Raw genomic sequence first — 72,089 nt, 5'->3', positions numbered from 1 at the left:
GGTGTGTGGGCTACACAAGTACAAACATTTGTCAAAACTAATTGAACTGTACACTCAATATGAGTAAATTTCTATGGATACAAATTATACCTTAATTTCAAAATGTCCTTTAAAAATTTTTCCCACATCCATGTGAATCATTTAGTGTACTTCCTGGGAAGCCCACACTCCCCTCTGAGATCACTGGGCTATCATAGCATATGGTGTAGTGCTGGGAGGCAGTTGGAGTTTTAGATCCGAAGGGGTGGATGAGAATTTTCACATGACTTTGGGTTGGCTGGATGCTATTCAAATACTCTACCTTGTTTTAACAAAAAGACAAAATGAAGAAGACAAGTGTTTTTAACCATGGAAATAGAGATTTTTTTCATCCATTTTGAACAGCATTATATGAAGAATGCTGACAACATCTTCTCCTTTTCCTTATAGGGGAAAATAACATAAAAGAGCCTCAGATCAGTGCAGCAGAAGCTTCAGTTAGATTTTTGGAAACATTTAAGTAATCTGTAAGGATATAAATCTAGTTAAAGGCATATCTATGAAAAGGAGCGAGTATACTTCTCACAAAGTTTATAAAATTACAAATTTACGGTGAAAACCACTCTCTCATATGCCACCTTAAATCCCTTAAGATTTGCTTCCCATCATTTTAAGAGTTGGTGCTGCACAATCTTTTGTCTTATATTCACCGACTGTGAATCTGTTCTTGGAAAATGATCTCTATGGCAAACATTGGTTGGGATATTCTGTCCCTCTCCAATATGTTTTTATTGAACTTGACTTAAAAGGCTAGAAAACAGTTCAACTAAACAATAAAATGGATACAGTGTAATGTCATTGGCAGCATTTATAGAGATATTATGAAAAGAGTATCGTCTTCTGAGAAGGTTTAAAAATCAGTTAAATCTGGAATATGAAACAAGCCCAGAAATGTCCTTCCGACTGCTTCATACTGCTTGTAGAAGCAGCAACTATGTCAAGAAACCGTTTAAATAAAGCTCAACATAAAGTATACTAAGATTAATAATACATATGTGTGTATGTATATGTGTATGTGTGTGTACCTAAATTGCTATGTATATATATATATGCATGCACACACACACACATATAGCAATTTAAGTATGTGGCAAAACGTCTACAGGTTTTGTCATATCCTGGGAATTTTGAAAAGTGTCAGCTTTCTATTGCTTTCTATTACCTTTGTCTCAGAAATAAGAATTAGTGTTTTATGCTTCCCTTTTGTGTGTTTTACCATATCACTGTCAGCTGTAGGGCCTGACTCTGGTCTATTAAATAATATAAGCAAATAAATAAGCAAGCATATGTATTGAACAGACAGACATGTACAGAATCCAATGACAATTCTCCCCTGAGAAATCGAAAATGAAAACACAGATCCCTGTCTTCATAGAGATTAATATCTTGTAAAAGTTTAGTAAATATTGGTTGATAAAATGAGTAAATAAGTATCAGGTCTACACAGGGGGAAGAAGGAAAGAGAACTGCCATTTATTGCATGTCTATAATTCCCGTGCTCTGCGGTAAACCCTTTATATATCATCTCATTTAATCTCCAGCCCCACTCTCATCTCTCTTTAGAGATGAATAAAGGAATTTAGAAAATTTAAATCAACTTTTCCAAGGCACATAACTTAAGAATAAAGCCATAATCCTATTCAATCAGCCTGCCACAGCATATTACAATTATTTTAATTATTTAGTGGTGAATACAAAAGCCAAGTCCAGAATCACATTATTTTGAATTCCATTGTTTTAATTTTGCTTATTTTGTGTGTTAACAGCTCCTTTAGCATGAATATTTTCACTGGCCAAATATAAATGTCACTTCCACAGGGAAGCTTTCCTGGCATCGCACGCTAACACAAATCCTTTGGTTATATCCCTTCCTGATGCCAAGGATCTTTCCTTTATGCCACTTACTATTTGAATATTTTCTGCCTCTTTCTCTAGATTATAAAAATGAGAAATGGAGCAGAAAATTCACTGTCTAATCCACAAAAGTCACAAAATAGTGAGCTGCAATTATTGAGTGAATACCTATTTTAAGGGACCATCACAGGAAAAGTAAAGTGTCCTAGGCCTAAAAATGATGGCAAATTGTGGCTAAAATTCCTTAAGGAGAGAATTTAAGAAAGAAAGTTGGATTCAGGGGAACGGAACGGGCTCCTGAAGACACACTAAATAGTTCAATGCTTCTACATGGCCCTAAACAAAGTAATGCACCAGGGCAAACTCTATGTGGATGATAGGTTGAAGCTATCTATCCACTGCATCAGCTGGGATAGAAACCATTAACATCTCAGAGTTACCCAGACAGAATTGTGGGTCCAGTTTCTCAAATCCCCAAACACTGATTTGTAGCCCCAAGAATGGATATTCTATCTCCCCAAATGATTCTTGAGTCACCAAAAATTTTTGTTCACAATTAGAATTTTGAATTTAATATTTTTTATAGATATATAAAATAGTTGGCTAGAGGCTTCAGCAGAAAAGAACTAGGTCACCTTCATTCTTTCCTCTCAAACAAATTTATTGAGTGCTACTATGTTTAGCAATAAAAGGAATTTTTTTCGGAAGAAGTTCTAAGTCACCGTAGATACCAGGCCAGCACTGAAAAAGGATGTTACGTTTGAGGCAACATGCCCAGAAGAGGGCCATTTATTGAGTTTCACAATGTGCCATTCAGGTCATCTAAACTCCAACTGAGAAAAGAGAAATTGAGTAACTCTCCTAAGGTCATTCAGTTATTTGGTGCCAGAATTTAGAGTCAAAGTCTAGAAGAATTTTCACTCTATGCTCTATGTGATAAGCTAATGGGTTCTAAAATTATTTATTGAAAGAATGTTAAAATGAATGCCAGCAGAAAGCATGACAAATTGGAAATTTCATCCATTTCCCCATATCTGGGTTCCACATTGGCCTTCTAGAGCTTGACCTTTTATAGGGAGAATAAGCCACAATAGTATCAAAGAGAAAATGCCCTTGGAAACTGGTAGGATGAGTTGGTAGAGTCAAATTAATTTTATTTAAAGTAAATAACAAAAATTATTTATTTTTTTAAAAAAGACTTTAGTTTTTAGACTGAGATTCCAGTCATTTCTCAGTGCATTTTTGGCTGTATCTCACACATTATTAGCTTTGGGATTCCAAAATTATACCCATGATATTATTCTTCATCTACCTCCCGGATGTATGCGCATGATTTTGTCATTTTTTTTAGACATATCGTGTTAGAAAGTTTAAGCGTATGCATGAATAGAAAAGCACATTTCTGACAAAGTTGAACAGGAAAACAGATTGAAAAATCCCTTACCCCCAAACTACAACATCCTGTGCACTTTGGTGAGGAAGGCCTGAGTAGAGTCAGGTAAGTGGTGTGCAAGTGGTTTTCAATGTTTTTTATTTCTCTAAAATCTTCTTTGAAGTGGTGCTTTAGGAATCATAAATAACTTTCACTGTCCCTGCAAAAGGCAGGATTAAGGTCCCATTATGAGGAGGAAATGAAGGCTTAGGCAGTTGCAGCAAATTGTATGAGGTTTTGGCCAAGTGGCAGTGAAAATTACCTTGTCTGGTTTATAGTGGTTTTTGTTGGACATGAAAATAATTGGGGATGGCTATGGTACCTAATAGCATGACAAAGTTTCTTTCTAGGAAACTAATTCAACTCTCAAGTCACGTCATATTCTTAAAGAGCCTTTTATTCCCTAGTTACATTCAAATTCCTACCTCAAAAATAGATACAGTGCTCTAGCAATTCATTTCATTTATCACCATTTGTGCTCACAGTATAGTTATGATGGTAGATAAGTGGTATATCTTGGCCTTCTGGGTACTTTCTGTTGTCATTTACATGCTCTCACTGAGTTCCTTACATCAACATCAATTTTACTGTACAAAACATTTGTGATTTTTCCCTTTTATTTTTGTCTCCTTCCACTCCACTTGAGAAATAATTGGAGTAGCAGGGAGCATGTCCAGGCAAATGAGCTAATGTTGCAGTTAATTTCCAATCAGAAAGTCAATAATTTTCTTCTTCATTCCAGTTGAAGTAATTCATGATGAACATGAATTCTCTCATGAGTCTTTTTTAAATGCCACATTGCTGGTTGGCCCCTAGGGGAAGTGGGGATGGTAACAGTGGTGCCATTGGTATTGGAATGGTTGTGAAAAGTTGTCTTTATGTTTATTGGTGCCCCAACAAATTTATGTTATTTCCTATTGGACTTTTTCACTACTTTGTCTACTTCTGATTTTCCCTCAATTAAGCAAGCACATCCTGAGATTTACTCCCTACCTCACCATTTCTGTGCATTTGGCAATTAACATTGTGATACTTAATGAATTGAAGAATTAAATGGCTGATCAAGAAACCAACATCAAATTAATTATGTATATGAAGCCTTCCTAACAACCACCATTCCTTCCCAGGTAGAAGACAGCCCTCTTTTGTGAACCTGTCTGCCTTACACATACTCTTCTCTAATATTGCTTCTAGACGTTTACACAGCTTTAATTTACTATCGTCTTTGGTCAAAGGGAAAATAATATACAGTTACAATAATTGTTGGAAGGCACTTGTTAAAATTTATAAATCATCCCTAATTTTAAGAAGATTTGGCATACAGGAATAGAGAGAATTGACCTTAAAATTACTCTTTAAAAAGTTATCAAAAGCAAACAATATAGAGTATATTTACTGATAAAATGATTGTACTGACAACCAGGAACTAGAACTAAAGACCTGGACTTAATACCATCATTTATTTTTCTGATTGTTATAGACATTGGATTAAAAAAGATTAGGAAGAACAAAGACAAATTTGCCATAATTTTCAAAGGATGTCTTTATACTGAGAACATGCAAGGAAATCTCCTGAAAAAAACATTTAGAAAGTATAAATGTTTTATAAGGTGAGGAAATAGCTACAAGTTAAATAAGGCAAAATGAGTAACTTATCTATATTCATAAACTAATCAGGAGGAAAATAAATACAAAAATAACAAATCTACAATGGAAAAACTAATTTGGAGTTAAAAAAAAATTTCAGAATCCAGTAGAGCTAATTCTCCTTATTTGTTCCTATTTGTTCCTATTCAACTTTTCAAAGTTTGAAACCCATTTTGAGATTTTGTTGATTATACTTCAAGTTCACAATTATAGTCCACCCACAAAGTGTTTTGACATTTTATTTGGTTTCAAGAGCTCTTAGTGATTTTAGGCAAAGTCAGTGGGTTACAGCAGATAGATATATGCAACTAAAAAAGATAGATTTCTACAGAACTACAAGTTTTATACATATGTTCATGCATATATTCAAAGCCAGTTGATCCTTACAATTTCATGTATCTCCTTAGTGAATATATGATTTTCTGTGCTGTTCTTTGAATTTCTTTCTTGTAAATCAACTTCTGATGCACAATTCTTTGGAATATAAAGACATATTAGAACAAATTTCAAAAGGGGCCCTATGTGACATGCCAGAGCCATGGAGCCTGATTAGAACAGGAGTTGGAATCATTTATGGCACTGAATATAATTTAAGACACCATGTTGTTCCTTAGGAGGAAGCCTTATTTATAACAGCAGTACCATGCTGCATAACAGATGCCAGTAGAAAGTGAAAGGATGATGAAATTAATTTGACCTTTCTCAAGCCTGCAGAACATAAATCAGATATATTTAATAAAGATCAAGTTTGCAAGAAATAGCTTCGACTTGAGAAGTGTAAATGCTTCAATGAGAGAAATGAAGGCAACACTTTGTACAGTCCTGAATGTGGTTTAAATTAAGCTAAAATGATGAAAAATATAGTTTGTGGATGTGCAACTTTTCCTCGTTAAATATATGTGGCATACTAAGTAATTCAGTCATTTCACTGCAATTTTTTTAGGCCATTAGGCACTGTTGCAGGTATCAATCTGTTGTGTATCTAAGAAAAACTTAATTTCTGATGCTTAATTTCTGACTACGATAACTGCTTTAGGTAGTATTTTGGTGTTTATTTAGGGGTGATTTTGTTACCAAATCCCCTTTAAAGTCTCTAATCTAATTTTTAATAGGATCCCGGGAGCTTGAAAATCTTTGCATATGAAAAATGTTAGAGCAATTCTTCCTCAAAATAAAAGCAAAATGATTGAAGTTTTTCTGGCAAGGACAGAGGGCAAAAGTTTATTCTGAAGACAGAGATTTTTAAGATTAAAGTCAGGCTTGGCAGGAAGCCTGCTTTATTTTAATAAAAAAAATGGGCAGGGGCCAAAGTCATTACTATCAGAATACCTAGCAGCCCCCAAGCACATAAGCAAAAGCAAGAAGAGACCACACGCATTTTAGCTTGCCAAGACCAGGATAGAAAAGAACTGAGTTCACTCATTCATTCATTCATCCATTCAAATGCCAATCCCTACTATGTGACAGCTTTTGGGAAAGTGAAGTGAGTAAGGAGCAGATACTGTTTTCAAAGCAGCGGTCACCAACCTTTTTGGCACCAGGGACAGGTTTCATGGAAGACAATTTTTCCACCAATGGGGGAAGGGGGCTGGGGGGGTGGGGTGTGGGGAGGCAGAGCTCAGGTGGTGATGTGAGTGATGGGGAGTGGCTGTAAATATAGATGAAGCATCACTCACTTGCCCACTGCTCATCTGCTGTGCAACCTGGTTCCTAAATTTCATGGAAGACAATTTTTCCACGGATGGGGAAGGTGGGAGGGGGGTCACAGGGCAGGGTGGGTGAAGCGGAGTTCAAGTGGTGATGCGGGTCGGGTTCCTAACAGGCCACAGACCAGTACCGGGGGTTGGCCGCCATAGCTTTAGAGGACCTGAGCTGAGTCTTTTAATATAGACAGAAATTCAAAAGGCTGAGCAGGAAGAATCAATGTTCCAGGCAAAGGAAAAAGAATGAGCAAAAGACACAGAATGGAGAGTGAATAGGAAGGGCCTTGGATGCTATGCAATGGAGATTGAATATATCCAAAGTAATGAAGATTTTCAAAAATGAATTAAGCCAGAGGCATAATCCAGCTATTTTGCATTGTAAAAAGATCAGTCTTTTTGGAATGTGACTCCGAAGATGGTGTGGGGTGGGCAAAGGTGGGAGCCTTAGATGCAAGGAGGCCTTTTAGGAGGCTGCCTTAAAGAACTATAAGGGCAGAGGGGGTCTGGATTAGGACAGTAGCAATGGTGGCCAAGAGGGGAAGATGGACTCAAGTAACATTTAGGAGGGATGATTAACAGGGTTCATGTCTCTTTAGATGTATAGGAAATCAAGACAGCATTAAACACCATTTATATTAAAACACTTGGATATGGGATGCCTGAAGAACTCCAGTAAGATGTCTAAGAGGCTTCAGAAATAAAGGACTGATTCAGAAGTATGTGGTCAGGAGATATGGTGTCAGAACTCATCAGCATGACTTCTTGTTCAAATCATAGAGTGGATGAGGTGGCCAAGAAATATATACAGGGTGAGGGAAAAAAGGGAGCACAAAGAAGACATAGGAGAAACAAAAATATGTGGTTGGAGGGGCTGGGAAGTGTGGCAGGAGAGAACAAACTCGCAGGGCACTTCCCTGTGCCAGGCAGGGCACGAGGCTTTTTTCACACACAAGTTTCTCATTAGTATTCCCTGTATTTGATTTACTCTCCACAACATCATGCCCACTTTACAGAAGATGAATGTAAAACCCAAAGAGATTGAGTAACTGCCCCAGTTCACTAAGCTGTTAAGCAGCAGAAGCTGGATTTGAACCTGGATCTGGTTCTAAAAAACTCTAGTTATTTGGGAGTAAAATTACATGTGGTATGCATGCTTGTTCTGTGGGATGGCTGAAAAATGGTCTATCCTCCCTAACAGAGTATGATTTTGTGGTAGGGCATAATTGCCTGTGTTAAACATGTTGCATGATCCTAAAGTAGGATTATAGTAAATGGAGGTGCTCCTGAAATGCTCTAGCTGCTTCCCCCTTCCCCACTCAAATTTAGTCTTTAAAACTGGTCTAGAATTAAGAGCTTTTGTATGACCTACATTCGCTGTATTGTGACTGTCTTGTAATAGGGTCGACAGGGCTATGAGCACGACATTGCTGGGATTTAAAAAGGTGATTTGAAAGGGGAGAGAAGTTCCAACCATAAAGGACATTGCTGAGAGAGGAGTAAAGTAGCAAGTGATTTTGTTGACAGGGGAAGGCAAATGAGGGAGGGATGTCAGAATGTAGCCCACCTGAACATTGCCCAAAGGACTCCATGCTCAAGTTGAGCTGGCCTCCCACCTCCTCACTGGGTCAGAGTGATCTCCAGGGCATTCCAAGGAGCAGACGATGGCCTGTACCCACTTCTCTGCAGCCTCCTGCACAGCTCTTAGATTACTCTCTCAGCAAGGCAGCCATTCCCTCTAAGTTTGACTCCAACACTCGAACCTGGAAGAATACAGAGAAGTGTTGCTCCCCACTGGAGTATCCCCCAGAATGCTAGGGAAACTATAATAGCTCATGAATAAAGCAAATTAATCTGCAGTTTTCAACTCCTATCAGGAGGGTCAGCTTTTGGATTTACGGAACAACTCAAAAATCTTGGGGCACATTCAATTGTGAACAGAGAATTATTATGATTCAGATTTTATTACAATGTATGTACAGCCAAACTAGTACTTGGCTATGTTCTGGCTTGATAGCAGCTGAGGACTCATCTGAAGCTGGAAAGTTTTGCTTTTAATAAACTGTCACGTTAACATTGTTGTATATATCTTGGGTCTTACAGATTATAATGACGAGAAACTGGATAGTTCACAAACCTGGAAGGAATCATTAAGATGATGGATAAAGATACTTCTCCATGCAGTTTGTAACTAATGCATGTGATTTTTAAGTGTCTAAGTCCACATTCCATTTTATGAGATAGGAGTTTACTATAAATCTTCCTCCTGAAAAGTTTGGTATTTTATCTTAGGAAGAATCATCTGGAAATGCCTGTGTTACCTATTTCAGCTCCTTCAAAAACAAACAAGAGTTAATTTTTATTGTGATTTAACCTGATATTTTTCATAACCAAGTGTCTTTGAGAGTTTGTTCTGTAACGCAGGTGCCAACATAGCAGAGAAGCTAAAATATCTGTATCAACAGTAATGCGATCAATTTCTCAAACACTGTGTATCAAAACCCTATTATTCAGGCATTATTACCTGGAATTGTTGATGGCAATGTCAAATATTGCACTTTTAAAAAAATATAAACTATGAGGTAACTTTCCCATCCCTGTTCATTTTTCTTTCAATATCTTCATCATTTTGAAAGGATCATGCTTTGAACAAGCAGCAGATGTTAATATAGAAATATAGAACATCTCAATTTTCTCACTGCTAACTCAGCTTACTGAGCCAATTTCACAATTCTCACATTCCTGAGTCCTGGGAGAAAATGCTAATTTAGATTGTTAAAATTGACACGGGTTAGGGTATAAAGGGTAATTAGCATAAAATCCTACACGAAGTGTTCTTAGCACTATTAATCAACACCCACCTAGGCATACACTTTTTTAGTCAAAGCTGATGTTTAAAGGAGCTGAAAAATATCTAAAATATTCTCTTCTAGTTAAGTAATAAAAAATGTAGAGTTTGTCCTCAAATTGAGTTTGAGGATTTTTTTTAAGGAAAAAATACCTAATGTGCAGTTCAAGCATAACTTGTATTTCACACTTACAAATTATTTAAAGCATATAAAAGTATTCTCTTGAGGAAAACGCCTCTTAAACACTTGTGTTTGACATATTTGTCTCAGTGCTGTTCCATACATGTGTTGTTATTGCTGAAGAGACTGATCTGTTTTCTTTTTCCCCACTCGCTACTTGCAAAGGCTGTTGCATTTGGCACCATTGTTCCTATTCTCAGTACAGGACCCTGCGGGTGTCTCTGCTTCTTTCATTTGCCAGACTCCTAAACCCAAATAAGCCACTTGGGTCTGAATCTGCTCACAGGGACAGAGGTGTTATTAGTGCCCGCTATATTAATTGAAGCTTCCTTTTTCCCTCTCCACGCTAATGATGTGAATTAGTGGCAAGGCAGCTGTCTCCCAGTTAGATGAATGATTCCAAGTCACTCAACTTTTTTCTGCTCCTTACTTTCTTCATTTGCAAAAGAGAAAAAATGACATAAATAACAAAGATGACATGTATGACACACAGATACAAATCTTTAAATTTTAGGGGCATAAATAAGGGATACACATTCCCAGGAGCCAGTCCATCTGTGTCCCTGGGGATACCAGTAAGACTCATTTCTGGAAATTCTATCTTGGAGATCCAATGATGGGAGCAAGGCTGCAAACATGCTATATTACCCCTGGGGGCCATTTATTCTCCACAAAATAATGCTGTTTTGTATAAGACATTGGTTAGACACAGGAGATGGAAACTGAACAGAACAGTCTCAGGAGAGAGATTGTTTAAAACAGTTCCAGAACCACAAGATAAGTGCTCTAATAAATGCTGGTGCTGTGAGAACATGCAGCAGGGCACCTAATTAAAACAGGGAAAAGGGACTAGGAGGAAGGATGCATAGCATTTGCCCGGGTGATTAGGAGAGAGAAGAGACTGTTTCTGACACAGCATGTTTGGGAAAACAGAACATGGTGAATTCTGGGGGCAGAAATTTCAGTACAGTTGAGGGAGACAGACTAAAGCAGAGGCGGCCTGAGATGAAGCCGGGCAGTAGGCAAGAGCCAGGTGCTGGAGGGTTTTGTGCACCGGGATAAGGCACCAGATTGAATCTGAACACTAATAAGAAGTCAATGAAGGGTGTTGAGTGGGTAAGGGCAGACACATCCTTACATTTTATAAAGACCACTCTGGCTGCCAAGGAAGAACAGGCTGGAACCTGAGAAGACGTGAGATCAATGGGAAGGCTGTTACAGGGACGCCGTGACAGATGCCTGTGGTTGGTGGGCAGGAATGGTATAGGATGGAGAACAAGGATTAATGATAAGAATAGCTCACATGTGTTGATTATTACGTATGAGACTCGGCAGGTTCTGTGTGTTGTCTTGTCGAATTGTCATATGCAAAGAATGATATAAATGTAGGCATTACTTTACTACTTAAAGATGAGGAAATTCAAGTTTAAAGAGGAATCCCGGCGCAAACTCAGGCCTTTCACAATGCGAAAGCTGGGATTTGAAGCCAGGAACTTCTAAGAGCTCCAAAGCACTGTATTTGATCTGCCTTCCGGACTCATTTAGGAGGAAGAATTGACAGTGGACATCGCCCCATTGATAGAGGTGGCAGGTGGTCAGGGAGAAGGAGGTCACCTGTGTTGAAAAGTGGTGAGGAAGGCAGTTCCACGGGATACTGAATGCAAGTGCAGATTGACAGTTGGTGAAGGGCAGGAGGAGAGATCTAACCAGATCAGTGGATACCTCAAGTTTGAGGTGGCTGCAGGATGGGTGGTTGGCAGGGTGGATTTGGGGCTGGTTGTGTAGACTGTGGGGTTAGCAGTATATCAGCATATTCCTTGGGTATGAGATGGTAGAGAAAGAGGATAAAAGGCCTGAGAAGGAGCAGTCATAGGGTTAGGAGCAAAATGAGGAGACTCCGTTGTCAGAAAAGCCAGGGAAAGTGGTGCTTCATGACCAGGGAGCAAGCAAAAGCATCCAACTCCTGAGAAGTTAATAGGATATGGACGGAAACAGATGCCATTTGATTTTGTAAACACAGGGTTTTTCCCTGAAGGTGCAGGACTTGGTGGGCACACAATGTAATACACATACACAGGCCTTAAATGCTACTATCCCTCTGCAGATGACACAATGACACCATTCTACAGCTTACACATGCAGACAAGGGGGCATTTCTGAGCTATTTACTGCCTTCTGTAGCCTCTAATGTTCTTATTTGCACATCTCACTTGACTTGGAAAGACACAGATTCCAGTGCCATTGAACTTTGGCTTAAATAGCTGGTGAAGCCATATTCTAAGCCCTTTACAATTTACCAAAGCTGAACACTTAAGGCCAGAGATATATTATAAAAATGAGGGTGGCAGTCTGCCCTCTGTTCTTTGTGTGTTCTTGGCCAAAGAATGACCAGACACACCAAAGTGTCAAGTCTAGACTCTTATCCTGGTCCTCTGACTCTTTTCTTGGAAAAATCACCAGCAAGGATGGAGTAACCTCAGGCAGGGAGCAGTTGCACAAGAGCAGCTCTTTTTTGTAGAATAAAACAGGTCTGTCTCCACTAGTGGAGAGACACAGAACAACTCACTCACTGACTGAGCCACTCATTTCCTCCTGACTTCTTGGATTGTTTCCTTTTATTAGCCCAGTCTGAAGGAGGGCTCTTGAGAGGTGTAGGATGTTAGCAAATGATCAACAGATGTCCTCAAAATGCATCTACGAGCTCCCTCTAAGAAAGCCCACCTTGGGGGTGGGGGCAGTGAACCGCAATGCAGATTCAAGCTAATGGCATATTAATTACCCTTAGGTAACTCTAGGTCACTTTCTAAATCCTATCATGCCTGGGCTGGGGAATTCCCAGGTTAATAAAGCATTCCCTTCTTCCCCAGGTTTAGCAGTTGCTCCAGTTGCTCAGGATAGGATTAAGGGTGGGACATCATGAAAATGGAGTGCCTGCCCTTATTCTTCTGGGGTGGAGCAATTGCTCTAGACAGCACCAAAGCAGAGAACCCTTGTCCCAAGAAGAGCTGGAGATTCTAACTATCTACCTAACAATACCCTCTTTCCTCTTCAAAGGTACCCTTTTTCCAAAGGAGAAATCATGGCCAGAAGCTCCTTTAAATGGAAAATCCTTTCAGTAAGATTACTAATTTTATTTAGTAAGAACCTTTTTAGTAAGATTACTAATTTTATTCTAGAAGCCATGATTAGCTTTTATTTGGTAATTATACCATACTTGGGAATGAATAATATTAAGAAAGTTTTTTTACTTATGGAGTACTTTATATTTTTATATGGAGTACTTTATATTTTTCACGACATTTTTACACTGCTAATGTTTTGTTCCAAGGTGGTTCATGGGAGTAAGCCATAAGGCAAAAAGAGAGAAGAGAGTAAGGAAAAATCATGGTTTATATGAAACAACTGTGAAACATTCTGTTTCTAATTCCTGATTTGTTTTTCAAAACTGATTATAAAAATAAATATAATTTTAAAGCAGCCTTCGTGTACAACAATTAACAACTTATACAAAGCCCTGTGAAGCTCAGTAGTAATACTCATTTACTGAAGGGAAATGAGTAGTAATACTCATTTACTAAACGGAAACGATGCATTTATATTACTTCAGGTCACTTAAAATGTCAGTAACACAGCCAAGAAGAAAATCAGAAAGAATGAGTTACCAGCCACTCGAATTATAATTTCTCCAAGTCTGAATCTTTCCATTTAACTCTGTTGCACAGAGGATTAGCAAATTTACTTCTCTCAGAATAGGGAAGATAAGATTCATCTCATTTCTGCTGTATTTGAAATTGTGAAACCAAATTCAGTTTCACAGAATATTATTTGGAAGCAAACCAAGCCCGTTCGCTATGTTAGGAAGTCTCTCTCTGCTAGCAAATGTTCACAGGATGAATGTACAGATGAAAGACAAGCAATTTATTTTTATGTGACACTAAGAATGGCAATTTAATCCTCAGTGAATTTGTCCTTTGAAGGAAATGTGAAATATAGGTCAAATATCTTTATAACTATATCAAAACATAAATAAGTAATGTAAATTGTGATCAGGCTAATTTTGAGTGATGAGACAGTGCAGTAATCACACTTCTCATCATAATGCTAGTATTAGTGTGTGAAATATATACATACATGTATACATATAAGATTCAGAAATCACATTTCAATTTCTGTTATCAAGTGAGCGAATTATACCTGGAATACCATTACATTGCAAATCAGTCAAACCCTAATACCTCTAAATGGGGCAGGAACAAGCTGAAATCCTAGATAGTGAACTTTACACCACACTTTTTTTATCATAAGTGTGCAAAAGCAATACTTAAAAGATGCAAAGAGATGAAATAAGTACCATATTACTTATTTCAAGCTGGAAGGGAACTTAGAAAATATCTAATCAAAATCCTCAATTTTACAGACAAGTCAAAAGCTCCTTCAAGCATCATCTCTGTTGTCCAATGGCTAATTTTGAAGAGCAGAAAGAATTTTGTGTTGAAAGTGCATGGTAAAATATGAAGTTTTATATACACTTTCCTCTGATATTTGGATATTATTATCATGACCTGGTACTATGTGGACATTTATCTTATGACTTTAGGATGCCATAGAACACACACACCCTTCTACTGCTTGATCTCATAGTCCATTCTTACAGAATGTCACCATTACTGGAACCTATGTCCTCTAGAACCTTGCTTTGAAATTACACAGGAGAATTTATCCATCCTACTGTGGAAAAATAGTGTAACTCTATGTGTGCTTAACATCGAAAGAGAAATAATCAAAGTAAGAGAGAGGATTCATATCAGAATTAATGTCTATCTTCCATCTATTTACTTAAAAGATTTCCTGGTACATAGCAGGTGCTAACTAAATGTTAGCAATTTATTGTTTTCTGGAAGTAAGGTTTTATACTGTGGTTCAACTTAAAACAGTCTCAGAGGTATATATGGACTAAACTAAATATGGGTAATCAAAGAAAAAACTTAGTCTTACTTTAGTCCTCAGAGAAAAACATTAGTAGACTATACAGCCTTAGCTATAGATTGGTTTGTTAATAACATTCCAGTGATTATATAAACCTATACTTAAAAAACAGAAGAACTTTTAACCTAGCAATTATATTTCTAGAAATGTAGCCCAGGGACATAATTATATTCATAAAGACATAGCTGCAAGGGTGCTCATTATAGGATTGTTTATAGTGGCAAAAAAGTTGGAATGGCCAACAATATGAAATGCATTTAATAAACTATTAGGGTAGAACTCTGCTAGAAAAATATTTAGCAACATCAAAATATCTTCACAAGTGTATTGTGAAATGAAAAAGCAGATTATAAGACATTATGAATACATGATACTAAATAAATATATAATTAATTCTGCATTCCTCTACTTTCCCAATCTTTCTACTACCGGATCAGACCACTTCAGTTAACAGGTTAATTTTCTATCCTCATCTTACTTGATTTCACAGTAGCAACTGACACTAGGAACTCTATCTTGAAAATCACTCTTATGTTGGTTATCTAACCCAATAGCTTCCTGTTTTTGTCTCTTGCCATAGTGACCACTCATTGTCTTGTCTTCACCACCCAACCATCAAATGTTTGCATGTTTCCAGGTACAGCAGTGGGCTCTCTTATCTTCTCACTTCATTCCCCATCTTGAGCTGTTATGTTTTATACCATTGGGTTTAATTACTGCCTGTACACCGATGATGCTAATAATTATAAACTTCATCCTAGACCTTTCATTTAAGCTCAGACCATATGTCCAACAATGTAGCTGTGGTAGTTTGGGTTATTTAAAAAGCCCTTCAAACTCAAAATATCTGACATGAGACAAATTATTACTCCTTGAATCACCCACTTCAAATTGGTCATAACCTGGTCTTCTTTTGGAGATTCCTGTCTCTAAATGGAATTGCTAGCTATTCATTTATGCAACAGATGATAATTGATGCTATTCTTAATATCACCTTTATCCACAATAATAAATATAGCATAAGTCCCATCCATTCTCCCTTTGGACAATCTCTCAAATCAGCCCATCTTTCTCTAGCATCGTCCTTTCCCTAGTCTAGGTCTCCATAAAGTCTCACCTGAACTTCAATCATAGCTTCTTAAATGCCCTCACCATTTCCACTCTGCCTCATCTCCAACTCATCTGTACAGACATAATCATGTTGGCCCTTCTTTGATGACCGCAGTTCAGTGATTTCAGAGTGCACTTAGGTAAAGACAAATCACTGATTGGTGGCCCACTCTGTGTAGTAGCCTCACCCAGTCTTATGCTTCTCCTCGTTCTCCTCCAGCTAATGGCCTTCTTTTCCACTTCCATGTTCACTAATTCTACAGAACTTCTGAACACGGGCTGATCATAATCGCATACACCATAATCCCAAATTTTGACATTCTAAAAGACCAAAATCCCAAAAATATAATTCTGAAATGAATACAACTTTTTTTAAAATTTTTTAAAATTTATTATAAAATTTTTACAGGGGTACAAATATTTGAGTTCCATCTATTGTGTTTGTGCCACCCAAGTCAGAGCTACAAGTGTGCCCCTCCTGGACCATGTGCACTACACACATTAGGTGTGAATTTACCCATTTCCTCCTCCCTCTTCCCACCTGCCTGATCGCCAATGAATGTTACTTTCATATGTGCACATAAGTGTTGATCAGTTAATACCAGTTTGATGGTGAGTACATGTGGTGCTTGTTTTTCCATTCTCATGGTACTTCACTTAGTAGAATAGGCTCCAGCTCTACCCAGGGTGATACAATAGGTGCTAGATCACCATTGTTTTTTGTGGCTGAGTAAGTACTCAATGATATACATACCACATTTCATTAATCCACTCATGTATTGATGGGCACTTGGGTTGTTTCCACATCTTTGCAATTGTGAATTGTGCTGCTATAAACATTTGAGTGCAGATGTTTTTATTATAGAATGTCTTTTTTTCTCTCAGGTAGATGCCCAGTAGTGGGATTGCTAGATCAAATGGTAGTTCTACTTTTAGTTCTTTGAGGTATCTTCATACTACTTTCCGTAGAGGTTGTACTAGTTTGCAGTTCCACCAGCAGTGTATGAGAGTTCCTATCTCTCTGCATCCATTGCCAACATTTGTTAAAAGATATTTATTTACATTTTTTAAAAGGAGATTTATTTGAGAAACATATAAAAACAGGATGGAACACTTTATGGGCCACTTTACATAGCAAAATAGGCAATCATAATATTTTTGCAAGTATAGACAGGTAGACTAATGACAGTCACACAGGTATAACAATTAGGAGCAGATGAATCATATTCATAAAGAAATATCTCAAAAAGCAAAATGTATAAATGCATATCATGATGGTTGGTAACCCTGTGTACCCAGCTTTATAACTGCAGTCATCTGAAATAGTGTGATGAACAACCTAATTCTTTTGATGAGATTGATCAAAAACCTCAATGGGTAACCACTGCAGCTGAGATGTCAAGAAATTTTATCTTTCACATATGCAAATGTACAAAAAAGATATCTCTCCATTATTGCGGAAGTTTCAATGTTTATACATACACATACCATGCTTACATATAAAGTCAGTGTTGTGATTATGTACTTTTGTGGAGTCTAATTTGCAAAAAATACATACAACAAATTAGAATTCTCTAAAAGTCTCTAGGCAATTTGTATTTCCAGTATTGGAAAGTGATATGAAGATAAAATACATAGTATAATGATTTGTAAAAATTAATGCTGACAATTTAAAATAGTGAAAAAAAAACCCTAAAGAAAGAAAAAGAAAAAACAAACAGAAACTAAAAAGAAAATTTGACATGTGAAAATGTAATATAGAGATAGAATAAATAATGGGCTTTCTAGTTTGTCCATAGAGCTGAGCAAATTTCATGATCATTAACTGTATTTTGAAGTCTTACATCACAATGAATAGCTAATTTTTTTTTAAGGCATGGCTCTTTTCAGAGAATATGTTCACATTCATTTTCTACCTGACACTGCTCTTTCTGAAATTCTATGATTCGATATACACAGACATGAGCATTCCATTCCCTATTACATTTACCCACCTCCAGTGCCCTGCTCCTATGTTGTTTCAGGCACATGGAAATCCATTTCACACACACTCATACACAGATCACAAATTTGGTGGAAACAATCATATCTCCTTATTCTATTGTGCACATAATTATTTTCTAACCAGTTAGTAATTTGCCAGCTTCTTCAGGCAAATTTGGCTGTAATTTACCAAAACTTCTGGAATTATATCACCTGGAAGAAATGCCAATACAGGTAAATGACACACTTTTAAAATGAAGTTTTCATCATTGCCATAGCACTTGGCTAATCTACTTATCTTAATTTTCTACCAAATGCATTAGGCTGAGTAAAAAAATCAAACTTTATTGCTAACACCCTGAAAATCACTTCTGGAAGCCTTGATCGCCACATCTAATTCCAAATCTGTCATTATGGTTTAGGGATTCAATTGAAATTCATTTTCTTTTGCCAAGTCCACCAAATCTTCAATTAAGCATTTATAGAGTGCTTCATTTTTCTATTTATTAATACAAAAATGAGCACGTAAGTTCTCGAATTTTTGGATCCAATGGTGGCACCAATTGTATATATTAACAGTTCATAAAAACCAGTGGGGACAGTTTTGAAAGCATCATCCATTAACCAAAGTGAAGCATGTGGTAGTTTTTCTATTAGATTTAGTGGTAAATATAAAGTCTATCTTCTTTGACAGTCAAATCTCTGACCAAGAATATTTCACCATTTAATGTGTTTTGCAACACTAGGGGAACCTGAAAATCAAGTGTCCTTGGTTCAGAAGGTCGCTGAGTTTGTGGAATTCTTTTTATTCCCTGGTGAAGGGTGTTTTTTGAAGGCAACCATGGCACTATGTATGAAAGGGCAGAAGTCATACAAAATTGAATATAATAATTTGACAGGGGAGTTTTCTTGTAATTTCACCTGCATTTTCACTTCTACGACCTTTGAAACACTTGCTGCACTTGTATTCGGAGAGTGGTTGTGTTCTACAAATTTTGTAAGTATGTGCTGTCCATTTGAACGTCTGGTTATTGCTGGGCTGTCACCATTAAATGATTTTCTGCTTTCACAGCACCAATAATAATTAGCTTTTAAACTTTTATCTTTCACCATTTAGTAGCCTTGCACATTTAACTTACCACAGTCTTTTTGCAAGGGAACAAGTTCACAGATCTCTTCCATTGTTTTGTAAGAAATACAGTAAGAAGGAACAGTATTCGGCTTCCCCAATACCAAATCTGTGTTAGGGTTCTCCAGAGAGACACAACTAATAGGATGTCTATGTAGATATATAAGAGAGGATTTATTAGGGAAATTGGCTCATGCAATTATGGAGGCTGAAAATTCCCATGACAGGCCATCTGCAAGCTGGAGATCTTGCATGGCAGCACTGTGGCTCAGGCTGAAAGCCTGAAGACCCAGGGGGCTACTGGTGTCAGCCTTAGAGTCCAAAGGCTTGAGAGCCTGGAGTTCTGACGTCCAAGGCAGTAGGAGAAAAGCCTGCCCCAGCTCTCAGAGAGAGGCCAATTCACCTTTGGTATTTGTTTTCTCTGGTTTCTCAGCCAATTGGATGGTGCCAACCAACACTGGGGGCAGATCTTCCCCACCTAATCCACTCAGACTCACACACTAATCTCCTCTAGAAACACCCTCACAGACACCCCAAATAATGTCTTACCAGGTTTCTAGCTATTCCTAAATCCAGTCAACTTGACAGCTAAAATTAAGTCTACAAGTTCACCCCTTGTCAACTTGGCACCCATATGTATCGCCTTAAACCATATTTAATTTCTAAATAAAGACAATAACACAGTAATAATTCTGCCTAACAAGATGCAACTATTCTGTGATTGTGATTTTCAGGATTTTAGCCATTTAGGGATTTTGATCTTTTAGTATTTCAATATTGGACATCATGGCATTCAGGGTTGTGTTTTTCACAATCCTGTATTATGGGGTATTATGATCCAAACCCCAAGTCCTGAACCCATCAACAATAGAGAACACAGAAAACATTTATAAAGTGTAAAGTGCCTATCAAATAGTATGTACTTAATAGCTCTTTATTAATAGCTGAATTTTTTGGTTATTTTTATGCATTTTACCAATTTAGATATTTGTATTCATTTGACATATTTTTTATTAGAAATATAATAAAATTGATATAATATTATGAAAATTATTTTTGGTTTTTAAGACACATTATTTCTAATCATATTAAATAATAGTATCTGGTCATTTCCAATATTAATAATTAATTTTTTATGTGGGCCAAAAACTTGATTTGGTTGTCAGATGTCTTAGAATCAGTGACAGTATTGTGAGGAAAATGGGACCAAAAAACCCAAAACAAAACAAACAAAAAAAAAGAGGAGTAAATAAGTTTAATTTCAAATGTTCCCTAGGTACCAAATTGATCATTAGATCATAAATTCAAACTGAAAGAGAATAATGACAAGATCAATCATATTGGACATATTGCCAGCCTGCTCAAAAACGGAAGGCATTCAAAATCCCAGTACATAAGGTTGAATGAGTAATTGTGCCAAGTGTCATATGAGTGAGATTCCCAGAGGTACAAATAAGTAAATCCAAAAAATCAATATGCCACGAGGTTGACATTTCACATACTGATTTTCCTAACTCCTTTTTTTCCCCATCTTTGCTACATAGAAAGGGATAGAAATGTCCTGCAACAGATGTCCACATAAGTCTAGGTGGACTCTCTGCCAGTTGCATTGGAGACAACAGATACTGTCACTGTGGTTTGGCTAACTAGATACCAACCATATGCATACAATTGGAAAGAGGGGACATGGGAAGATGCTTGGATAATAAGAAACAGAAACACAGCTTAATAAATGTTAGTATTTTTGAACAAAGAGCAGTGGTATAAAAAACTCTCAAGTCCCCAGGATTTAATTTTGTGTTTTCCTTTTTTAAGGATTCAGGTTGTATGAACAGTTCCCATGTTGATTTGTCCAACCTACTCTCCTTTATAAAACAATGATCATCTCCCCTAAAATAGCCAACATATTTCTCAGTGACTCAATGACTACAGAAATTCTCCTTTCATTACTCATAACTCTTCTGGATGTCTTCTACATTTCTTTTCCATGCACACTACTCTTAGGTAGGATCTTCTGTCTCTGTGCCCCCATCCCCAGTACCTACATACCACCTCCATCTCATTAGTGAATATCATCCCAAACCAGGGCTGCTGGGCCAGTGTGGTGAGTTGAGTGGCAAAGGGAAAAATAGATAAAGATGAGATTATTACCTAACATGTTTCCTTTCTTTACCCTCAGTATATAGAAATCCTTAATAATAGTGACATTCTGCACTCAACCTCTGTCCTACTTGTTCTCTGAAAGATTGGCCAGCATTCAGTATACATGATGAAATGCAAATTAATCTTCCCTTACTGTTTCGTGCAGTGAAAAACCCATTTTCAGGGGGATCAAGCCATCTCCTTCACCTAGGGTTATCCTGGTTCACTTCTGTTGTCCCAGTACAGTTATGTGAAACCTCCTTTTTCTCTCTAAAGTATCTGATTTTGGAAGACAAATGATATGAGCTTAGTGCTTATAGAGAAGAAGTGAAAAAATTTTACGGGAAGGAATGAGCATAGGAAAAAAGTCATTTGTACCCTATCACTTTTAAAAGACAGAAAGGAAGATTAGAGGAGAAGAAAACACACACACACACACACACACACACACACACACACACACACAGCAAGGGGATTAGGTCCTATATCCGTATCCAGAGAAGGAAGGAACTCCTGTTCAATAGCAGCAATAGTTATAGCAGTGGAGGAAAGCTGGTGGGTTAATTTTTACCTGGTGCGGCAAAAGCACGGGCACTAGAAACAAACTATTCAGGATCCTCAATCCTCCTAGAAGCTTGCAAGGACAGGCAGGAGGCGTGTGTGCGTGTGTGTGTGTGTGTGTGTGTGTGTGTAACAGAGGGGCCAGCAGAATGGGAATCCCTGGCTGGGCTGCAGGCTGTGATCTCTTCCTCATTCTCCTCTTACCCCCATTAGAATTCTGAGCCTATTATTGCAGGAACATTGTTATACATGGTGATTAAGTTCTATAATTCCATTAGCAGAGTACTAAGCTTCAGATACATTGGGCTTAATTAAGCTTTTAGGGAAAGGCCTGGGGAATTAAAGACCATGTATAACATTGTTCTTTTGAGAAAATGTATTCCCCGATGTAAACAACTGCTCAACAAACAAACTTCTGGAATACTATTTCTTTGAAAGTTACGGATTGGGAAAAGGCCAGATCAACTGTTCTCAAACCAAGATGCACATGAGAACTATCAGGGAGCTTTTTTAAAAATACTGTGACATGGGTTCCATACCTGGAGATTTTCATTTAATTCGCCTGGGGTGAGGTCTGGAGATAAGTATTTTTAAAGAGCTTTTTGCAGCAGGGTTGAGAACCGCTGGGTTAAGAAATGCTTCTTGGATCTGAATTTGATTAAGGGGGCAGGAGGATTTGTTTTCATTACAAAGAAATCTTTTTTTTTTTCTAATCCACAACAGGATCCGCTTTCAGTTTCATTTCTCAAATATTATTCAACCTAAAGTAACCATCTTACCTGGGGCTTTTCAAAAAAGAAACACACCTATAGTGTAAAAAATAAAATATACCTTCTTACCAAACATACAGTTACCACTGAGACTCTTAAAGATGCATAGAACACTGTTCAAAAGGAAATGGTAATTCACAACATACTAACAACAAGAAATTTAATAAGAAATTAATTCCATGTATTTAAACGACTTCACTCCTTCTCAGCCCCCTCCAGAGAATCCTGGCAACATTTTTGGATAAGTTTGAGTCAGGAAACATTCTCTGAAGGTCCTCTGATCATGGTTTTGCTGCTCCAGGGGAGACCAAGGTTGTGGAGATAAGGTTTATTAAGCACACAAACTCTTCCAAGTTCAAACTGAAGGGCTAAAGGAGTCAGCCTTTGGCATAGACAGGGTTAACGGTATTATCTCATTGATAATATTCAGGCAACTCAGGGAACCCTGTGGGCTCCCCAAGTTCTTTCTCCATAATAAATGAGGCAGATGCCAGAGCAATCTCAGGTCCAAACCCTGGGGAAAGGTATTTCTACTACAAAAACACAGGTCCTCAGAACCACTGCTCTGTTCTGCTGCCAGGCAGTCTTCCTCCATTTTCCTTGTCAGCTCACTTCCTCATTCCCCACCCAACAAATGTTTTTGGATATCTTCTGAAAAATTTGCCAGAAAAGTAAAATTTCACGCAATGAAGGCTATTTCCTGCCATTGACTTCCATTCAGTAAATGCAAAAATATGTAAATATGTTTTTTGGTGCTTTGGGTTTTTTTTTTTAGCTCTCAGATAAATGGGGGTGTGCCACTGCTGTGAATGGTAAAGAAGAGGTAGGATCCTCAATCAGATTTCTTTTTCCTCCATACTCAGGCAGCCTCATGCAGTGTGTAGGGAATGAGTGAACACACTCATTTTCCCTGGGTGTACACAGCCAATGCATGTATGCATATTTTATAGGTCCAGTTATGAAATTTAAATTCCCCAGGAATATTTCCACATGTTCAGTGTTCCTTATCTGCAAGTCATTATTAATATGCCTATAAATTATACACAGTAAACAGATAATAAACAGAAAATAGTCTAATTTTTATTTCCCCCAACATAGAGCCTTGCGCAGAAGTTACTTGCTGTTTTGTTTTGCTTTTCTTTTTTTTTTGCTTTTGTTTTGAGACAGAGTCTCCCTCTCTCACCCTGGCTAGAGTGGAGTAGCATCATCAAGCTCACTGCAACCTCCAACTCCTGAGCTCAAGTGATTCTCCTGCCTCAGCCTCCCAAGTAGCTGGGACTAGAGGTGCATGCCACCATGCCTGGCTAATTTTTCTATTTTTAGTAGAGAAGGGGTCTTGCTCTTGCTCAGGCTGGTCTTGAACTCCTGAGCTCAAGCAATCCTCCTGCGCTCGGCCTCCTAAAGTGCTAGGATTACAAGCGTGAGCCATTGCGCCCAGCCAAGTTACTTGGTATTTTGAAGGACATAATAAAGTGGAGTTAATGTGTATAATTTATTTGGTTCCACAGGCACATGATTAAATAAATAATTCTTTCAGAAACAGATTTCTACTGCACAACTACTATGTGGCAGGCAGGATTCCAGCTATATGTTTCAACCGTTTTCTCTTTTACTGTTAGATGTCAGGTTTTTGAACCTAAAAGTCATCAATTATTTGTTACTTTTGTGGTTCTTTCATTCCATAGTGCCCAAGGTGGGGAGAGCCCCTTGGGATACAAGGGAATAAAGGGACAAGTGGCTGCTAAGCCATAGTTAACCCTTCTAAAGTGTGACCTCCATTCTCCCAGACTAGCAAAGTAACTTGATGTGTGTGACTACACTTGTGAATACTTACAAAAATTAAAAGAATTAGATGAAGACAATTATTTAAACAGAATAAAGCAAGTGCGGGGAGTAGAGAGAAAAAAGTGAAAGAAAACAAGAAAGGTGATAAGAAAAAACAAAGAATGATGATAAAAGAGAGAAAAGAGTATAGTGATACGAAGAAAAAAATCAAAGAGAGGAAGCACAAACCCGAGATGAAATAAAAGAAAGAAGAGAAGTTTCAAGGGATGGGAAACCACAAAAAAGAAGACAAAAAGAGATGAGAGAAGAATGGAAGAGAAGGAAATCCCAATGAAGAAAATAAGTGAAGAGGAGACAAAACAACAAAAAAATGAAAATTTTCGGAGGGGAAATATATTTAATTTTCAAATTCCTAACTAGCACAAAGGACACACTGTGGCAGCCTGAATCCATTCTTGTTACTCCTCCCGCCTCCCAGAGACTGTTTCCTGCTTCTCAGCTTCACGTCCATCCATTTTAAGTATATACAGCTGGCTAAGTCTAGACATTAAAACTTTTAACTTAAATTGCTGCTTCATAGTAGCTATTTTTTTTCTTTTTTCTTTCTTTTTTTTTTTTTTTAGGGTTAGCTGAGTTCCAGACACTGATCGAAAGGGTTTATGTGTATGATCTCATTTAATCCTCACAATAACTCTGAGGGAGATGCTATTGTTTTTCCAGCTTTACAGACTGAGATATTTGAGGCTTAGAGCAACTAACAAATCTGTCCAAGATTACGTAGCTGGCAAACGATGTGGCAAAAAGTGCAAAACAGACATTCTAACTCTCACGCTAGATTCTCTGTCTCCTGAACTGCTTGACAACATTCTCTCACCTACCCAAATTATTAAAATATACATCCCGCCTACCTACCTTTAAACTTAATATGTCAAGGAGTAATATAACATTCATTTCAGTCCATGGTTTAGGCAGTTGTTATAGTTTGCTTTGGTTTTGATTCCCAGTTCAAAGTTTCTTTTCTGATGGCCATATCTCTGATTAAGAGAACACATGCTTTAATAAAGCAAATCACAGGCATCAAACCATGTTCTGGTGGAATTAGGAGGTACTTTATACTTGCAGAGAAAAGTCATGTGTTTAAATCTGTGCAAGACCCAGCATGTCTGCACACAGGTGGAAGTCTTTTACTTGCTTTTTGATGAGAATGAAGATATTGCCCAGTCCATAAGTTTAAGTGGGACTACAACCGAAGAACCATTCTTATGCCAAGAATTATGGTTGTTCTTCATTTGTTATAAACAAAGGCACTTAAGATTTTAGCCAACCATTCAACATTCTTCTCAATGATGAAGAGATGGAAAAAAATATTTCCATATAGCACATAAAAAAATAGAAACATAGAATGATGTATGGGGTTTTCTCAAAGACATGTCAGCGACAGTATAGTGGAAACTTTCTTGAAGTTTATGACCCACCTCCTATGTGACTTTTTTTCCTCTGTGTCTTCCAGGATGCTCCAATTTGAATTATATATTCTTTCTATGACCTTTATCTCATTATATAGCTCCTTAACAGCTGGGCCAGCCAAAAATTTCAGGGGCAAAGAATCCTGGACTTTAGTTTCCCATTTAGTACTTTTGTAACATTGGGCAATGTCCTTCAAGCCCTCAAAGTCTTACTTTCTCCTATCGTATTGCTAATAAACATATACACAGTAAATACATTTCAAACAAGTCTATTCTGTTGAGCACAAGACTAAAATTATATTGTATCAATCTACTAAAATTGAAAATCACATCACAAATGACTATGTAAGTAAACACAGCAAAATTAATGTTAATGGTGCATCAAACATTCATTTTTTGGTAAATGATAAAACCTTGTTTATATTCAGTTAATCTGGACATCTACATTGACTCAGAACTAGTTGGACTTTCTTGACTTATTTTGACCTTTCAGAATCCATGATTTCTAATTCCTGATTTGGATGTGAACAAGGCATAACTGAAAAGTCAAAAGAAACATCTTTTTTTTTTTTTTCTCCTGGCACAGCTGAATGTTAGAACTGTTTGCAACTGAGCTGCATATTGCAAAATTTTGATGCAGTTCACTTTCTTAATCTTTGTGGTTTTGTTACTCCTTAAAATTAAGTTCCTTATTAATCATCTCTGCACATGTTATAGTTTTAGGAAGCATACCATGATTTTACTGTCTTCCATAGATGCATGTGGTGTTGTGTACCCTCTAAAATGTCATCAAACATCTCCCTTCAGTCAGGATAGTGAGATGTACTAACTTGTTTTGATGGGCAGGAAACTAAAACACAGCTTCTTCCAATATATAATGATTTGAGGAATAGAGCACTTAAAGTAGTGTTTTACAGAGCCATATTTCTTCAGATTAGAAGGGAATAATTACACATTAGTTACATTGATGGAAATATTTTTATGCTATATGTTGATTTACTGTGACTCTGCAGTTTATAAGGTAGATAACAGTTATAAATTGCCACAATTAAAGTCTCTTAATAGAATAAGATAGAAATACCACAAATATCACAAACACTTTAATTTTTATTTTGCTGGAAAGATTATGTGACATTATTGCACAGAAATTCCATAAGGTTCTCCACCACTCACCCCTTCCCAAATTTACACAAAAGGCTTATTTAGCGATGATTAAATTCTTGGAAGACAGGCAGTTTAGAGAGTAGAGGCAGCACTGGCAGCAGGCAGCAGCACTTTACAGCTTATAAATTTAACAAAGAGCTGCTCAACCAAGAAGGAATTTCATACATAAAAAGCGAGCTACATTACAGGTCTCTTAATTGGGCCAATTCCTGTTCTCCATCCTCTGTGGAAAAGACACCTCCATATGGAGATTAGTTCTAGACTAACAAGGTCACCAAATAATGATATTCCCACTGGATTTTCTTGTGATTAAATACCAACTTGAACTAATGTGAAATAACCTTGAGTTCTTCTCAACTGGTCAAGAGCAACACATGGGTTGAAGCTGTCAGGTTCAAGACTGTGGTGATGGGTTCATTTTTCCAAAATATTGACTTGGTTCTTCTCTCTTGTACGAATGTACAGAATGATAACCCAGCTGTGCCCTAACCCAATGTTTAGACTCACACAAAAGTCAAATCAGCTTTCTTTTTCTAAATTACTTCCTCCCTTGATGTATGGACCTTATTTATAACCTCCCTTTGTGCAGCCGTAACACTATCACATCGGGCTTAGTTTCTGAAAACCGTAGCAATTGCCTGAAAATTGATTTGATGTCTTTTGCCCATCCCTCCCTTCCATCCCTGAAGACATTTTAATATGAGCCATGACATTATGATGGATGAAATCTGGCATTTTACTGTAGCAATGCTACTCCCATGTGGAAAATAACAGCTTGTTCAAAAGCTGGTCTTTCAGCCAGATTTAGAATATACAGTACGCCACATTTCCAATCTTCTCCCCTTTCTTTCCTTTCAAAATGTCTTTCCCAAACTTCTTTGTGTTGATTATCAAATTCTCCAGGTATCACAGGTTACAGCTAAATGAAGTTCACATAATGGTCGTAATAAATGTTAGGAAAAGACATCGTTACTTGTGAATAACAATCTAGATATTTGAACATAGAATGAAATAATTTTCCAATACAAACTCTCATCTGCAAAAATACCAACTTTCTGGTGATTTGTGAAGCAAGTGTTCATTTTTAAGAGATACCGTAAGGCTTACAAGAAAATGTCTCTCTAATGCCAGCAGGCCAGATGCACACACACACAAAAAAATCATTAAGTTTATTCTTTAATAAACCATATCTTTTTTTTTTTTTTTTAAAGAGATGGGGTCTTGCTCTGTCACCAAAGCTAGAGTGCAGTGGTATGATCATAGCCCACTGCAGACTCAAACTCCTGGGCTCCAGTGATCCTCCTGCCTCAGCCTCCTGACTAGCTGGGAGCTAACCATGTGTTCTTATTTATAAATCACAAAATTTTTTCTAACTTTATATTAACTACCACAGAAAATACTTTTAAAGCTAATAAATATAAATGTATTTACTTAATTCCCTAATGAAAAGGGAGAGGAAAGATATTTAAGATTCCTCTAGTGTATACAATTAATATTACTCATATTTAATTATTGGTATATCATGGGCCTTGATGTTTTAAATATACTGGGTAGTTTGACATCTTTAAGGATGACCAAATGTAACTATGTTCTCCATTTGTTGTTGGTGTTTTCTATAGGCCCATATCCTCTACTAATATAGGATAGCTATACTTACAGAAAACATGGAAGTATATTGAATTAATAATAAAAACATTAATATTTGAATGTAGTTAATTAATATTTATGCTTTTTAACCAATAGAACTCAATATTTATTTAAAAGCCTACAACAAGCAGGTGATTATTACAGCAAAGGAGGTATTAATAGTACTGATCGATGGGTGTTGAATTCAGGAGTCTCTGTTCCATCTCATTAGAGAATAAAGGAGCTTTTACATTCCCGACACTCATTCGTGATTAAATGATAAAATGAGGCAATCATTGTTGATAAACATATACCCTGTGAATTATTTAGCCATATGCATCATTTTAATGTCCACAGGAGATTTAATGGAAGGTAAAAGCTAGTTCACGCCATGGACATTTTTTATGGGTCCAGTTTTCTTTGTGTGCATTAATCTGACTTCATTTACTTTTCAGTTTCACTTTTATTTTGTTCACTTTTTGTAGCTACCTCCTTCAAATTCCTTTGACAACCTGAGAATGTCTTGCAGCTGAACGTAATATTAATTACATTTCAAAGCAAACCTTTATTCATTTGGGGGCAATCTGTGAAACAGAAATCTGTGACTGAAGCTGCTGCCAAGCCAATTACTGCAAAATAACTCAAATATGTCTCGACAGATTGCATTTTTCCTATTGTTAGATTGTTTATTTCGTAGATCAAAAGGCTATATTCACTTTAATTAAAATGAACTAACTCACATAGTTAAATATATCATCTCTTCCTTGGGACTATATATGGGTTTATGTATGGACAGGCTGTGCTAATGAAAATCTTTGGGTTTTTTTTTAACTGCATAATTCTGTTTTTTTTTTTTCTAGATGTTTCCAGGCTTTCTTTATGTCAAGGCATCCTTTGTATGAACAAGCAGGAGTAGAAAGAACTAATCAGCATTGAAGACCAGAGTGCAAAGAAATTATTCAGTGCTCAAAGAAATCCACTCTAGGCACAATCACATTGCATCACACATGCAGAAGAGATTGGTGAATTCCAACAAGTTCAGATGGAATAAGCACTCCACATTCAGATGCTTATCTGAATGATTCAAATTTCTTAATTATACCTATAAAGGTGGGAATTTTTATTATTTATTTTTTTGTGAAGATCTTGAAGCACCATTGTATGAGGCATGGTAAATACCCCTTTCTCTTTGGGATGAAATAACGTCAATCAATATATTGATCTACAGAAGAAAGAAGAAATGTTAACAATTGTGAGATCTATCTATCTATCCATCTTTAAAGCATTTAATGAACTGTCATCTCATATCTGTGTTTTTGCAATTTTTCTGCTTTATTCAAAAGCGAAAAGATGGTCTCATAGCCCCAAATATCTCCATATTTTAATTTTTAAGGCTACCTTTAGCTTTAAACATATAAGAAACACACGGAAAGCCCATAATGAGTCTGTAAAATGAAATGATTATATATCGAAAGTCCCCCTTTATCATTAACAATTATCTACCAAATGATTACTTCATCTTTCACTTCAGGGGGTTTTGATAACATCTAAGGAAAAATTCTGCACAGTTAATTTTGGCAGAAGAAAGAATCTCAATGATACAAGTTCTGGGAAGATTGAGCTTTAAATAAGTGTGACATCAGCAGGGGAAGAATGACGGCCCATGTGGGAATAACACAACCCACGCAAGAAAAACAGGAACACCGTAGAGCTTCCTCACCCCAGGACTTTTTCTGGAATCCTAGCTTGTAGTTAGGCTCTTCCATTTGCCAGTAGATTGGGTGAAAAGGGGAAACACTGCCAAGCACTCATTGCCAGGCTCGTCACTGTTGACCAATGCAGTCCCCAAGTTCCCTGGTTTGAGTGAATTTCAACAATACTGCACCTACTTGCTACATGCTATGGTTTGAATATTTCTCCACTCTAAAACTCAGGTTGAAATTTACTCCCCAATGTATTTAGAGGTGGGGCCTTTAAGAGGCGATTAGCTGATGAGGGCTTTGCCCTCATGAATGGATTAATCCATTTATACATACACAGATTAATGGGTTAATGAATTAATGGGTTATCTTGGGAATGGAACTGGCAGCTTTATATGAAGAGGAACAGAGATCTGAGATATCAGGGGAGCATGTTCAGTCCCCTCACCATCTGATACCCTGAGACTCCTTGCAACATCACAGAGAGTCTCCACCAACAAGAAGGCTCTCACCACATGTGCCCTCTCAACCTTGGACTTCTCAGACTTTAGAAATAAAAGAAGTAAATTTTGTTTCTTTATAAATTACCCAGTTTTAGATAGTCTGTTATAGGCAACAGAAAATGAACTAAGACATTGCATTGTCTACCACTCTTCTATGGATTGGGGCAGAGGTCCTGGCCAACAGAGCCTTGGGGTTCTGTTCCATTTTTCTGCTCTGGTTTCTTCCCACTCCTAGCACCATATTATACTCAGGGAGCTTGTGCATCTCCATTTCTGCAGGTGGAGAAAACAGAAGTGGTTGATTTGTCTTATGGTAGCTGTGGCTACCATAAAACTACATTATGCTGAAAATTTCTGCAACCAGACAAAAAACATTTAGTGTAAATGGTATATCTGGGGGAGGGTTTTTTTTTTTTAGATATAATGTAACTTCATATGATATTTATTTCTGCATTTTAGAGTGGAGTTTATTTTCAATCTAATTTCAAACAGTTTTATAACTTGAGGATTACTATCAGGTTCAATTTTCATAATATATTTAAAAGTACCTTTTATAGAAATAGACTGAATTGATATTTTCACATTTTACATATACTTTATATAAAACACATTTACTTTTAATATTTTACACAAATATATATTACATTTTATATAATTTTAATAAATTAATACCAAATCTTGGAATTTTTCTTTGAAAATGTCTATTTAACCTTTTTCTCTTTAACTTGTTACATGAAAGCCCAGCCAAATTTACAAGATCAAAACAATTTTTACAAAGTTGGATTTTGCAGTGAAACAGTAAATTAAGCAGAAGCCCTTTTAATATCTGAAATTCTCAGTCTTTTCTTCCCCTCCAGCATTCTTGATTCAACATGCATGACTTGAGCCTGGAAACTTCTATTCGCCTTAATCAGAAAAATGTAGCCCATATGTTGATCAGGAAATTTACTTTCTGACAGTATACTTTTTGAAAATAGAAAGAAAAATACATTTCACATAATTGTCAAACTTTTTAAATGCCAAGTGTCAAAAAAAGACAGATGCTTTTCAATGCCCATTGACTATAGGCTAAAAGTTTTCATAAACTATGTATATAAAAGAAAATTTGTTATTAAGCCTTTTACTGATGGTGCTGTGAAAGAAAAATGTTATATATGTTTTTCTCCTTGCCAATGTATTTTACTGAAAATTAAATTCTATCTTCACATTAGCAGTTGATAAATTATTTGACATTAAATATCATTAAAGAGAAAGATATCTGGGATAGGGAACAATATAATGGGATCTGTACCTATTTTCTCCCATGCCCTAACACTGGCCCCAAGGATTCTAACACTGTCTTCATTAGCTCAGAGACAGCACGGTTCAGGCTGTTCAGCTGGGTAAGATGAGCAAGGATGTGTACATCACGAAACCTTTGCAAATGTTTTTGAGAAAGAAAGAGCATATTTTAAAAGCTGATAAAATCCTAAAACTCTTTCTCTCTTATCCTAGACTTCAAACAGTTTTTCAAAAATCCAAATGCAAAGAATGTTTAAATGAAACATAGGGGTATCATTTCTCTAAAATTTCTGGGTTTTTGAAGTTATTGATGCATAATGTGAGAGCCAATCATACCATAAATATTTGAAAAGTTTTGGGAAAAATAATCTCACCAGTTTCCTCATCCATGCTTGAAACTTATGCCCCTTGTAGCTGAATATAGTTAGATAAATAGGCTGCCATATTTATATATATTCTCTGAAAGTCTGTGGATTGGAAGACAGCAAAGAAGCTAAAAACCGCATTTGAACAATTGGAACTGGGTACCCAATAGCTTGTACACAGATTCAAATTAAAATTTTTTCATTCTATTAAACATCAGAATCACTCAAATACCTACGGTGATTTGGAGAATTATCTCATGACGGTCTGGGATGCCAAATGAGAGACGGTTAAGCAAAAGTATTTGTGAATCTCTGCCTCTGCTTCAATACTTAAGCCTGGAGTCCTCTGTTAAATATTATTTTAATGCTGTTATGGACTGAATGTTTGTGTTCCCTCCACATTTACAGGTTGAAGCACTAACTCCCCAATGTGATAATATTCGAAGATGGGGCCTTTGAGAGGTAATTAGGGTTAGATAAGGTCATCAGGGTGGGGTGGTCATGATAGGATTAGTTCTCTTAAAAAAGAGACCCCAGAGAGCTTTTTCTCTCTCTCTACTCATATATACTGAGGAAAGACCCTGTGAGGACATAGCAAGAAGACCACCATCTGCAAGCTGGGAAGAAAAGCTTTACCAGAAACCTAATTGACTGGCACCTTGATCTTGGGTTTCCCAGCCTCCAGAAGTATGAGAAATAAATTTCTGTTGTTTAAGCTACTCAGTCTGTAGTATTTTCTTCCCTTTGGTTTGCTAGTTTTTTTTTTTTTTTTTTTTAATTACTTAAAGAAGAAAATCATATGAGCTCCAGCCATTTTTATATTAACCCTTACTGAAGTAAAACCTAAAATAATAACCATCTGATTTTAGGATTTATATAAGCCTCTTTTTAGGAAAGAAGAGGAAACAGAGAGAAGAGAAGACCAGAAAGGGTGACCATGCATATTTTATGTATTATGCCCTTACTCTAGATCATTGTCAGTGGAGTGGAGGATATTGTGGCCAGATCTCCCTCACATCCAAGGGATATTTTCTGGAAAGTCTCCTGGTGTGAACAGTAGGTATCTAGCCGCATTTTCCTTAATCCTTCTTCACTGGTTGCTTCTCCTTTGATTGCTGCTTACACATTAATGTCCCTCTGGATTCTGCCCGGGCCAGAGTCTTATGGCTCTTTGTAGCTCCCACATAAAATGCTTGAGATGATTAAGCGGGGGAAAATATGCTATGCCCTAGGATAATATATGCTAGAGTAACCTACAAATAAGGGACTTCTGCCCAAGGTAGAGGAATACTTTTCTCTATTCTATAATTCTCAATCTGGAAAATGTTGATTTTTTTCCTAATTAATTTATTCATTTTTCCCCAAAGTCTAAGCTGAGCATGTTATTTAAGATTTTTTTGTTATAAATTTATGGGGTACAAGTGCAATTTTGTTACATGCATAACTGCGTAATGGTGAAATCAGAGCTTTTAGAGTATCCATCACCCTAGTAATGTACATTGATCCCAATTGTTCCCATTAAGTAATTTTCCATCACCCACCTTACTCCCACCTCTTCATGCTTCCATGTCTCCATTGTCTATCATTCCATATTCCATGTGTACACATTATTTAGTGAGAACACACAATATTTGTCTCCTGTGTCTGACTTGTTTCACTTAAGATAATGGCGTCTAGTTCCATCCATGTTGCTGCAAAAGGCATGATTTCATTCTTTTTTATGGCTGAATAGTGTATTCCATTGTGCATATATACTACATTTTCTTTATCCATTTATTTATCCACTGATGGACATGTAGGTTAATTCCATATCTTTGCTATTGTGAATAGTGCTGTGATAAACATATAAGTACAGGTATCTTTTTGATATAATGATTTGTTTTGCCTTTGGGTAGATATCCAGTAGTGGGACTGCTGGATAGAGTAGTGGTTCTATATTTTTGGTTCTTTGAGAATTATATTAGTTAAGATTCTTCATTAAAAAAGAGTCAATATATTCAGACTGGCTGAAGAAAGAGGTGATTAATTGTTTCACATACTGGGTAGACCTGAGGTCCATGTGATTTCAAGCACGATCAGATTCATGGCTTAAACAAGGCATTTGGGACTCCATTTCGTCCTCCTATTTGCTTTCAAATTCAGGCTCCATGTTTTAGCAAGATGGCAGCAGTAAGCCTTAGTTTTACTTCTTAACTTCAGGTCCAGACAGAGATATTATTTGCCAGTCTTTCAGAAAGTTCAGCAACATTCTAATTTAACAGGTGAATACAAGTCTAAGAAAAGTTAAATAAGTGAGGTCATAAGCTAATGTATGGAGCATTTGGGATTTAATCTAGGCATTCTGACTCCAAAGCATTGTATATACGAAAATAAAGAGTTTGAGTGTTGGTATTGAAAAAAAAATTTTGAAGATACACTCTACCCAGATGAAGGCTGAATTGAATTTAAGAATTTCATACTGTAAATTTTGGAAATACTAAAGGACTTCTACCTCCACCTGTATTATTTACAATGGATTTTGACGCCCAGTGGTACTACACGGATTATGAAAAACATGAAGAGAGAAAATTCTGGAAAGAATCACAGCAAAACAGTAACATACATTGTCACTGAGTGTAGAAATGATTGACTATCTTCCTCTCTTAATTTTCTCTATTTTTCAATTTTTATTGGTTAGACATGATTCCCTTTATGATAGCAAAACCAAACTTTATTTTATAATTTTCATAACATGAGAATTAAACTCTTGACATGGATCACTATTTGTGTGATTTGTCTTATACTGTTGTATTTAAATTAAGTTTAAATACAATTAAAAACTGTAATCATAGGATAAGTTTAAAAGATTAGCTGTAAGCATACATCTGTCATTAAGAGAACCATTGTTTGGCCTCATTTTACCACTGTCTTGAGTTGTGTGATGTTAAGGAAGTATAGCCATATTTCCTGTGCTGACGAGATATTGGGAAAATAAAAAGCCTAGAATAGTTGGATATGTATGGGAAGCCAAAGATTTTGGTTTTTGTTCATTTCTTTGATGTTTTATTTGGTTGCTTATTTTATTTTGATTTGTTTTGGATATATCCTTTATTCGTGAAGGATAAAATACAGGTTTATTTACACAGTGGTGGACAAACTGATCTTTCTGATTTTGTCACCCTCTTCAGAAAACTAATAGACTGACCTAAAATGAGCCAACTGATCCAAACCTATACTCATTTCCACTGACCAAATATATATATATATATGATGTACATATATATGATGTCACATAAAACAAAAAATATGTAATGTTAGAGCATAATCTATAGTCTGGGCTATTCTGGTGGGAATCTTCTTATTAGCCTCGGAAAGACTTCCACAGAGACTAGGCCTTTTTCTTTGGTGCATTCCTGGGACAAATGATTACAGGTTCCCAACATGGTGAAATTCCATTCAAAGAAATATAAATGGGTGAAAAGCAGTTCCTCGGAAATGCTCTAAGCTTATTGACTGGTACAGAAGAATGAATGGGACATGCTGTGTTCTATCTTTCAGGGGTTTTGCTTTCTGTTGGAGAGTTTGTTTAAAAGAATTAATATCGAGAGTGTCCAATTTACCAGTTTTATGTGAATTAGTAAGGCAACCAGAAAATCTACCAGGCAATAAAAGGTTTAAGCTTGCCTTAATAAATTGGGTTTGAATCGGGCCTCTCCAATACATATAGAAGCCAGGCAAAATGCAAATTTTGTGTTTCTTTGTGCATGAATGATTTTTTCCTATTCTTACATTCTGCTTATTTTTCTGAAAGTAAGTTCCTTCACTGTTCCCTTTTTGGAAACCCTAGTTCAGCTAGATTAGAACAATAATGAACCTTTTTTCTGATGAGATTGTTTTCCCCAAAATCTAAAATATGGTTATAATGAATGTATGAATTGATGGTTCCCTGTAAATAAATTTGCTTACATCCCCTTGTCAAAGTCTGAAAGATGGGGAGGAAATTAAATATATCTCTCTACATAGATAGATAGATTTTTGTATTATTTTTTATAAAATTACAGGGAGAATATCAAAGTTTGAGATAGTGTGCAAAATATAAAATGATATATATGGTTAATCTGTGAACTATAATACTACACTGAAGAAGAACATGTTCTGTAACAGCATAAACAAGAAGTCATCCCACTAACAAGAAACTATCTTGGTAACTAAAATGCTTACTAATGCCAAGGTATACAGAGCAAAGTATGGACAGGAACATGTTATATAGAAAACATAAGAAAATTTCAGGCAGATGCCTAAAGACAAGAATCATACCTAAACAGAATTGTACTCTATAGAGGTTAGTCCAGTGCTTTACACTGTGTAGGTGGGCAATACATTTATGTGGTTTTAATACTTGAGAACAAATATTAGTGGCCAGGAAACTAACCTTAAATAACATCAATCTAAGGAGATGGGAGATGGTGGATAGGAAGCATCCTCCCCCAGGAGGCACATGTGATTTGAAAAAAACATTTCAATAGGAAGCATCCTCCCCTAGGAGGCACATGTGATTTGGAAAAAAAAAAAAAAAAACATTTCGAGGAGCAGGTGGAAGACTGGTTGCAACATGCAACTAGAACCTATATAAAACACATGTATTATTGCACTGCAGAGCTGGTAGAAGTAGTAGAAATCTCCAAGGGCCAAAGTACAAACAAAACAACAGCATGGAAAAGAAAAATAAATAAAATAAAAACAGTGAAATAAACTAAGAACAAAACTCAACAATATGTTGTTTACAAGAGATACAACTAAAATGTAAGAAAACATAAAGATTAAAGGTAAAAGAACGAAACAAACAAAACTAGAGCAATACCAACACAAAGCAAGCTGATATAATGATCTCACTCTGAAACAAATTAAGTTTAAATACAAAATTCGTTAGTAGGGACAAAAGCTCATGCTTAACATTTGAACTATCAGTATAGGTTTCAACATCTAAAATATTCTGGAAATAGATATAGCAAAAACAGATACAAATATAAGAAAAACAGATAAAACCATCATTATGGTGGGGATTTTCAACATCCTTTTAATAATTATTGTCAGGTAAAGCAAAGAAATAGAGAAACTGTAGCAAATTTATTTGAAGGACATAATCAACATGATGGACTTCATGCACATATTTATAATTCCATATGGAATTATACATACTTGCATACACCATTTTGTTGCAGTTTGCTGTAGTAAGCTTCGCAGATAGTGTGTTTTTTACAAGCTGAAGGTTCATGGCGACTCTACCACGAACACGTCTATCAGGGCCATTTTCTCCAAGAGCATGTGGTCACTTCATTTCTCTGTGTCACATTTTGGTAATTCTCACAAAATATTTTAAACTTTTCCATTATTATTATATCTGTTATTGAGAACTGTGGCCAATGATCTCTGAAATCATTATTGTCATTGTTTTGGGGCACCATGAACCCGGGCCATACGAGACTTAATCGATAAATGTATTTGTTCTGACTGTTCCGATCGGCCATTTGTAAGGGAAAATGCACTTGTATCGGCAATAGGTTTCTTAGGCCAAACTACGATGACTGCTATGGTGGTTTTTCCCCCACCCGGACCCCCAGGCTACCTGGCGTTTTGGGGAGGCACGAGTGGGCACAGGTGTGTAACCAAGGTGTTATCTCCTATGTGAACCCATGCGACCACACTTTTCCGTGGCACGTTGCCACTACTGTTCAGAGCCATATATAAGCACTTGCCATGTTCTCAGCCATGCTTTTCGCCACTGCTGTTTCCCCCACAATAAAGAACATGACTCACCTGCGCGCTGCCACGCGCCTTTTTTTCCAATTTCCGAAGCCTGCAACGGAGCATGCGCTAGCCACGAGCTCCCTCCTCACACCATTCCGCGTTTTTCTCTCTCTCTCCTCAGGCCTCCCTATTCCCAGAGAAACAACAATATTGAAATTAGGCCAATTAATTAGGCTACAATAGCCTCCAAGTGTTCACGTGAAAAAGCAGAGTCACAGGTGTCTCACATTAAGTCAAAAGCTAAGAAATGACTAAGTTTAATGAGGGAAGCATTCGAACCTGAGGTACCATCCAATCAGCGGGCAGAGTAGGGAAGATCTGGCCTCGGCCTGGCACCATCCAATCAGCAGAATGGGGAGGGCCTGCCCTCCGTGTGCGTGGGCAGCATCCAATCAGGAGACAGAGTGGGGAAGATCTGCACGCTCTGTGGGCGCGCACCAGCCAATAGCTGAGGGTCTCGATGGACATAAAGGTGGGGAAAGTTCGCGAGTTCGCTTTCTTTTCGGAGGCCCGGTAGCGCCTGTTCTTTCGCCTGACAGGAATGTGCAGACGCCAGCTTGTTTGGCTTTTGAGCTCCGCCTTTGAATTCCGGGCCTCCAACCGAGAGTTACTGTAGGACGGAGGTGAGCGCGCCACCTGCTTCCTTGAGTCTCCGGTCTGCAACGGCCTCCGTTGACACTTCCCAGCCTCCATAATAAGGTGAGCCAATTTTCCGAGTAAATTCCTTCTCTCTCTCTCTCTCTCTCTCGCCGTACATATCCTGTTGCTTCTTTCTCTCTGGAGAACTCTGACCAAAAACATTGCTGAAATTTTCTTTTATGGAAGGTTATAATTAGAGAGCTAATTTATTTAATATTTAAAGCCGTGTCTGGATTTTTTTATTGCTTCTTTTGACCATTTGAATAAGTGGTGTTTTCTAGGGGTTTTAGTATCTGATTTAATTTTCAAGTTTATTAGTGTATTTGTTCTAGCACAGCATTTATGGTTGGTTTAATTTCTGTGTGTTCTAGTGAATGGCCCTTTTTATTTACTTTTTTGGTAACTTTTCACTCTTTAATCTGTTCAAAGAATTACCAATTTTGTCAGACTTTTGTGTAAAACAGTTTTAACTTTGCTACTCTGTGTATTTTATTAATTTTTGATTTTTCTGTTACTTTGTTTCTTCTATAATTTGATTTTAATTTGTGTGTTTGTTTATTTATTTTTTGAGACAGAGTCTCGCTCTCTTGCCCGGGCTAGAGTGCCGTGGCGTCAGCCTAGCTCACAGCAACCTCAAACTCCTGGGCTCAAGCGATCCTCCTGCCTCAGCCTCCCAAGTAGCTGGGACTACAGGCACCACCATGCTTAGCTAATTTTTTCTATATATATTTTTAGTTGTCCAGCTAGTTTCTTTTTATGTTTAGTAGAGACGGAGTCTTGCTCCTGTTCAGGCTGGTCTTGAACTCCTGAGGCCATCTGCCTCGGCCTCCCAGGGTGCTAGGATTACAGGTGTGAGCCACCACGCCCGGCCTTTAATTTGTTAATGATCTCCACCTTGTTAATTTAGACTTTTCTCAATTAATATCAGCCTTACTTCTTTCTGTTACGGTACACAGTGTGGGAAAATGACCACTCGAAAGCCGTATTGAGCCAAATTAGGAGACTTTATTAGTTGGCCAGCGACTAACTCCGTGCTGTGGAAAGACAGACACAGCAAGGTGGTTTTACACTAATTTGAGTTAGGACTACGTGACTTCTAACCCAAGGGTTGGGATAGCATTACATCATATTTTCCACTGTTGCGGGGGCCCGGGAGCAGCCTCCCACCACCTGTTTCAATAACAATCTTTAAGCAAGCAAGTTAACAGAAGTAGAAAGCATTAATCTTAGTCAAAGTACGCTCTTTCGTAGATTGTGCAACCTAAATGCCCCTGGTAAAATTTAACTACATCTACACAATGTGGTTATACAGATTGAAGCAATTAAAACAATCAGTTAAAGGTTACCCAAGGATTTTTTCTGTTGTCCCAAGGAACAGCTCTGTTCTCACAGGTGAAGTGCATGCTGAATGTTAAATTTTCCCTGGGGTTCCTTTACACTTTCTTGATACATACAATTTAAGGCAATACGTTCCCTCACAGCAAAGCTCTAGTTGTCTGCGTAGTTTTTAATATTAATTACATTGATTTAGAAATGTTTTCTGATTTTTATTTTATTTCTTCCTTGAACCATGGGTAATTTAGAAGTTTAATTTGATTTTCCAGCTTCCAAATATATGGAGTTTTTAGTTACCTGTTAGTGGTCAAATTTTGTCTTAATTGTGATATAGTTAGAAAACATACTCTAAATGTTTTCAGTCATTTGAAATTCATTGTAATTTGCTTTGTGACCCAGCATGTTGCACAATTACTTTAAAAATGTTTTATGTGCAGTTGAATATGTAGTCTATGGATGTAGGATGCAGTGTTCTGTATATTTCTTACAGGTCAAGCTTGTTGTGTTGTTTAAGGATTCTGAATCATTAATGATTTATTTTGTCTTCTGTCTATATGGAGAGAAGTTGTGGTAAATACTTTCATTGTCATATTGAATTAGTCTGTTTCTTGTAGTTATTAATACTTGATTTATACATCTTATGCCATGTTTCTAGGTCTATAAAATCCTGCCTTTTTTATAACTTGTTGGAAAAATGAATGCTTATGAAATGTCCCTCTTTCTCTTGAATAATGATTTTTGCTTTGAATCCACATTGTCTGATATTAATATAGTTAAACCAGTGTCTTTGGTTAATGCTTGCAGAGTATCATTTTTTTTCATATTTTTACTTTCTTTTTAATTTTAGCTATTTTTATTCCAAAAAATGTATGATGGCTTTTGATTGCTTTTTAAGTAGCCTGACAATCTTTATCTTTTAATTAGGGCAGTTTTGATTTAGAGCTGTGTACTTACTGATCTATTTGGGTTTAAATCTGCTATCACACTATTTTATTTATATTTATGCTACCTATTCCATGTTACTTGTTTATTTTATATTAATAAAGTGAAGTTTTTTTCAGTTCAACTTTATCCCTCCTCTTAGGTTGGTAGTTTTATGTTTTACTTTATTTTTAGTGATTACCCTAAAATAATAAATACTCATCTTTGTAAGGTTAATGTAAATGTTCTTTAAACTCTTGCCAGGTAATGCAAGAATATTAGAACACTTTAAGCACATATTCTGTACTTTTACAAATTATGTACTACTTTTGTTGTGCATTTTAATTCCATACATATTTAATATTCCAAAACCACATTAATATTATTGCTTTATATAGTCAATATTCATTTAGATACACCTACATATGTACTTTGTTGCTGCTCTTTATTTCTTCTTGTATCTCTGAACTTCTATCTGGGATCATTTCTTTCTTTTTGAAGAATACTCTTCAGCATTTACTTTAGGTTTGCTGGTGGAAAATTCTCTTAGTTTTGTTTTGTGTGAATATTTCTTTATTTTACCCTAGTTTCTTTTTGGAGATCTTTTTCATGGTATAGACTTCTTATTTGGCAGTAATTTGCTTTTAGGATTATTGTTTTGTTATTCTTTGATATCCGTCTTTTCATTTGAGAAATTAGTTATCACTGTTTATGTAGCTCTTTGTGTCTTCATATTCCTAGCTGCTCTGAGATTGTTTCTTGGTCTAGTTCTCATAGTTTAAATACGCATGTATAGAGTTTTTAAAATCCTGCTTGCTATTTAAAAGCATTTCTTGAATCTGTGGCTTGCTCTCTTTTGTCAATTTTGGAAAAGTTAAAAACATAATTTCTTTCTTCCTGTTTTTTTTTTTTTTGGAGACAGTCTCACTCTGTTGCCCAGGCTAGAGTGCCGTGGTGTCACCCTCGCTCACAGCAACCTCAAACTCCTGGGCTCAAGCAATCCTCCTGCCTCAGACTCCAGAGTAGCTGGGACTGTAGGCATGCGCCACCATGCCCGGCTAATTTTTTCTGTATGTATTTTTAGTTGGCCAGATAATTTGTTTCTATTTTTAGTAGAGACGGGATCTCGCCCTTGCTCAGGCTGGTCTCGAACTCCTGATCTTGAGCCATCCTCCCGCCTTAGCCTCCCAGAGTGCTAGGATTATAGGCGTGAGCCACAGCGCCCAGCCAAACCATAATTTTTTAATACAGTGTTTCTACCTCATTCTCCCTCTAAATTCTAACTACACAATTGTTAGAGATCTCCTGCCATTCTATTCTTTACCATTTTTGGTTTCCTTACTTAAGTTTCTGTGTACTTTATTTTTAGATATTTTGTTCTGACTTATCTTTCATTCACTAATTCTCTATTGTTTCTAAATGTTACTAAATCTACCCCTTAAACTCCTTAATTTTGGTTATTTTGTTCTTAAATTTTTAGTTATTTTTTTTTCTATTTTTCAATTCTTTGCTAAAGTTTTAATTTTACCTCTTATTTGCTTAAATGTATGTTATGTACAGTTCTTTCAAAGTATAATCTCCCTGGGGAACTGTTCTTAGTGTCTTTTGTTTTTTGCTTTTTAGTCATAATCTTGTGTAGGAAGATGTATTCTCAGTTTTGGTTGTGTACTAGACATAGCATATGAGTAGCTGAAGAAACATTTTTAGCCCTAGGATGATGTATTTCTCTGTAGAGAAAAACATATTTTTACTTCTGGCAGTCATCTGGGGACATTGGTTATTCTATGTCAACTTAATTCAATTTTAGGGACTAAAATTGTTCAAAGACTTCACTATCTTTCGAGGGCTTGTCTATTTTTGTTTATTTCTATTATATAGCCTTTTGATACCTCACTCCAGGTCTCCTCAGGCCCTAGACACACAAATTGCTGTCCCCCTATTTGAGTTGTCTGTGGTGCATCTGTTCTAGTTACTGTAGCAGTGGTATCTTCATGCTACCCGTATTCATAAGGTTTTGGGAGTTGATCCTAGTTGTTTAACTCCAACCCTGTTCTCTTGCCTTCCCTGAATATGTGCTACCTGATATCATTAATGAATTATATGCCTACTTACATTTGCCAGAATTGTCTTTTGTGGCTTGTTACTGCCTGTCTGTTAATGTTGAAACATCTTTTCTATAAATGGAAGCATTTATAGAAAATTCCATTTGGTCATGGTATATTGATATAGTTATTGAACTTGATTTGTTCCAATTTTATTTAGTTTGACATTTATATTTATAAATTAAATGATATGTTTGTGCATAAATTTGACATGGTTATAACATAGGAATATGAAAGATTTGAGAAATGAGTTGGAATGCCACCATATTTTTTGTAACTACAAAACCAAAATTTTATTTAAAAATAAATTTAATTATCTGACATTTACTGACATGCATTTTTGCAAATTATTCTGGAAAATTCTTCTATCTTCCCATGTGAACTTTAAAGTAATTCTTTTCAGTTAAATCACAATTTGAGATTCTGAATGAAATGGTTAATTTGTGTAGGACTGGCATTTTTAATGATACTTGTTCTTTCTGGAAATACGATGTTTCTCTCTAATCATTCACCCTTTTTTCACTCTCTAATAAAGTTTGGTGATTATCTTCATGATAGACCTCATACCTTTCTTTTGTTTTATTTATTGTGACTTTTTGGTTTTGATGTTATGAGCTAAGTTCTCTTTTTTTTTTTTTCTGTTTCCATTTCAAAGTATTTCTTGTAATATAGAAGGTGTGTAGACTTTTGCATATGTATTATGTATGTGGTACTTCAAAATCTCCTAATTTTACAAGGTGAGTGCTTATTAGTTATATATCTTGTGTTTTCTAAGTCGTCCCCTTCTCATTACTAATTAGAACAGAGATAGTTGAGTATCTCAATTGTATATGGTATTTTGGACGTTTTTAGAAAATAGCCATTGTCATATTTAGGTAGGCCTCTCTTCCTGTTTTATTTGGAAAACTTATGAGAATGGTAGCCAAGTTTGAGAAAATAACTAAGTATTTTGAAGTTACAGTATGTTTTAACTTTTGATGTAATAATTTAATAAATTACAGTATGTTAAAAACATAGCTTGAAACAAGTAAGGTGTTGAAATAGCTTTCGTTTCTAGAATATCCAACTTGGTCATAGTTTATTGATAATGTTTATTAAACTTTGATTTATACACATTTTCTGTAGAAATTACATATTTTACTTAAAAGTACAATTATATATTTTATATATTTAAAATAGCTGGAATTGGGACATATGAAAAATTTTTTAAATGAGTTTGGGAGCTATTGTATGTTTGCGTCTTTCAATAGTTCAAAACATGCTTGTTAGTTAAGTTAAAATGGGAATCAGCTGCAAAATTCATTGTTGTACCTTCCTGTTTTTGTTAGATTTTTTTAAACAGTTTTTCCAATTTCTACCATGTCAGATTTTCTAACACTTCTTGGGTCAATTTTGCAAATTATATTTTTCAAGAAAAATTTGTGTTTCTTCTAGATTTTCAAGCATATTGCTATCACATTGCATAGAGTTATCTTTTCTGATACTTTAAACACTTCATAATCTGTGATATTATTGATAATACATATCTATATTTCTAAAGCTATTTATTATTTTGCTTTATGAGGTTCAGAGTTGGTTTTTGGTTTGTTTTTAAAGAGCTAGAATTTGCTTTTATTTATTCCTTGGCTACTTTATCTTTTTCTATTTCATATGATAGTACTTTACTAATTTTTCCTTTCTTCTGTTGTTTACGTTGTCATGTTGTTTTCATGTTACATACATAATTCCTTATCAGTCTTGATAAGGAATGTCTGGCTCTAGAGTTCCTCCTCACACAGCTTTATCTAATAAGGTTTAGGATTTTAGTTAATTTTGAATTTTGGATAGTTTTGTTTTTATTTTCACTGTGAATCAAGAATTATTTAGGAAGCAAAGAATTCAGGGACCTAGCGAAAGCCACAAACATTAATATTATTTAATTTTTGTTCTAGTAAGTCAAGTGAAAGAAGATTGTCAGAATTGAAATCTCCCCTCCAGTTTTGGCTCCTGTGTCTCAAGCTGCCCCTGGTATAAAGGGGTGGGGGCCGTCGTGGGTTGTATGGTTGAGGGTAGACATCTCTTGTGGAGACTGGCAGGGCACCCTTCCTTTGAGACCACAGGTGCCAGCAGGCTCAAGCTGCCTCCCTTTTTCTCTTGAACAGGCTTCCCAGACAACAGAAGGCTTTCCCTGCATTCTCCTCTTGAGAATTCAAGGCCTGATTTATTTCTGCGTCTAAAATTAAGTTCTGATTCTTCAAGTTGTTGCAATGTGGAGTTGGGAGGGAAAAAAGGGTGTCATAAAAAGCATTTAGTGAGCTATTTTCAATAATATAGATTTTTTTCTCTTGAAATATTTTTGGAAACTCTAATTATCATCCCTTCCACTACTGCTGGCTTAACTGAAGCCCTTACTAGCTCTATCTTGTGCTGCTGAAATGATTTCTCAACTGGAGAGTCTCCTGCTTATATCACCATAAAACCCTTCCATCTCCCAGACTGTCAGAGTTACCTTTTAAAACACAGCCTTTCCTTACCGCAACTTTAAGGGGTTTCCACTGCTCAGAGAATCAGAATGAAGCCCAAATTCCTCAGGATGGCACTTAAGCCCCTTTCAAACTTGGGTAGCCTATCATAAAAATAGAGTGTGACATTCCCCCGTGCCGCATCCTGCCCTCATACTCTGTCCCTTACACTTTCTGTTGCAGGTGCACTCTTTCACAGCTGAAAGGCTTTCAAATCAATGACTCTTTTCTTGGGTCACTATTTTAGATTTTACTTAATCATTTATCCTAACGCCAGTTTGAGTTACGCCCATTGAATATTTTTGGTAATAATTTGTTTCTTGATTCTTTTTCCCTTTTTGTAAAAAAATAAAAAATAAACTAGCCTGGATGATCTTTCATATCAAAGACCATGTGTGATGTTGACACCAGAAAGAGTATGGAAGTTTCGATGAATACATTTATTTTGAATAAATTAATTACAGATATCCATTTTATGATGTTACACATTTTCTCTGTTTCATATTTAATTCATTACTTCTGAAGAGTGGCAAAAACTTAAGGGCATAACTACCAGAAATAATAAGCTAGAGTATAAAATGGATGGAGCATTAGAATTATTCAACACAGTAAATATTTCCAAGAAAATCAATCTGTAAGAAGCCCATAATCAAAAATAATCAGAGTGGTAATTAGCCACTTAGCACAAAGGTAAGTTTGTGACTGCCACAAAATCCAGCAACTGGGCCGAGTGAGAAGCTCGACTGGTTTCTAGCCAAGAAATGAGGCGCTTGTATCCATATTGCTTCTGTTGGAAAAAAGATAAACATGAGAGTCCAGCATCTGTGTTTTAGAGTTGCCAAGCACATCCACTGAGTGACCATTCTCTTGGCTTAAATAATAAAACATATTGAAAGGGGGTGTAGAAGTAGACCAACTCCTGCATTGCCAGCAGGAGGAGAGGTGTGGGCCAAGCCTGCATCACACTGCAGCGTAACAGCCAATTAGTCGTGTAATTGCATTTTGACAATAAAAAGGCAACATTGTGTTTGGAATCCTGCAAATTTTGTGTATCTCTGCAGCGCACGTTACAATTTGCAGAAAGGTGAAAATAGCCACTTTTTGTTGTTAGTTTTGTCGTTAAATAATTGATGACTTTAGAAGACAACAATTTAAACATAAAACAGGAAGAACAAACCACTACGATTAGCTTTAGTACAAGTAGATAAAATCGCAAAGAATTGTTTGCTGATCAGCGGGACGTTAGGAAGTTAGGAGAAGGATGATCTTGTGACTTTATGTAACTAAAATTTGTTGCCTTTATTTCTGGGGAGCAGGGAGGGTGATCTTTGTTGTAAAAGAATGGTTATGCCCTGTGGAATATGAAGGACCCAGGATAAGGTAACAGAGAAACAGAAGGCAGCAGTTTTATTTTTAAGTGGAATTACCTCCATTCCAGTCATACTGAATTTGAACCCACCCTGATGGCCTCATTTTATTTCAGCTACTGTTATTTTGGGGTTTTGTTCTTAGCAGTCAAGTGTTATTACTGACATAAAGTGTACCGTACAGACATTGATTTATAAATCTGAAGGTTATCATCCCCCAAATCTTAAAACATAAATAGCATAGAGGTTTTTTTCTGAAAGATTAGACTGTTTGTTTGTATTCTATTTTATTTGTTTAAAGCCATATGTCTGCATTATGTTGATTAAAAAACTAAAGCAAATTAAAAAATAACTACTGCGGAAAATTATCACTGAACTTGGAGGAAATGCTATGCTGTTGCGACAGTTTTTTAGGAAACACAATTGAGTAGATACGCTGTCACATACCAGTTACACTTGCTGATAAAAGGCCAACATACCTTTTCGGTACCCTGAAGAAAAAACAAAACCATGTAACTTAATAGCTGATTCTAATATAGTAACAATGAGTAGATAAATAGCCTGTGAAGAACTAGATTATACAATTAAACCAAACCATAAAAAGAGTGCAAATATCCCAATTCATCAATAGTAATGTTAAAAGCGAACATATATATGTATAAAATATTGGAAAATAGTATTTTTTTCTTCTATTGATCAGTCTATGAATTGCCTACTGATCAAAATATAATCTTTGATGAACCATATAAATGTTACTAAACAAAGTACACCCAGCCTTTCCCCTTCACTCTTTGCCTCATTCCTACACGTCAGTCATGCATGGGTTAAAAAGCTAATTTTGGAAAGGCATTGCCCTTACTAACAAATTAGTACATTAAGCCTCATATACTCTGTGACAGGTTGCTTTCCCTTGTTCTTAGATTTAATCCTCATTTCTCTACCATTTCTACAGATAAACTGTAGTTCAGAGAGATTGAAAAGATTTAGGTCACATAATTTATAGATAATGAAATCAAGATCAGAATCAGGTTCTGGTTTCAAAACACAAACATAAATAAAACATACCCTCAAGGAATTTGCAATCTAGTGAGGGAGACAGGAAAGTATAATCTATGTGGTAAACAGCAATATGATAAAAGCAGTAAGGGTGGGCAAAGAGCAGGTGATTTGAGTTTACTTAATTCATGAGGGCGGTAGGGGTGGATGACATGGAAGTGATTCAAATTCAGGCCAATAGTGTGAACAGAAAATTAAAGTTACAAAAGTAAGTACTATTTTGGACAAAAGCCAGTAGTCTGGCACAGATAAGGCATCCTGTTGAAAGTGAAGGGTGGTACAGTCAGGTGAACTTAAAGCCATAGGTTGAAGCTCTATTATGAGATGTTACGAATTCTGTGCTAAGGAAATTGAACTTTCTCATTTAAAAAAAGAATAGCTCATGGGTTTTTTTTTTTTTTTCGTTTGTAAATAAATGTGACTTGGTTAGACCTGAATTATATAGTGATATATATTATAGTATTATGGGGTATAGATTAGAGAGGGGAGAGAAATTGAAACAGGGAGTCCAGTTAATAGAATATAATAAAACTCATTGTATGAAATATGAAGTTGTAAACCAGGGCACTGGCTGGGCGAAATGGGGGAGGTTGGAAACATTTTAGAGATAGAATTACCAGGACTTGCTGACTAACAGAGAGAAAAGAGCCATATGTGAACCATAGTAAAGCCTTTCATTGACACCAGGTTTCAGTGGGGAGCAGGCTTTGGGTTTGCTGAGTTTAGATGCCTTCCTCACTTTTGGGCTGCAAAGTCCGGTAGGCAAGTGAACGTTGCAGAACGTAGTGGAGCTTTAGAACTGATCGTCTTACTTAAACTAGCAAACTCCCTAAAGTCCCTGGCTGCATTTTTCTCTATTACAATGTATTTCATTTATTTTAAGGTATACTTTTTCATACCTGAACAGCTCTGAAATTGAGATGTGTCTTATCTATAGAGTCACACAGTTTAATATATATAAGATGCATAAAACAGTGATGCATCTCACAGTCGGTGCAATCCGATATTGCATGAAGTGTACCGTCGTTTTTCCTTCTTTGTTTATGACTGCCTTCACTAGAATGTAAGCTCCACGAGGGCAAGCTTTTATTCTCCCCTTTTTCATTTTGTTCTGTTCTGTATTCCCAGTGCCTAGAACAATCCTGGTATATAGTAGGTGTTCAGTAAATATCTGTTGATTGAAGAAATGACTCAAGACTATTTTCCTTAGTTGAAACTAAAATAGTGAGTGGTTTTGTCAAAGGAGATATTAAATACGTATAAGAAAACAGACAGAACCAAATGGTAGTAACTTTTGACAAATTCAGGAATTAGAGAGCCTGCCTATGTAGTGAGGATCCGCATGGGATGACAGAGCCAGAGGGGACCCTGCCCTTCTGTGGGAGCATGAAGAGCCAGGTGCTTAGGTCAGTAGAGTGATAGATAATATGCCTCAATCAGTTAGAGTTCCTTTAAAAAGCCCTAAGCAAAAGTTAAAGGATTTTTTTCACTGCTGAAGTTATATATACATGAGACATGAATTTTAGCCTAGACTTAAAGGAAAGAAATTATCCTAATCACACATTTGTATAAATTGTAACAAACTAAATAGTAATTTCATTTAACTTTGCTTTATATGCAACGTAAAGCTATTAAACACATTCAGAAACTACCTCCCCGCCCCCCACACATGAAATGAGCACGTGTGAGAAAGAAGAAGGTCTGCTCACATAATCAAAGGTCTTTATCAAGGGAAAAGTATGATGTGTTCTGTGCTGCTGCAGAGGGTGCACTTAAAACCCACAGTTAGTCGGGCAACATTTTGGCTCAAAACAGATCGAATCACTAGAGCTTATTATCATGTGAAAGGGCCAACTAAAATATTTGTGTAATGTTTAAGCAGAAGCTCACGAGGACTTGTGAGGGATGCTATAGGACTCTATGTAATCTCTTTGCATATGGTACGTTTCTGTAATGCAAATTAGGATAGTAAGTGGTAAGTTCACCCTTAATTTGAGGGGAATGGTGTCATTATAATATAAAAGTTCAATTGACTCACTTGATTTTTCCAAGAGTCTTAATTGGCCTTGTCTCCAAGCAGGGCAAAGTACACTGAGACAGTGAACTCCTCGGCCACACGGGAGGAGTACTCTGTTGTCCAAGTTGTCCATGTCCCCTTGATTTTTACCTCAGCTACCTTTGGCTTTGTGTTCTGCCTTTGTCTAGCTGATCTTTGCACTTTTTCCACTGTCTCCATAACTCAGCAGCCTCTACCTGACTGTCATAGGGTTCGGGCACTTGGATTCTAAGCCATTTTTACCTAAGCACTGTTTTTATGTGTGCTTTTGCAGAAAAGAAGGCTTTGGGGAACACAGTTATCACATTACAGCATTGGGTAGGAGGCTGGAGAAGTAGACTGTAAAGTTATCTCAAACTTGGAGGTTCCATGCTTATGAAAGTGTCCGCCTAACCAGATGGAATAAACATCAGTCATTGATTTTTGGAGACCAGAAATTGGGGATGACTGATCTTTATTTTTTTTTTTAAATCTGTAAACATCTGAAAGTTAATTTTAATATTTAAGCATAAACTCATTTGAAGCGTTCTACATTTTATCATTAAGATCATTTATAAATGAAACCTTTCAGCTTCCATTAAAAAGAAAGTATCAAACAAGCTAGGCACATCTCTAGGATTTTAGCCTGTCAGAAGGATAGTTGATACTTCTCGAAATGGTCTCAAGTATGTGTGTTATTCTATAAGACACTAAGAATGGTTCTTTTAATTCTCTTGAGAGAGACTTCTGATTTTACTGGGGGAGTGTTGTGGGAAGAGAACATACACACTTCAACTTTAAGGATCTTTTCATCTGAAGAACTTCAGTGTGTGTTCCAATATTGGCCCATTTCAAGCGGTTCTTATAATGCAGATATGTACAAATTCATCAGTCTGAAGACTTTGCCTTCATGTTTAATACTATTAAGAGAACAAAAGAAAAATGACTAAAACCTAATTTCAAGTTGAATTCTTCAGATTAGCAGTCAGGTGTGACTTTACTAGTAAAATATGACAGTTAATTTGTTCTGTGAGCCATGAGCTAGGAGAATTACTCATTTGGTGATACTGCAAATGCCAGCAGCCTTAGTTCTAAACAACTTCTTTATAGACTGCAAGAGTTACCTGTATTTCTTCAGGACATGCTTGTTTTTCTGTCTGATGAATTTTTATACTGCTCTTTTAATTGACTGATTTCCTCTACTACTATTTGGGGGAATATTTTCCTACTTGTGTTATCCTTGCTTGATGGAAAATAATTACACTGGCAAACAAATACCAATGAAAACGCTGCATGGGTAGGTCCCCCCTGAACTTTAGGGCCAGGGTCTCTAGTGCTGGGCTTGTCATATGTATTTTTACAATACTTCCTGGGTTCTGCTGATATATAATGCTTACTAAGAAACCTAGTATCTTCCAAAGGACTTTTCTAGCATTGTCATTTTATAATTGTATATGTTGCACATTAACATTAGAATAATAAGGTATCAAGTGAATTCTGTAATTAACTTCAACAGATGTAATGGGATTTTAAAATCCAGCTGTGTCTGAGTAATATAATAGTGCCAGTAGGAAAGATACCAGTTATCAAAAGGAGTATGACATAGATCCCTCAGCCAGATCAAAGATATACAAATGGATTAGAGTTTGGGAAGGGGAGAAAACTCCTGGAGGTATTTTTAGAGAAAGCAGCCTTATAAGCAGCAACTGCTTTCCTCCCCTGAGGGAAAAATAAGCTCAGTTCCTTAACTCAGAAATAACAGGCTTTAGCAAGATTGCTTGCTCAAAAGCACCATGGTATGAGATGTGAGGGCAAGAGACCAGCATGGTAGGGTATTTGTGGAAGAGATCAGCGTTTGAACTGGAGGACCTAGTAAGGCAGATTGCCCTCCCCAGTGTTGGTGTGCATCATCCAAACTTTTGATAGCCTGAATAAAACCAAAAAAGCAGATAAAGGTTGAATTCTGTCTTTGTCTAATGGCTTGAGCTGAGATGTATACCATCTTGAACTGAACTACATCACTGGCTTTCTTGGGCCTCTGTATGTACTTGGCAGATGATGGTTCTTCTCAGCCTTCATAAGCACATGAACCAATTCCTGAGATATTATAATCTCATAATATATATGTTTATATACATATGTATTATATGTAATAATCATATATATATATCCATATCCTATTGGTTTTGTTTCTTTGGAGAGCTCTGCCTAATATAGGAGGTAGCCACCAAGTACTGCTTCAGTTCAGGAGGACTCCCTGAAAACATTGGTGGGGACCAGGGCAAGAGTATACAAGTGGAACCCTGCATGCCAGAGATCAAAGTATTTAATAGTTATATATCAAGTTAACTGTGGAATACATGTTAATATGTCCTACTATGACAAATTTCTTGTTTTAATAATAATACAGAACAAATATGTTTAAACCTGTGATTTTATTTGCCTAGAAGTTGGCACAAGGTCAAAGAAGATAGAATTAACTACGCTTATCCATGACTGGGTGTTCAGAAGTTAGGCTAGCAATGTTAGGATGAGTTTAAAAAAAAAAAAAGGGGGGGGGGGAGAGAGGTCTACAAATTAATATAGTTTTCATATAATATAATTTTATTTCCTTTATTTCAGTAAAATCATTATTTTGCCATATTTACATGAAGTGATCTATTCAGTGCCAAATTAGACAACCTTTCTGGAATTATAGTAGACAGATTTTTTTGTATATTTAAATTATTACTTCAGGGGAACTTCACTAGGCTGATTGTAGCAACTTAAAGTAATAAAATTATTAAAGTAATATATAAGAATTAGATTATGATAATACATGTCAGTAATTCAACTATTGTGATGGACCTAATGTAATAAATTATCCTTATGGAAAATATTATTAAATATTTTAAGATGCCATACAAATTATATTTTTATTCTTTCTTCAGTCAATATCTAGAGGTGTGCAGTATTGCAAAGGATTGTTATTACATTTCACAAATGCTAAATCCATCTGTATCTATCATCTATCAGTGAAGAGATTTAAGACTATTCTGAACTGTTCATTACTGCAAAACATGGCTCAGTTACTATGTATAACTGTTGCAACTGCCATTTTAATTCACAAATACTTCTAGAACCATTGATTGGAACATGAAGAAAGTCAGGAAGTAGACATTTGACACTACTGGAAAACATTATCTCATTATGCAAAAAATCAGTTATGTTAATACTTCTTTGAAAGACAGGATTTAACAAAGTAATCATATTTTTTCTTTCTGGAAAAAAAGGGGTTAAGTAATGGCCTGACATCCATTACTCTCCCATTTTCAGGGCTGTGGGTGGCCTTAGGATAGAGAAAGGTATGTGATCCAACTACAATCTCCTATAAACATGCTAATAACAGACTTATTTATGGCCATAAAACTAATAGTATTTGCTAGTAGGAGATACACCATCTATGAAATGCTTCCAGGGGAATATTCCTAAACTGTGTTATTAATTAATTTACTCACGCATTTCTACAGCTTAAACATTCCCTACAATCCCAAGTTGTGTTCCTCTCTGACATTAATAATGACACAACCCTTACATCTTCATGGAATTTAGACACTTTTTTTTTTTTGCTTGGAGAACATAAGGCAAGAGAATTGAATATTTTACTGTGGCCTGAATAGTATTAATCACAGGAGTGGATGTTTAGGGTTATGGATCAAGCTCTGGCAGTACTGAATGCCAGACTTCAAGTGACAGAGGCATCCATATATTCTTTAATAAAAGTATGTCTTAACATGTTTTTGCATATGTGAGCATGAGATTAGGGGAGGGGTCTCTCTTGTTTGGATCTGAAAGTGGTGCTGGGACAGGGGAAGAAGTCTTTGAAGATTGAAATGTTTATTAATGTCTTGATTGGTCTTGTTAGATCAAGCTAGGCTTTGTGACATAAAATTGCTATGTGGTATCTATCATTGAATAGTAAACAGAAAAACTAAGGATTTTGCACAGTTTTATATTCAGACACAAAAGTTGACACAATCTAAATTTTAAGAGTAGGGGGAGAAATAGGTAATAAAACTGTATTTATCAGATGGCTCAAGTTATGTGTTTAATATACTAGTTATAAAAGCATAGCCTTTTCCTATCAAGAGCTTATTGTCTAAGAGAAGAGGGTAGTCACTGATGAATGAGCCAACAATTCAAAAACTAATTGCCTTTGAAAATTCAATGCTTAATAGAGCTTAGCAGCATTCCCACATCCAAGAAGTCCTTATGTTACTGGAAGAATAACTTTGAAGACTCTTTCATAATTTTTTAATATATATAAAATTAAATTTAGATGTATGTGTGAGATCCTCATTTTAGGAAAACCGCTTCTTGAGCCCAGTAACCATCTTGTGAAGATCTAATTCCATTTAATAACTTTTGAAAAAGAAAATGGACAAAGACAATTGAGATCTGTATGTATTGAGTGCTAACTATGTGCCCCACACTGTTCTAAGAGTTTGAGATACATCAATGGACAAAACAAAGATCCTACATTCATGGAGTTTTTATGGTTAAAATAATAAAAACCTGAAAAAGATATTGTTAAAATTAATAATTTTTCTTTCAATAAAACTTTCCTTTCTCACCATCTTTTGGTTACAAAAGAGGTAATATTATGAGTAAAAACTAAAATTTATGAGATGTGAAATCTGTAACTCAGAGCTTTAACACTCCATCTCCTATACATATTATTTATTTCTGGAAATCCCAGGAGTTGCCTTTCAAAACTTCATAGACGATTTCATGTTTTCCACAGCAAGACAATAGTTATAAGAACTTATATTAATATAATAGTATATTTATATTCCAATCCTAATATGCAAGCTATAAACTGCTTTTGTCTTAATAGAAGAAAAAAATGCTGAGGAGTATAATCATGGTAAATAAATCTGAAGGCAAAAATAAGCTCATCCTATTGTGTGAAACCTGGACATCCAAGCAAAAATTAAATGAGAATCCTATTTTCACCTCCTTACAAATTCATTGTGAAAAGATTTGTCCAAATATGTCAGGTAGAATTTATTTAAGAGTTGTTTTGTGGATGGTTTGGTGTTTCCCCCCCCCCCAATCTTTTCAATGCTTTTGAATTAGATAAATTTAAATACTGCAAGAGAGATTAGACATGATATTTCCAACACCCTCTTTGCTGTTCCTGAAATGATTAAGGAGTAAGTCTGCTGAAATGGAAAATAGCCAGTGCATTTCTGGCCAGATCAGTGGGAAGCAAGTAGCAGCTGGTGAACAGACTGCATTCAGGGGCCCAGCTGGACTCTGAGAGATATGGAAAAGGTTTCTGAGGGGTGGCAGTGGCATGCCTCTCCTGGAGGCCTTGAAAAATCAGATGGACACCCTTCTGTCTGAGTTGGGAAGGCTGCTCTGCTGGCTGATAAACATAAGATAGTAGTAAGGCATTCCTGCCAGTCATTGAGATTTGTTGAGAATCTGCTATGTGCCAGCAGATGGAGACACCCAATGGACAAAATGGACATCACTCTGACAGTGCTTATAATTCTCTGAAATCAACACTAAGTCCATGAATTGGTCTTTGGTAACAAGGACATCCCTCAGTGAAACACTACTTTTCATTTTAGTGAGCAGTGCAGTGCTAAGTGTAGCTTGTGGTCTTTTGTTTGCTTCTGTGAGTATTCTAAAGCAAATTTCTGAAGCAATGAAGCTTGTTAATGTATGAGGAACCCCTTAAGAAAGCCATTTTCATGTAGACTTGGTTCTCAGTTAAGGGTATTGTGGGAGAAGTTTTAGTCCATTAAGTTGCAAATCTTAAACTGTTATAAATCTTTCTATTGAAGGAACATGCCTAGCATATCTTCATTCTGGACATAAAAAGATTTACTACACAGTGTTAAATGAACCTCCCAGAGAACCAACGGAACAGCAAATATCTTTCCAGCAGGGAGAATGCAATGTTGTAAAGGCATCCCTCTTAACTCCCACTGCAAATGTTTTGTGATTTTTTTTTTTTTTAATCTTGTTTTTAAGAGCAACAGAAACTAGAACCAATGTGGGTAACCAAGATGAATAGTCATTAATCCTACTTCTGTTTGGCAGTGAGGGTAAATTATTGGGTAACCTCAACCACTTACTCTTTCATAAGGGGTTAAGAATATTTGGATCAGTGCTTACAAGTTACATTTAAAAAGGTAACACATTGATGTCAGTGCAGCTTTGCTGTGACTCATTTTGTTCTCTAAACTATTAATACAAGTGAAGCTACCTAGACTTCCTGAGCTACCAGGTACTTGAGGGTGGCCAATGTATTTGCTTTCTGGGGTAAAATAGAAATCATCCTAGTTTTCCAGTTACTGCAAAATGCAGTTTTAAAAGATAGTATTTGACAGTTTATATAACATAACCAGGTACCCACGAAGACCAAAAGCATGAACAAAATATAGCAAAACCAATAGAAAATAGAAACAAATCTTCCAGAGTTCCAAGTAATTTTAGGCTCAGACTTTAAATTGTTTTCCTTACTATGTTCAAAAGCAGAAAGACATGACAGTTTTTTTCAGGGCAAAGGTAAAAATTATTTAAAAAAATTTTAACCATGGTACTAAAAAATAGAGTAATTAAAATTAAGTAGCAGTGAATAAGTATAAACAGATTAGGAAAAGCCAAAGAGAAAATAAGAAGTTAAAGGATAGGTCAAGAGAAAATCAGAATAAGAAATGAGACAAACAGGTGGAAAAATATGATGCAGTTGGAGGTAAAGAGGATATAGTGGGAAGCTCTGATATTTGTGTAATTTAAGTGCTGAAAATAAGAGGAAAATTCTTAAAGTAATACTTGCCACAACTATAAAATTTCCCCAAATGATTAAAAACATACTACAAATTCAGGATGTTCTTTGAGCTCAAATAAGTTTATAAAAGGAAGGATGCAAGTAAGAATATAAATAAGAGAGGGAGGAAGAATTAAGTTTACAACTAAGCATCTCATAGAGGATCTCCCAAAACTATTAACAAAGAAAATACTTTAAAAGCAGCCAGAGACATATAGATTACTTTCAAATGAGCAACAATTTTTTTAACAGCTGACTGCTCAGCAGAAATAATGAAAGGCATAGACAATGGAAATAAAGCAAATCACAAAGAATAAATCTTAGTAAAAATTTATGCAAGAATAAAGATGAAATAAACATTTTTAGACAAAAAGTAAAAAAACTCATAAGCAGCAGATATCCAGTAAAGGTAATGCAAAATGGGGTATTCAAATACAGAAAAAAATGACCCACATGGCATTTCAGAGATACTGGAAGGAATAAAGAGCAATCAAAATGGTATATATGTACATAAATCTAAATGTAACTAAAAAACTACTAATTTCTTTTAGTATTTAAAATACATAGTTAAAACACAGGAATACAATAGTATAAAATCAGAAAGTGGGGAAAAAGATGGTAGTAAATAGACTTAAAAGTATTCTAAGTTCTTACCTTGCCCAGGGATAGGATAAATTATAGATTAAATTTAGATTCTGATAAATGACAAATGAATGTTGCAGTCTTTTAGGTAATCACTAAAATGGTCAGAGTATGTAATTTCAAAGAAAGTAGAGGAAAAAACAGGAAATAAAAATACTTAATTAAACAGAAAAATGGGAATGAGAAAAAAATGATAAGACAAATCAAGATCAAATAGCAAAAGAGAAAGTTCAAGCACAATATGCTGGTAACTGTATGAAAAGTGAAAGGGATAAATGTCCTGGATGAAAGATAAAAACCTTCAGGATGATTTTTTAAAGCCAGCTTTGTAGTATTGGCAAGTTATACATCTAAAAGTAAAGAATACATAAATTTGAATATTAAAAAGATGGAGAAGGATGTACCATGTAAGTAATAACCTAAATTTAACTGCAAAAATTTCATATGTTTAAGGAAGAAACAATGCTATTATTTTGCAAAGTACCGATGCACCTTGACTTATGACTAGGTTATTTCCCAATATACCCATTGTAAAGTTGAAAAATCATCTATTGATCCATCATAAGTCAGGCACTGTTTGTATTTTAGGTAGCAGAAAATCAGAAACATTCCGTGACTTATGAGTAATATAAGCCTATCTCATATATAAACTTGCACTCAAAAATCCTAAACAAATATTATCAAATTAAATCTAGAAATAAACAAATACCATAAACAAGTAGTTTGCACAAATGGCCACAGTACTTTGCAGCAACTCCAATCAAGAGGCAGAGCTTGTTTTTCCAACCCATGAATATATATTGACCATACAACTTGCTCTAGCTGTTAAGACACTAATAAATATTATGCAAGCAGGAGCTTAAAAACGCTCTTGAGCATTAGACCTTGTTACTCTTACAATACTGCTATCATGTGAACAAACCTGTGTTCATCTACTGAACGATGAGCCACACATGCCAAGTGACTTATATTGCCCCTGTTTATACCCAGACAGCTACCAGATACATAAGGCCATGTGGGGGAACGTTTAGCCCCCAGTAAAAATGAAGACATCTGCAGACACACACGAGACGCTAGGTCAGATCAGCCAAACTGATCCCGGATCAGAACTTCTCAGCAAATTCATGAGCTAAATAAATGGCTGTTGTTTTAAGTCATTGTTAACTATTTCAGGAATTACACCAAGTTGGTTTCATTATGGAAATACAAAGGAGTTTTAACGTTCATTAAACTTACTGTATTGTCAGGGACCAATTCAAAGCAAGTGTTACAGCCATTGACTGGATCAATAAAACACTGAAAATGCATTTTTTAAATTTAAAAAATACCTCATGAAAAAGAGATTAAAGATGTGGCCCCCCTGTGGGGAATCTGCCTGACTAAGATAGAGTTGAGAGGTTGAGTTTCTAAAATAGAAACAGAAGTATAAGGATAAATAAAAAGACATAGAATGATGTCAAATCTAAGAAGTATGCCTGAAGAAAGACTAATGTATCTGGCTGTTAAACTGTGGCGTGGACTAGAATCAAAGATGAAAGAGTAAGTTTTTGAGACACATTGCTGAAGGACTTCCCAGCCTATAGCACACACATGGCTCTTTGAAGCAACCTTTGGAATCCCCTTACCTCTTATGAACAGGAAATTAGCTAAGAAAGCCACAGAGCAAACAAAGCATGTTCTGTAACAGCTTACTCAAATAAAGCCACTGACTCTAATAAAAAATTAAGAGCCTCCAAGAGGCAAGATCTAAAGCTCATGTAGGATAATGAGTAGAGATCTAAAATTAAAGATCAGAATCAGAGTCTAGTCAAAGAACATTACCCATTACCCATTCTGAATCTAGGGACAAATCTCAATTGTCTGCCTAGGGGGATTTAATAATTGTTGGGGACCAATGGCTGATATATATCTCCCATTCTTCCCTGTACAAATAGAGAATTTATTACCATTGCCTCAATTCATGTTCCATCATTGCATATTGGGTGCATTTATGTTCCACAAGACTTTTTAGTTCTCTGTATGAAGCAGAATTGCATTCTATTGTGACATAGATACTAACTCACATTATGAAAGATGCTGGACTTGGAGTTCAAAATAGAAGCTGTTCAGAACTTTTGAATTGTCTCCATTAGCATGAGGGTGAATGCATTCTATTGTATGAGGTTGAACAAACCAAGTATTTGGAGTCTGGTAAACTGTATTACTCTCCTTGAATATCAAATTCACTTCTTTTCAAGAAGATTTCACTGTATTTGCTCTTTGAAGTTATGCTAGGCCAAGTGACTTTTTGGTCAGTGAAATGTGATTACCAGTGACGTGTCTTTTTCATGTAGAAGCTTTAAGAGCTAGCACATGCTTTGCCAACTTCTTACCCATTCTTTCCCACTGCTGGCTGCGTCAGGCAACATTTCAGACAGTAGCTGTTCTGCCTGACTAATCCTGGAGTAAGGATGGCAATGCAAGTGATGAGTCACCAGTCAGCTTGCAGTGGACATGTAGCTTGAGTGAGAAGTACCTTTGTTGATGTAGACCACTGAGATTTTTGGAATTTTGTTACCTTGTCATAACTGAGCCAATCTTGATTAACACAAATCCAAATGTATGTTGTCAGTAAAAAAGAAAAATAAACTGTGCTATACTACACAGCAATTAAAATGAACAAACTGTCCAACAGCAAGAATGCTTTCCATACGCATAATATTAAGACAAAAAGCTTTATTAAACAATACATTTTGTATAATTCAATTTCTGTGAAATTTGAAATGGGAAAAACTAGAGTATAGTGTTTTTTTCATGTACGCTTACATGGGAAGGCTATAAAGAAAATCTAAGAAATGATAAACATGGTGAGTATCTTCAAGTGGCCAGGAACATTAAGTAATGAGGAAGGGGTGTGAGAAGGGCTATTGAGATACGGTTTCTTGATGTGAATACTAGTTTCAGATGTATTTGTTTAGTGATACTTTGTTGAGCTGTGCACTTAGAAATAATATGGGAAAGTGATTTCACAGACATAGAAGGTAAAGTCATTCTGTTATATTTTTATATTTTAATACCTCAATGTTCTGATAAGTTCCATTAACACATGCAAAACGAAGGATGTATATTAATCACTAGCATTAACTTATAGACACAGAAAGAAAGTTAATGCCAAGCATCTTACCGGATTTTAAAATTACCAGTGATTTTTAAATGTTTTGAGCCTTTAATGATTGCTTTGAAGCTCTAAAATAGATACTATAAATAAGATTAATTCTTTTAGTATAAAACCAATTATTTTGAGCTGTTAAATGAAGAAAAGGTCACCATTTGTTTTAGGCTATTGACTAGGAGAAATCGATAAGGTAATTTTTATTATTATTTTTTGCAAATAACCAATTGTCCCCCAGCAAAACTCCCTGATTATTTGTATCTTCATCCCATTTATATCCCTTAGTAAATGAAAAACTTTGTCATTGAGAATTCTGACTATCGACATGTTTCTGTTAAATTAACTATCAAAAAGTGTTTTTCAGTGCACTAAAATCAAATTAACAAACTCTGATAACACCTTGGACAGATCTTGTCACACAATGAAAGTCAACTTCATAAATTATATTTTACTTCCAAAATAAGTCCTGTCAATTTGACATATATTCAAAGCTACCACACTTCTGCACATAGTATATACTTCTCTTTTTAGTTTCTGCTGCTAACCAGAACAGACTTTGTTCATCCAGCAAGATTTATTTCATTATTGACCCATGGGTATACTCTTCCTGGTCACCCTACGTGTTCTTACTTGTATGTCTTCGTTATGTATGTCATGTAGAGCTACCTATCCATTATTTCCTTGTTAAATAAAATGGCAGTAGAGCTATTTTCTTCTCATTCACATTAAATAATTGGATTATCTCACTGCAAATTAAATGATTATTTATAACAATGTTTATCAAAACTATGAAATGATTTCTTAAAATGGGTTCAGTGTAAAAGTAAATCCTAGGACAGACTTCACAAGAGCATCATCATTCACCATTCATTCAAAAGTGTCTATTCTATTTCAGGCATGTTGCTATGTGCTAGGGACAGGGCAGGATGCCAAGAACACAAAAAGTTCTACTCTCAGATATTTACATTCCAGTAAAAGAAAAAAATAAATGAAAAAAACTAAGGAAACACATGAGTAAAATATATGCTAGATGTTGGTAAATATAACAGAAAATAATACAGAGAAAGGTTTAAGGGATGTTGAGGGAACGGCTCAACAATGGGCTGTACCATATAGGCCAGGTGTGTAGTAGGCTCTACTATGTAGGTTTGTGTAAGTGCACTCTATGATGGTCACACAATGAAGAAATTGGCTAATGATGCATTTCTCAGAAGGTATCCTTTTTATTAAGTGATGTATGACTGTACTAAATAATGTTCTAAAAATCTGATTATTACATTTTTACTTTGGCTTCTAGGTTATTAAATACATATTCCCCTATATTTATGTAACATTCTTATTTTATCTAAAAGACAGATCATAAGTTGGTAATGTGTTAGCTATTGTGATAATTTAACATAATTTATGAAAAATACTTATTTCATCTAATTTTGAGAAATAGCTTCAAATTTTAGGTCTGAAGTTCATGTCCTCAACAGATTGTTATTTATTTAGTGAATATATATTGATCATCTTGCATGAAGCAGCCAGTTTAAAAATGTTGAAAGTTTTCTTCCCATATATGAAATTTTAAAAGTACATAAAAATATGTATTTATAAACAATCACTTCACCATATTGTCTGGCATTTAAAATGATTTTATAGCACTTGTATTTACATTATACTTTGGAGATATATGGGAACCTTATTTTGTAAAACAATTGACATTTAATACAAAGATGGTAAACAATGAACATTTCCAGGATAATTATAAAATTCATACATTGAGTAAAGCCAAAATACAAAGTTTCACAAGCACATTTAAAAATAGTATAAGTCTGTCTCCCAAAAAAATAGCATCTGGCTTAGAGGGTACAAAAAATTAGTGCATATGTTCTATACTTCTTAGCACAAGTAAAAACTGGTTGATGTTTCTTAATCCTAACATCTATTATCTCAGGTTATTTCTAATATCATTAGAAGTAGATCCAGAGATCATTTTGCTTCTGCAGCTCACACCTGTCTTCTTGAACATTAATGCAACTGAAAAAGTTGTGCTCTGGTATTTTCTTCTTTAATTGAAAAAAACACACACTTGGGGCATCTTGATGCCAAGTTAATAAATCCTGAGGAAAGGATTTAATATTGGAAACATGGATATAAACTTGGACTGGACGAATTGGCTCCCCTCTAATGAACTGTGACGTTTAGTTCATAGTGTTAGAAACTGAAGCTTAAATCCTCATTAATCAGAATGGAACTAAATCACAAATCACTAATTGTAACTTTCTCCTCATTCCCAAAAGAAGATTTAAAAAAAAAAATAATACAAAGAAACTCACAGTAGGACACACTGGCTTGACATATCTCACATGCTTTTATTTAGCAGGAAAGAGGAGAAAAGATGAGAAGAAAAATTAATCCCGAGTGAACTTTAAGTCCCTATTCTTACATAAGTGGCACTTGACTTTTTGTGTGTATGCATGCATAGATGGAAGTGTGAGTAATCAATGCTTTTTAGAAGACTCTGTATCAAAGAAAGCACTCCGTGCCCTAAAGTACATGCTGAGGAAACTGCACAACCTCCAGGAAACTATTGTTTCCCACCTTTTTGTCCTGGTCACCACTTAGTGACTCAGCATGAAGAGATTGCTAAGGCTACTAACAGAAAGAGAAGGACAGCATCTCAAATACATAGGCATTTGTTTGGGCACGCAGCATCCCGGCAGCATGCCCTGAACAGCAGCTGGCTGGCTGCGGCAATTAGTTACCATATAGACAGGTGAAAAAGACACACTCTAAAGTTGAGTTCACCGGCCTTCCTCAAGCTTGAAGGGCAAGATAAAATTACTTTGCTCTTAATTCAAGGGTCTTTCCCCAATTCAGTGCCTTTCTTCCATGTGCTGATAAGAATTGTTGGTGATTTTAAATTCTCTCAACTAAGGAAGAGTTAGTAAGACAAGAAGATGGTTCCAAAACAGTCTAAAAGTTCCATTTATATGAAATGCTCCAAGAATACAAATTTATAGAGGCCAGATCAAGTGATTGTATAATCTGGCGGGGGGCGGGGGGCGGGGGTGGGGGGGTGGGGTGGGAGTGGGAGCCAGCTTCCAGTGGGCTCCAGGGAATGCTTGAAGTGATGGAAACGTTTTAAAACTGGATTCGGGGGATGGTTTCACAAGTCTATAAATTTACTTAAAAGCATTGTATTGTACCCTGACAATGGGTGGGTTTTATGATACCTAAATTATACCTCAGTGTGGCTGTAAAATATGTGAATTTCCATGGTTGCAGATTTCTTCACTTGGTTTAAAATTACTTATTTAAATGCTTACATTTCCCAATTAATTTGTTTAAAAATTGTTGATTTAATAAAATATTCTCTTACTGGCAGGAACAGTTGGCATTAATACATGAACCTAGAATTAAAAATTTTAGCAACTTTTTTCTTCATTCACAAACCGTATATATTTTATGTAGTTGTTGAGTGTCCAAAACTCATTGGAAAATGCGGTAATATGTTTTAGAACATGATGTAGCTACCTAAGGATTAAAACATAGGCATCTTATGCCTTCTTGAATATTCTAGTTGTAAGTTTTCCTCACCTAATATAATACCAGCTTTATACCATGTTAGGAAAAAAATTTTTATCTCTACATTCCAATAGTAATTAGCATGTAGTTTGGTACAGTATGTATTACTCTGCATTAGAGTTATGTGTTTGTTTCTTCATTAGTCTGCATGTTTCTTAGGGGAGGATTTACGTCTTATGTGTGTTTCCACAGATTCTTACACAAGGTAGATAAAGAATTAATGTCCATCCACTATGTGCTTTTATTCACAATGGCTTTGTTTCCTCAGTGGTATAAAATGAAATTGCATTGTTGTTCCTTTTCCAGTTTTCTACACTTGAGTACCCAATAAGGCTCAATGGGAGACATCTCTTGGGATAGTCATTGGTTTCATATGATGTAATATTGAATTAAGTTTAATCTAGGTCTCTGCTGTGAAGATGATCTATATTAAAATTAATGGACTGTACACCAGATGGCACTATCAACTCAAGACATACTGGTATATACTCAATGGTCCTAGACCAACAGGAAAATACTGAAGAAATGACTGGTGCCATATCCCATTTTTTTTTCATACTACCTTCTATCTCCACCATGTTTTTTCCAAAAAAGTATAAAAAGTGCAGAATGCTTCCAAAATTATTAAATTCCAAATTTATTTATTCGGGAAGTTGATTCTTATCTCAAAAAAAAAAAAAAGGAAAAATCAGGTTAAAAACTCCCTTAGATATAGCTGTTTTGGGGAAAAAAATAGAAATATGACCCATACATATATTATATAGGTAGAATACATAGGATTGATACATTATAAAAAGCAAATTAATAATGGATCTGCCTTTCTCCCCCTGGATAAATGTTATGAAAACAAGAAAGGGCAAACTCTGGACACATAGTCACATTGAAAGTTACTGAGGTTTTAAGTCCTTGAGAATAATATCATTTAAAAGACTTTAAAAATACTCGATAATTACATGGCCACTTACATTCTATAGCTCTCCATGCTGTGGGTATAGAGAAGGGTAATTAAATCTCAGCCTTACAGTGGCAGGCAGATGCATATAGAGGGGGCAGAGAACATTCTTGCTTTCTCTGTTCTCATTATCTCTAGCTAGAATTGTTACATATTTTTGTACATCGGGACAGAATCATCAGGTGATGACCTCTGTCAGCTGCAGGGAACAACATGTAAAGAGAGACAGGTGGATTTACTCTTTACATGTAAGGAGTGCATTTGGAGCATAAACCCCAAACTAACTGCTAGAAAGAGTAAGATGTATTCAAAAATGTTCCAATTTTAAGTCAGGTAGGTTCTGTTCCAAGTACTCTAAATTATTTATCTCCCATGTTTTGAATAACCTTCTAAGGTAGGTATTATCAGCTCCATTTCATAGATGAGTAAAACTAAGGAATAGACACGATAAGTAACTTTCTCACGGTCTTGCTAATAAGTAGTAGTATCAGGATTAGAATTTAGCTCTGCCTGATTCAAAAACCAAGATCATCTTCTTTCATTTTCCCTTTGAAAAAGAGCTAAGAAGTGTTTAGATGTTCCCATTTGGAAATAAGTATGTTATTCAAAACATTTCATAATAATTGCCATGTGATTGTTAGAAAGTACAGACATTGAAAGGGGACTGTGTATAGCACTTGGTACACCGTTTAGGGCCAGTGCTTCTGGTTCCTGCAAGTGTTTCACGGAGACTGCCAAAGACGTAGCGCCAACCATGAGGGCTGTGGGAGGGGAACTACATTCTTGGAAACCACCTCTAAATATTAGTTGCACATGCTCCAATTGCGAGTAGCTTTTACTCAATCCATCTTATTCATTCCCTCATTTACAAAAATATATTCCATGTGTATTTTGCACCAGACATTATGCTAGGTACTTCCGATACAATAATAAAAAACAAAACAACCACCACAAAAAACATCCTTCCTCCTCTTAGACTGGTTCAGGCTCCAGGCAAGGCAAGGCAAGATGTCTGGCTGAAGAATGCAGAAGGAGCCTAAGCAGTAATCTATACTGGGATTTGTTCCCTTGACAGGAAGATTGGCTTAGAATATTTGTTTTAACAAAAGACTTGCTTAGATTTTAGTATTAGTCTGGCCTGGCTTACATGTCAGAAGAGACCAGAAAAACAACATCCTCGCTAAACTATGGTAATCGAGCTGTGCCCGTTAGATTTGATTCTCAGAAATGTCAGGAAATTAAACACCAGAGTTCCCACAGCAGCTCTCCAATAAAGCATTTTGCTTGTAAGAGGAGTCAAAACACAATTAAGAAGCATCCCTTTCCATTACCTTCTCTTTCCTCCACCCCCCACCCTTTTCAAATTCTGCACACTCCTGTGTGCTGCTTTGAGAACAAGGTTCTGGCAGTATCTAAAACTGAGATGGGAAAAAAAAAAGTATGGAGAAACTAAAAGCATAATACTTAAGAACCATTTTATAAAGTTATTAAGGTTATATAAATAAAATAAACCTTTGTTCTTGAGCCTTAAAAAGATCTTTGTCCTGTGACCACTAAGGTTTTCCACCTCCATTACCCTCCATCAATTACCTATGAACTTGAAACTTACCTGACAAGAAGCTTGTGATATGGGACTCCACAGCTGCAGATAGGATGTTCTATTCCCTAAAATCTTTAATAGACCATAAATTTTATCAGAGTAGTTTTTAGCCATCACATGATATTGAATCCTATAATATCTTTCTGAGAATAAGAGTAAAAATGTCTCTCTTGATTTTAAATTTTTACAGATTTATCGAGGTATTATTTACATACAGTAAAATGTACTTTTTATTGTGTTCAGTTACATGAATTTTACAAATGTAAAATCATGTGACCATCACCATAATTAAGACAGGAGTTTCATCACCCTCCAAAATCTACTCATGGTCTTTTGTAGGATTTACAGTATACCTTGTTAATTAATCACTGTTTGACTTTAAATAGTATTGTGCTGGCTCACATGAGGTTCAAAGTCTTTATAACTGTTTAACTGAATTCCTCCTCTGTATCTTTTGTAGTATTGTTGCCATTCATATTATTTTCTCATATGTCATTAATCAGCAGTACATTGGTACATTGCTACTATTTTTGCTTTAGGTAGGTCAATTATTTTTAAAAGAATTGTAATAAGTAGAAAGTCTTTTATATTAACCTTCATTTAACCATTTCAAGAGATAGTCATTTCTTTGTGTACATCCAAGTGTCTGATACATTCCTTCTGACATAACTACTTTTACCATTTCTTGTACTGCAATTCTACCATTAATGAATTCTGTCAGTTTTGTTTGCCTAAAGATATTTCTGGTTCTCCATTTTGAAATGGAGAATTGTTTTAAAACTGTTTTCACTACATATAAAATTCTTGGTTAATGGATTTTTTTTTTTTTTTTCTCTCAGCACTTAATCTCTGGCTCCTATAGTGTCTGGTAAGTTTGCTGTAATTATTTCTTTTTCTTGTTCCTTTGTATTAATGTGTAATTTGTCATCTTTTTCTGACAGCCTTCAAGATTTTCTCTTTAACTTTGGCTTTCAGCAGTTTGACTATTATGTGTTCAGGTGTGTGTGTGTGTGTGTGTGTGTGTGTGTTTGCCCTGTTGTTCTTTCAGCTTTTGGCCCTGGGATTTAATGTCTTCATTAGTTTCTGAAAAGTATGCATTCCTCTCTTCAGATATTTTTTCTGCTCCATTTTCTCTTTCTTCTTCCTAATAGATTTTAGTTACACATATGTTACTCCATTTGATATTTTCTGCCATTCTTCCATGCTGCTTATTTTTTCCTGACTTTTTTAGTGATATTGTCACTCCCCCAACCATCGGTGATTTCTAATGATCTGAGCAAGGGAAGGTTGTCTACATCTCTTCCAGTGATAGTGTGTCTGTTTTCTTTTCCCTTCCCCAAGCCACAGTGCTCCTTTACCTTCGTCCTGTGGGTCATAGGATTTTCTGCCTCTTCCTGAGTGAATGAAGACTTTTCCTTCATAGGAGATACAGGAATGGTTGCAGCTTTAAGCCTTCTCTGCGGTGTTCTTTTCTCCCTTCCTTGAAGCCTGCGCCACCAAGGAGAGGATTCTTTTGGATACAATTTTATATGTGCACTTTTTCTCAGGAGCAGTTAGTGAGTTCTGTGAAGAAAAAGAACCTGTAAATGGATGTAAATTACCCTTGTGTCTACAGCTTCCAGGTGTTCTATACTTTCATGCCAGCCTTTAACAATTTATTAACAACTTTACCTGAATTCTTCTTACCAGTTTCTGTGGCAGCTGAACCATTCTCTGATGCTTTATGAGAAACGATTCAGTGATCACCTTCCATTTCCCCTTTCTGACACCTGCTTTTCCTGAGATTTCTGGGTAGTTGGCTGCTCTGTGACTTGGGGTCTGTGATTGTTTCTAGAAAATGTATGATTTTCTAAAGTATCTTTTTCTTCATGTTTTAATGTTGGGAATAATAGCCTTTTCTAACTTTATATATCTTAGATGAAAGACAATACATAGTACTACCTCTTGACATTCTAAGTACTAAACTACCAGTGTTAGAGAATTTGCCTAGAAGTACAAATATACAAGTTGTTAAGATTTTTCAGAATCCAGTTCGATATCACTTGATATCTACCAGAGTTGTGATATTCTATGACAAAGAATATAGAGAGAGTATAGAATATATCATAGAGAGATGATGAATACAGTCATCCCTCAGTATCCCTGGGGGATTTGTTCCAGATCAAAATTCGTGAATTCTCCACTCTTTTACATAAAAATCATCTCTTTATTACTTATAAAACCTAATACACAAAAAACAACCACCACCACCACACATACACAAAAACAAAAAACCTAATACAACATAAATGCTATGTAAATAGTTGTTATACTGTATTGGGTCTTTTTATTTGTATAATTTTTTATTGTTGTAATTCTTTTTTTTTTAAATATTTTTGATCCCAGGTTGGTTGAATCCCTGCATGTGGAACCTGCAGATACTGAGGGCTGACTATATTTATTGCAGCAGTATGTGACTTATCCCAGTAGTTCCTGTTTTTATAACTCTGTTTTCATTTTTAAAATAAATTATGTCCACCAATCACCACCTTGATAAATTAATAATTGTGTGGAGTGCTTTGGGGCATGGGTGAATCTAAGCAGTGCAAGGGGTGAACTGTGGCAGACACTGTTGGCCCCTAACCCAGACTTGCTCCAGGAACAGCCCCTAACTAAGGACTAACCGAAGTTCATATACAAATATCCAGACCCTTTGCTCGTGTGAGTTCATTTTAAGGTGCATATATTACACTGGCTTCCTGAATTCCTCCTTTAAGATGAAGCTCCTATTGCCTGCAATGGTAACTAACTTGACAGTACACCCTTTGTTGGCTGCTTTCCCTGCCTTGACTCACTTCCCATCTCCCCTGCTTGTGTTTTCCTCCCACTTCCAGATAGACTACTTGATCTTGAATGTCTCTCTCAGATAGACTACTTGATCTTGAATGTCTCTCTCAGAGTCTACTTAGGAGCAAACCCAAATGAAGGTACATCTTAATTCTCAGTTTGGAAGGTGGATGTCTTTTTTGTGTGTTCCCCTAATGTAGGTGGAGTTGTTACTTAGTTGTTTAGAGATTTCCAATGGAACCCACACTAAAGCTTCAACTTTCACTGATGCTCCTTCTGGCCTCCAGACGTGGATTATATTGAGATTTGTGTTTTACCAGAAATACCGATTCCAGATTCCATCTGCAAGATTACTGAAATACCATCAAGTAAAAGTTTATTTGCATTAGAAGACAGATACCGTATAGCTAGAGAAAATTTTGAGAAGAAACTAAGAGAAGTTCAGGGCAACAGAGCATCCTTATCCTGAAATGCCCTTTATTTTTCTTTTTGATGGAGTATTAATAATTCCACCTTTTTTCAAGGTCTCAGTTTTCCATCACCAAGGAAACCATCCATTAAATCCCAGTTCTTGGGGTCTTCTGATTCAATTATAAATCCCCATAGAATATATTTTTTGTGCTACTCATTCAATATTTAAGAATGAGAGAAAACTAAGAATGCAGAGTGTGAGTTCTGTTTCCCCCACTTATATGTAATATAATAATATATTATGCTCTTCCTGAGAGCAGGGGGCAAGTTGAAACATACGTCTGTATCTTTCCAGTGCTCGAAGCATTAATGATTGGGCATGTAAAGTGTTTTTGTTTGATTTACTTTTAAAAATTTTTACACATTGATTAAAGAAAAATATTTTGATGACTATGCTTATGGTCCATTCCTAACAGATTTTACACTAAAACCCATCAATCTTTGAGTCACATTTTACTCTTGGAGCTTCTAAAGCTGAAGGAAACTAATACCAGCTCATAGCAGGCATCCTCCTCCGTTTTATGGCCTTTTTGTAGATGTCCACAGTTGCTTTCCTTGCAGGGTCACTCTGAGGCTAACTGCAAAAATGTGCTTGAGGATGCCATAAACACCTTGGGCAAGGGCAAAGGAGATGGTGATGATTACTTAACTTCAAAGTATCACTGATATTAAATCATATATATCTTGTGCCATGCTAGAGGATAGTTACCTAAAAATACAATTGATAGCATCATCTTAGCAGCAATGAAATCTTAAAATGCACAAAGTGAGCATTTTCATTTTAAACCGAATTGTATCTGTTATCGTCAGTCACCCTCAATTCCACACATGATGACCTGCTCTCTGTTATTATATACCATAGGGATGCTCTGGTCCCAGAGTAGAGTCTACTGGTGTACTGTGGAGAACAGATCAAGCATTAATGTGTGACTATGGCTCAGCTTTGCAGGAATATTGAATTCCATAATTGGAAGAACATTTTCAAAAAGCCGTGCAAGAAATTATCACTGGCTTTAAGGCAGCAACTAGTTACAAAGAAGTCAGTAGTTTTCCTATACCTCATGCATTTTTCTTTATTTATTTTCATTATTGTAAGATGTTATACGACATATGATAATGTACCTTTTAGTCTTTTTTAATTTGAAGAGAAACACTGAAGCTGTTCAAAATAAAGGAAGTTTCACATCGTTTCTTTCAATTCCCTGTGCTATAGCCACCTACTACCTAGAACAGAATTCTGGATCCTCATGTGCCTGTTAAATTAAATATAGGCTTACCTTAGGCCCTGACAGCATTTGTTTTCCTTTGTGCAGGATTTCCTAATGTTTAGGTTACTCTGATAAATACTTCAAAAATGTGTGTTTGCTATCATATGCTTCCATTTCAAATAACTGCACTGAGGCTCATCTAAAATTAAACTCTGGCCAGAGTTGCCTAGTTCTCAGCCTCCCAATTTGTTTTTGTAAAACATTATATTTTTATGCTAATAAAAGAGAGTTACAAAGTCATGTATTTTTAGATAAGGATTTGAGGGTAAGGCTTAGCTCACTACACTTCTAGATCATCTTTTCTCCCAGAGCAATTACAAGTAGGGACATAGATAAAAGTAACATTTCTTAGAAGTGATGATGTATTTCCCTTTCTACCAACTAAATACTAAAATTTTATTATTGTATTACATATTATATAATTATAACATATATGTTATTTTATTACAAAACATTAATCACTTAGAGTGTTAGTTTTCACTTGTTGACAGACTGTATCACAGAATTCTTTTAAATGGCAAATTTTCATAATGCAGAATTGTACAAAATGATTTACTTTACAGAAGGTTATCAGGAATAAAGTCAGAATATACAGTGTGTTCTCTTTCCCTCCTGGCCATACTGATCTTGTCTTTCTGGACTGATATCACTCATCTGTGTAGCAGCCAATGAGAGGTGGAGCCACATTTATGCTAATAAAGCAGAAACTGGAAAAGAAAAGAAAATCCCCTTCACCCAGATGCATGCAAATGGCCCCAGCCTTTATTC

The sequence above is a fragment of the Eulemur rufifrons genome, chromosome 25 (assembly GCF_041146395.1).
Source record: "Eulemur rufifrons isolate Redbay chromosome 25, OSU_ERuf_1, whole genome shotgun sequence".
In the NCBI taxonomy this organism is placed as follows: domain Eukaryota; kingdom Metazoa; phylum Chordata; class Mammalia; order Primates; family Lemuridae; genus Eulemur; species Eulemur rufifrons.
This window is presented reverse-complemented; position numbering follows the sequence as displayed.